The sequence below is a fragment of the Aegilops tauschii genome, chromosome 5 (genome assembly GCF_002575655.3).
Source record: "Aegilops tauschii subsp. strangulata cultivar AL8/78 chromosome 5, Aet v6.0, whole genome shotgun sequence".
Classification (NCBI taxonomy): Eukaryota; Viridiplantae; Streptophyta; class Magnoliopsida; order Poales; family Poaceae; genus Aegilops; species Aegilops tauschii.
In genome coordinates, this window is record NC_053039.3 from 531,373,898 (window position 1) to 531,445,986 (window position 72,089).

At 42.9% G+C, this 72,089-nt stretch overlaps 2 protein-coding genes across 4 annotated transcripts in view; both read right to left on the minus strand.

Annotated features, from left to right (window-relative positions):
- The window catches only part of LOC109761394 (multiple C2 domain and transmembrane region protein 6), a 5,263-nt gene extending 3,700 nt beyond the window's left edge, over positions 1–1,563 (minus strand). The window contains exons 1-6 of one of the 3 annotated variants that reach the window (XM_073498356.1): positions 1,285–1,408; positions 990–1,100; positions 673–857; positions 470–580; positions 328–393; positions 1–191 (exon numbers count right to left, since the gene is read on the minus strand). The exon at positions 1–191 is cut by the window's left edge and continues 26 nt beyond it. In XM_073498356.1, coding sequence (XP_073354457.1) covers positions 1–191; positions 328–393; positions 470–497 — 285 coding nt within the window. In that variant the 5' untranslated portion in view covers positions 498–580; positions 673–857; positions 990–1,100; positions 1,285–1,408. Of the gene's footprint in view, positions 192–327; positions 581–672; positions 858–989; positions 1,189–1,284 lie in introns of all 3 variants that reach the window. The other 2 variants (XM_020320206.4, XM_073498355.1) reach the window with 2 other exon arrangements.
- A 27,455-nt stretch (positions 1,564–29,018) lies between these two features.
- On the minus strand, positions 29,019–49,152 carry LOC109761387 (uncharacterized). The gene is made up of 10 exons (XM_073499436.1): positions 49,080–49,152; positions 48,817–48,970; positions 48,444–48,687; positions 48,355–48,368; positions 48,119–48,272; positions 34,902–35,000; positions 34,653–34,781; positions 33,960–34,112; positions 32,515–32,616; positions 29,019–29,102 (listed from the first exon to the last, which is right to left on the minus strand). Exons 1-10 carry the CDS (start codon positions 49,150–49,152, stop codon positions 29,019–29,021), a joined length of 1,206 nt encoding a protein of 401 aa, XP_073355537.1.
- Positions 49,153–72,089: the final 22,937 nt, after the last annotated feature.

The window sequence follows — 72,089 nt, forward strand, 5'->3', positions numbered from 1 at the left end:
ATCCCGACTTTGATTTTCGTCGAAGCATCTCGACAGACCAAAATCAGTTATTTTTGGTGCCATGTTATCATCAAGCAGTATATTGGCTGGTTTCAGATCCAAATGGACAATATGATTCTCATGAAGGTACTGTAGACCCTCACAAATCCCTTTAATGATTTTATAGCACGTTCCCCACTCACGACTTGCATCTATAAAGGGAAGAGGAGAAACCGGGTTTACAATTTGATGTCATGACTTTTGGAAACTAGATGTTATATGACACATTAAGCAATTTGTAGTAAATGAGAAAAATAAAGAGAAAAGTTAGAGGCCACATGGTCGTACCCATGATATACTTATCAAGACTGCCTTTAGGTATATATTCGAAGCAAAGCAATCTTTCATGAACATCTGCCATGACAAGTTTCTTGTCAAATTCTTCCATACTTCCTTGCCTGTCAGCGCAATATCCTAAAAATCTTACTACATTTTTGTGCTTGACCCGCATCAGGCATTGGACCTCTCGATGAAATTCTGTTTCATCCATTAAAGCGTTGGACAGCCTCTTCACGGCGACCGCCCTATTGCCAATCATTCCCTGCTTTTGGAGCATGTAGGCCCTGTTAGCATATCATCGGTTTGATTTCGAGTTACCAAATCAAGCATGCTTAGGATTGCAATGTACTACACCTTATAAACGACTGCAAATCCACCGCTTCCAATCTGTTGGTCATCAGAGAAATCACCTGTAATGTCCTGTAAAAGTGATAATGGCAGGGCCTTGGGCTCTGCGGTTTCATCGGCTAAAATCTCCTCTAGGTCACTTCGTGCAGTACTAGCTTTGCGTTCCATTTGCAGTCAGTAAGCAATTTAACCTGAAAACAAGAGCAAACTGATTATATACTGTATGTAGTATGAGCCTACTAGACCAAGATCCCCAATTACCCGGGTAGCTAATTAATATTGATATCGATATATACAGTACCGAACAAATTAAGATCACTCACCTGTATATTATGCAAAAAGAAAGCAGTAACGTTGACTTTGGCTCCCCTTGTTGCGTTTACTGCTGTGACTCAGACTCTCTCCGAGCCGTGCCGCTTAACAGCGCAGTCTAGCTGCAAGAGAGCTTCGACCAATTAGTGATAATCCGCAGACGCCAGCAGCAGCAGCAGCTTCTCAGATTGAAGCTAGCGAGAACACGATCTGCAATTTGGGACCCATTCAGTGAAAGAAACTGAGAATTACCACCTGGACAGGCCATGCTGCTGCCTAGTGAAGACGATTGAGCTTCAGATTTACCTGCCTAGTGAAGGGGAAGGGGATTTGGTATCGGCCTATCAAGTCAACGGCACCTTGAGAACACGCTTGAGCTGCCTCTGGATGAATGCGTCTCTGTGTGTGGTGCCAGCAGCATCCCAACCCCACATGATAGATAATACTGTGGACGCGGCTGCGCTGGCGAGAGTGCCGCGAGGATTCACACTGGAACACGCATGGACGAATTCAAAGCAAATGCGCACCGATGTTGCGGATTCCATATCCTAAACAATAGTACTATTTTTAAACAAAATCAAACACGGATCTTGAGTACCGATGCAGAGTTCTGACAAAAAATTAATAAAAAGAAAGAACCAAACAAGAGTGCCAATGCGGAGAATATCGGTCAGAATATGAATTGAATATGGAGCGAGCCAATACCGACACCCCGAGCTTCCAGATAGAGATTTATACATGGAACTAACAAAAAATTATCCATGTGTCACCACCAGGAAGTATCCTTTTCATTATTTAACTGCGGGAGGAGACCTCTTCAACAAACTCATTCCAAAGGGTCAAGGGATTTTTCATCGGGTTCTAGTCACTAGATGACCCATTGCGCACTTGGCACAAAAAAAATGTTGACAAGAAGTTAAGAAGGCTATTTGACACCCCTATAAACCCTTTAGGACATGCACACGTCGCCATGTCCTATAAACCCCCTTGACACCACGTGCATAGCTAGCTAGCTCGCGAGCGACCCTTCGGCGAATTGGAACACCCCAAGCCCTGCTCGCCTACCCCACCTCACCCTCGCACACTAGTGCATCATTTTGACACCAATTGCACGACCAGAGTATCCTGTAGCACAATCCCAACGAGTACCAAACATCAACATCGCAACCTTGATTCCGACAAGGTGAGCACGTGTTTGACCTTGTTGCCATGTCCAATGTGTTCGTTGTGCTCTAGCGTGTCTTTCTAACCACACACGTGTCACCAAGGAGCCTGGAACCGTTGAGTTTTACCTGAACTACAGCTTCTCCGTCACCGTCATGACCCCCAACCACACCGCCAGGCCACCCGAGGACCAAATCGGCATCGTCGAGGGCACCACACCGCGTCAACCCTTCCCCGAGCTCCAGCGACCTCCTCTCTTCGTCGAGCACACCGTCGACTCCCGAGCACCGCGTCTCCATAGTTGCCAACTCCGACGACTTCCTTCGATGAGGAATTCACCTCTCTGCCAAACCCTAGTGCAATAGAACACTAGTGGTCAATCTCCACTTAATCAAACGGCTCACAACAGCCCATCCCGCAAAGCAGTATCGTCCAATAGGATGACGCCACATGCATGGCCCTTTAATCTAAGTCGTCTGAACCCCTTTTTAAATTCAATGGCTGTAACTTATTCTAGTCATGAATCGGTGTCAACCAACCAGAGGTTGCTACGATATCCTCATCTAATTTAAACCATTTCTCCCAACTAGAAATAAATGTAACATTTGCAGAAAAGCCCCTGCAACGTTAAACCCTTATAACTTTCTCACCGCAACTCCAAATGAGGTGATTCTTTTTTCATACTGACCCTCATATAGAGCTTTATCCAACAATATCATTAAATTTCATTTTTTCACAATTTAAGTTCAAATTATTGAAATTTGAACATTTGTTAGGGCCTAAAATGCAAACCATAAGTCCAAATGAAGTAAACCTTTTTTTTGCAGATTCATCATTAGGATGTAAATTTTCAAATAGGACCCTTAGTTTCAAGGATCTACCATATAAATTTAAACTTAGCCAAAATTTAGAACATAGCAAAAACTTTCAAATAGCTTGCATTTTCTTGAAGTCATTTCAGGTTTCCGGTGATGTTCTTTCTGTGAGAGACGACATTCCCATCGACTACAAGATGCAGGTGGTGACTTTGTCAATTTCAAGATGTGCCGGCTCATTCTCGAAGGTGCTCATAGGGTACGATCCGCATGCATACGTTCATGGTGGTGAGTGTTGAAATCACTAACTAAGAGGTACCCCTTACGAAGGTCACTTTCTCTTCCTTGGTGGTGACATGTAGCCTACCACATCTGCACCAATTGTCGCAACCAGGGAGTTTTGGTGGGGTTTTCTCCTAATGCGAGGGAGGAATGTGTGGGCTTGTTTGTGCTTTTTGTAGATTTTTTCAAAACAAAATATCTTGCGAGCATCCAAATTACAACCATTTTTCACTGTTGCATTTCTGCGTTGAGATTTCCAAAACTAGATCCCATGTTAATAAAAACTTATTTTTCAACGAAAATTGTGCTCCCAAAATGAACTACCAAACTTCACAACCCCGTGCTTCCAAGTAAACTTGTGTTCTCCCGATGTGAAGCACATTATGCTTCCGTGGGAAGCAGCGCGAAGCATCTATGCTACACATAGACGCACACTCGTTCTTCCGTATACACATCAAAGCACACCCGTGCTCATGCTTAAAGCACACCACACGCACGTGGAAGCACAACACACCCGTGCTTTCGATAGACGAAAACCAAATAAAATCAAAAAACATTTTTTAAACCCTAGAAAAAACCAAGAAATAAAAAGCCAGGAATAAACAAAAAAAAGATGACGGGAAGCGTCAAGTGCGCAACATATTGATGAGGAAGCCGTGGAGCGCAGAAAAGTGCTTCCGCCTCCTAAAAAAAGTGCCTCCCGGAGGGCATCCGTTAACTAGTTGTGCATCTATATTTTTATGAAGGAACGCCCGAGCAGGGTGTCCCTATGTCTCGCCTTCGAGTCCACCTTTGGACTCGCTGAAGGGGCGACCGAGATGGGCTGGCCCACGCGCATGGCAGGCCACAGACTATTTTTTGTTTTTGGTTTTTGTTTCCATTTTTGCTTTAATTTTGTACTTTTGTTTATACTTATTAATAGTCTATACATGTATATATATTACAAAAACAATCTACTTTTTTTTTGAAAAATATTGAACAAGTATTTGAAAAATGTTAAATAAATATTTCAAATGTTGGACAAGTATATGAAAAAATGTTAATCAAGCATTCTGAATTTTTTGAATGTAAATATAAAAGTTGTTGTTCATGTATTAGGAAATTGATATTTTTTGATTGTGTATATAATTTTTTTAAGCATTTAAAAAAAATATTGAACAAGTATTTGAAAAATGGTAATCAAGCATTTGGGAAATGTCAAATGTGTATAGATAAAATGTTGACCATTTATTAGAAAAATGACGATTTTTTTAATCATGTATACAAAAATGTTAATCAAGCATTAAAAAAATGTTGAACAATTATTTGTTAAATATTAATAAAGCATTTGAAAAATATTAAATGTATATAGAAAAAAGTTAACCATGTATTATAAAATGATGAATGATCATGTATATAAAAAAGTTAATCAAGAATTTTAAAAAGTGTTGAACAAGTGTTTGAAAAATATTAATCAAGAGTTTGGAAAAGTTAACTCTGTATAGAAAAAATGTTGACCATATATTAAAAGAATGTTAAAATTTGTACTGAAAATATGTTATATATGTATTAGAAAAATGTTGTTGCCATATACAAAAAATGTAGAATGAACCACAAAAGAAACAAAGGAAAAAAAATAAAACCAAAAAAGAAACAATATAAACCAAAGAAAAAAGAAAATAAAAATAAAACCAAAGACACAAATGCAGAAAGAATAAAAGTAAATGACACCAGAGAAGAAAATGAAAAGAAACAGAAGAAAACAAAAACCATTGAAAACCGAAGAAACAAATAAAAAGAATGAAAAAACATAAAAAATGTAGAAGAAAAAAAGAAGAAAACCGAATAAAATGGAGAAATAAAAGAAAACAACCGAAAACCCAGTGTAAAAGCAGCTCTTTTCCTGAGAGTAGCTTGCGCCCAAACAATTGAGCATGAAGTCAATGTAGTGTCAGTGGCTATCAGTGCAAAGAAGCAACCACGAGGTCCCAGTTTTGATCCCCCATGCGCTTCCTTTTGGACTCAATTTACAAAAAAAAACGCTAGTGGGTTGGCCTGTATCTCTAGATGCTTTGCTCATGGTTCAGCGAGAGAACGATACGACTTGCTGAATGCGAGACATAGTTCTCGCAGCATGGGTTACCCTTGTATCTCGTCTTTAGCGAGAGGGTAGGAACCCTCGCTGAAGGGTAGACCGAGCTGGGCCGGCCCAGGATCGCGGGAGGCCACAACCTCCTTTTTTCTGTTTATCTTACCTTCTGAAAATTGCCCTTGCGTTGCAAAGAGAGAAAACATAATCATATCACTCCTTAGCCCAAAAGTATGACCTAAACATCAAAAAATAAATTGCAGAAAGAAATTATATTGCTCAATTAATCAGAAGTACAATCTACCATTACAATACTGAAGATATTACCGGGCAAGATCCCAGCCAACGTGCAGCGAGCTCATGGCCGTCTCGAACTTGCGAACGAGCCACCTTGTCAGTACTTCTCTATCTCCTTGGACCAAGGGTGGCTACGCATTGGCGCGATCCCTGGTTTCATAATTACAGTGTATAAAGTCCAGCTGCATATGTAGTTATGTGCGGAAGAATAAAGCAGGTAGCATGCCTCGTTACTCTCTTGAAATCGACAACACTCAGCTTGTAATAAAAGTTCAGCGTCTAGATTTATATCATTTGTAGTCCATGACTTATGACAACCATAGCAAAGTGGTGGTGAACTCCTGAATGAACTTATGTACCTCTTTACTGATTAGCATATTATACGTATAGTCTTGTTCCGTAAAGCAACCTCATCCAATTCCAAATAAGCACTTTGATGATGAAAAGTGAAGTCTAACCGGAAGTCTGATGGCAATATGCTTGCCAGGCAATTCTTCAACATTTACAGTCTTTCCAAGATGAAGAGAAACACTGGCAGATACCAATATGTTATATGTTTTCCCGACAGTTTGTATTTATCGTCAATTACAACACTATATAGGTCAGTCACCCCATGAGAAATAAACAAAGCTATGAAAGACTATGAAAGAACACTGCAGCAATTCAGATACTACTTGGCACTAATAAGAGATGTGTTAATCAATAGCTTTCAACTACTCATCAGTAGGCGTCTTCCTCGAAGATTGATAGTGAAAAGTGCATACCCTTGCCTTTCATAGAAGTAGTATCAGTAGGAAAAAAAATGATTCATGTATCCATTAATATGCATTGCTATATAGCTAGGATTTTTGAACAAAACCAATCATAATAATATTGTGCACAACAGATTTCAAATAATAGTCATTTGCTCCTTGTTTCCGGAGAGGTGCTTCTGTAAAGGTGGCCATCAAATGCTCATCATTGTAAGTAATATACATACGTCAGTGCTGCAGCACCACGGTTCTTACATAGCTCGCCAACATAGAAAGCGACATTTTTCCTATCAGTAGCCTCAGAAGATTCAAGTTCTTTCAACGTCAAAGTCATTATCTTCTGTCAATGATTCAAATATGATTAAGTATTAACAGGTCAAATCTAATGATAAAACATCTAAGACAGAAGAATGGGCTTTGCATTGTGTTTCAACTGAATGGTGCACATTAGCACCGGCGCCCTTATTATCAGCTGGCTGAGCTTCGATTGGTGCAAATTAGGATGGTGCATCTTTTAATTCCTAAATTAAATGAAAGCCCAACAATATTAAAACTACAGATGAACATGGAGAGCCGTTCATTTTGAGAATTGTGCTAGCTACCTGTGAAATTATTTCTTTGCTGCAGTTGGTTGTGAGCAGAGAATCAAGTTATCTGTAACAAGAGAATCAAGTTGTCTGTAAGAAAAGGAAACTAAGTTAAGCCATGGGTGTACTTTACTTTTAAGTCTTGAAGCCTTTACTTTAAGCACTAATGTTGTGCATACCACATAGATGCATCTTTTATACCACTTTATTTATTTTTAATATACTTCATTAACAATTAGTAGATACCCCAAAATGAGTTTAATGAAAAAATTCATGTAAGTCTCATATTTTTAAATGTTTACGTATATCTGATTTGTTCATACGTGAAAAAGGTATACTACAAAAAGTACGTCGCAAATGTAAATTTTTCAATAAAAATCATATTGGAGTATCTTAGAATATTTAATGAAGTATATTGAGAATGATAAAGAGGTATAATCAATGCGTATACAAGATATATTAAAGATGTGAGTACATACTCCCAGGAGTACAAAAAATTAGTTCTATAAAAAACCTCTATAGAAACATTTGAAAAATGTTGAATTTGTATAGAGAAAATGTTTATCACGTATACGGAAAATGTATATAAAAAATTTGATCATGTATTTATAAAATGTTAATCAAGCATTTGAATTTTTTAAACAATTATTTGAAAAATGTTGATGAAGCATTTGAGAAATGTTAAGTGTGTATAGCAAAAATGTTGACCATGTATTAAAAAATGATGATTTATTTATCATGTATATAAAAATGTTAATCAAGAATTTGAAATAAATGGTGAACAAGTATTTGAAAAAGTTAATCAAGTATTTGGAAAATGTTGAATGTGTATAGAAAAATGTTGACCATGTGGTAAAAAATGTTAATATGTCATTTAGAAAAGGTTAATCAAGCATTTAAAAAAATGTTAAATGTGCCTAGAGAAAATGTTGACCATGTATTAGAAAATGTTAATCTTGTATTTAAAAGTTTTAATCAAGCTTTTGTATTTTTTTAAAAGTGTGTATAGGAAAAATGTTGACCACGTATTAAAAAAATTGTTAAACTTATATTTGAAAAATGTTAATCAAGCATTTGAAAATGTCGAAAATGTGTATAGAAAAAATGTTGACCATGTATTCAATTTTTTTTTGTATCGGAAAAATGTTAAACGTGTATCAGAAATATGTTCTTGACCTATACGAAAAATGTAGAGTGAAAACAAAAAGAAACAACAAAAGAAAAACGAAAGGAAAAACAAAAAAGGAGAATAAATAAGAAAATCAATCAAAGAACAAAAAAAAGAAAACAAAAACAAAAATCCTGATGGGAAATGAGAATGAAATAAACAAAACCGAAGGAAAAATAATAAAAACTGAGAAATAAATAAAGAAAACCATAGAAAAAAGAAAGCGAAGACAAAACCCAATGAAAACAGAGAAAAACCGGTGAAAAAGCAAACGAAAAAACCTGGGGAAAACGTACAAGAAATAGTGGAAACCCCCACTTGTTTCCACTTAAGTTAACCAGCCCTACTGTTGTGACACGAACGAAAGGTAAATGCAGTGGCTAGCCGCTGCTGTGCTGAACCAGGAGACATGTTCGAAACCCTACGCGCTCCATTTTCTGTTAACTTTTTTCCTTTTACCGTGCGTGTGCGTGAATGGCCAGCCCGATTAATGTGACCCTTCAGCGAGTGATCCTTTTTTCCTTTTACTGTGCATGTGCGTGAATGGGCCGGCCCGATTAGTGTGACCCTTCAGCGACTGATCCTTTCATCTCGCTTAAGGCCAGATATCCCGTGGCCCCCCGTGCGTATCCATGCCGCACTTCTCTCTCAAAAAATGTGGGAATTCTTCTATCCCACATGTTTTTTTCTCTCGTCTTTTTTTACACCTCTTAAGTTATGTTTGCAAATTCTGATACTAATTCTCTTCTATTTCCATCACCTTTTTTGGAGGGTTGTATTTTCATCAAGTAAAAGAACCAGAGGCATTTAAATACTAATTCTGGTTGTGTAAGGAACGCCATGAAGATCAATACGCTATGAACGCTACAGACATTGGCTCACAGCAGCAACACCAGAGTATTCCATTTTGTGCTAAGTCATCATACATACTTCTACAATTTTAACTTCTGGTTGATTCTCTAGAGGTTGATGTAATAAAAGATGGGATTTTCAAGGCGACTTCAGGTTCTGGGCCCCGATCCATGGGAAGTATTTGGATCTTTTGTACATCTCCGACTCCATGTTTGTATGTAGATAATTTTGATACAACATCTTGTTCGGTGTGTTGCTGAAGCTCCCTCTGGAACATATTTTGTAATACTAAACTTCGAGCTTGCGAACGGTAAGACATGAAAAGTTACCTGAACAAGTATATTTTTTTGCGGGTACCTGAACAAGTAATTCATTTGCCAAAAATCCATACCTGATGTTCTTTGGGGGGGGGGGGGGGGGGGGGGTTTATAAGCTTAAATGTCACATAGTTTGTATTTGCTATTTATATTGTTTTAACATCTCACATTATGAATGTTTTTTGAGGAATTGGCAGCATTGCGTGCCTATATATTAGTAGGAGAAAACAGTACAGGGACATGCTCCGTGTAACATGGAGATGTCACAAAACAAAGAAAGTAAATAAAGGAGAAGAAAGGCCCAAATCCGGTTCACGTTCTGGTTCTGGTGCATTCTCACTGTCCGATAGCCAGTGCAAGGATAACGCCGGTTGAGAGATGTCTTGCTTGATAAGGTGGAGCACTTGGACTTCAGCAAGGTGACTTGAAATACTCTACAATTCCGCTCCTTCCAAATGTTTCAGTATATGTGAAAGATCATGGATGTCGCCTAGAGGGGGAGGGGGGATGAATAGACGTTTTAAAATAATTACGGTTTAGGCTTGAACAAATGCGGAATAAACCTAGCGGTTAATTTATCAAGCACAAAACCTACAACAATTAGGCTCACCTATGTGTACCAACAATTTATGCTAAGCAAGATAAACAACTAGGTGATAGCAAGATATATGACAAGAAACCACACGGCTATCACAAAGTAAAGTGCATAAGTAAAGGGCTCGGGTAAGAGATAACCGAGGCACGCGGAGACGACGATGTATCCCGAAGTTCACACCCTTGTGGATGCTAATCTCTGTTTGGAGTGGTGTGGAGGCACAATGCTCACCAAGAAGCAACTAGGGCCACCGTAATCTCCTCACGCCCTCGCACAATGCAAGATGCTGTGATTCTACTAAGGGACCCTTGAGGGCAGTCACCGAACCCGTACACTTTGGCAACCCTTGGGGGCGGTCACCGGAACCCGTCAAATTACTCGGGGCAATCTCCACAACCTAATTGGAGACCCCGACGCTTGCCTGGAGCTTTACACCACAATGATTGAGCTCCAAACACTACCAACCGTATAGGGCGCCCAAGCACCCAAGAGGAACAAGCTCTTGGGTACCAAGCACCCAAGAGTAATAAGCTTCTCAACTTCACTTCCACGTATCATCGTGGAGAACTCAAACCGATGCTACTAATGCAATGGCAAGGGCACACGGAGTGCCCAAGTCCCTCACTCCCAAATCCCACCAAAGCAATGAAAGCTATGGAGGAAGATGAGAGGAAGAAAAAGAAGGAGAACACCAAGAAATCCAAGATCTAGATCCAAGGGGTTCCCTTCACATAGAGGAGAAAGTGATTGGTGGAAACGTAAATCTAGATCTCCTCTCTCTTTTCCCTCAAGAACTAGCAAGAATCATTGAAGGGATTGAGAGTTAGAAGTTCGAAGAAGGTCAACAATGAGGGGCAAATGCGAGCTCAAAGAATATGGTTCAATGGGGAAGAAGACCCCCTTTTATAAGGCCTCCTGAATCCAACCGTTATGTGCTTAGCCCGCACACGAGCGGTACTACCGCTCAGGGGAGCGGTACTATCGCCCGGGCGGTGGTGCAGATAGAGCAGTGCAATGGTTGGAGACCACGAGCCGGTAGTGCCGCCGAAGCGGTACTACTGCTCGCCCCAGCGGTACTACCGCTGGGGTTGTAGCTCAGCGCACTAAGGAGGCAAAGCAGGACAAATGGGGTGAAGCAGAGCCGCACCAGCGGTACTACCGCTCGAAGGAGCGGTACTACTGCTTGTAGTGCATGGGCCGATCGAACTACCGCCCCACAACTGTGCTACAACCGCTGAGAACACGTACGACAGAAAGGGGAGCGGAAGTGGAGCGGTAGTGCAAGGGCGGTACTACCGCCCGTGCTACCGTCCCCAGTGCCGCGCAACCCGACACGAAAACATCGCAACCCCTAAAGCAACGGTACCACGCGCGGTACTGTCGCTTAGCTAAGCAAAGCGGTACTATCGCTTGGGTGCTACAAAGAAGCCCAAGCAAACAGATGGAAACAAGGAAAACCAGAACTGCCACAACTTCTACATATGAGCTCCGAATTGAGCAAACTCAAACTTGCTTGATAGATGATGACGAGTAGCATCCAACAGCGACAGGGGAGGTACGCCTAACGTATAGAGGAGTGAAACCTCCAACAGAGAAGAACCGGCATAACCTCGAACATCGAAAACATCATAGAAGATGCATGTGAACTCCGTTTTCGATGAACTCGAGCTTGTCATCAAGAAGACCATAGGCTCAAAAACTCACAAAGAGAAGCACCAAATAAGAACCAAGAAAGATGATGCAAGGATGCAATAGTTTGAGCTCTCTATGAACGATACAATCAAGCTACCAACTTGAGAGCCCCCTTGATAGTACGACAAACAATCCTATAACCCGGTCTCCCAACTACCACCATGAGACCGGTAAAAAAGAAAACCTATCAAGGGCAAACCTTTGCCTTGCACATAGTCTACTTGAGCTAGATGATGACGATCTTGACTCCCTCAAGTTGGACCACCTTTCTTGATTGCGTTTGCTCGATGAAGACTAGTTGATTGCTCCCCCATACTCCACTATGGGTGAGTCACTCTTTGGCACATCTTCACAAGTCCATTGACACCACAATGGACGGCAAGCTTCAAGCACTTGATCTCTTCGTGATGCTCCACTTGAACTTGCACAAGGCAATCTTGACGACGATCACCACTTGATGTCATCCTCTCCATGGGTTGTATGATATCTTCCTCTTAACGCAAGCCCATAGGCACATACGTAACCCCACATAGAACTCTCACATAGACCATGGGTTAGTACACATAGCGTAATGGACAATGCTTACCATACCATGGGATCACTTGATCCCTCTCGGAACATCTTCTACGCTTTGTGAGTTGATCAACTTGATTCACTCTTGACTTAGTCTTGATCAACCTTGAATCTTTCAAACTCTCTTCATTTGTATGATGTCTTGAAGGTAAACATGAATGATCACACAATCTTCTTCTTCAAGACATGCTTGCAATAAGCTCAACACTCACATGACCAATCTTTGGATAATTCCTTAATAGCACCTTGGTCAACTCATAAACTCCTTGAAACCAACACATGGACTTCAAGAAACGCCTATGGACAAATCCTTCAAATATAACTCAATGCAACCATTAGTCCATAGAGAATGTCATCAATTACCAAAACCACACATGGGGGCACCGCATGTCCTTACAATATGGCAGTGGTGACAAGATCCGAAGCCAAATGGCATGTCCGGTCATTCCACCAATCTTGGGAGGAGGTTGCAGATTGGGCATTCATTGCTAGCGCAGGTCAAATAATCCATTCAGCGACCAACATACAAACAGTTCGAGAGAAAGAGCAACTCAAGATGGTGTTAGTTAATTACACTATGACATCGCTTAGATTTAAGCTCACATTGGAAACTTGGGCCTTGGGGTACTATATTTCTCTTTCCTTAATCCTTCGCCATTTTCATATGAAAGCAAGATTGGGACGATATTTATGTATTCATGGGCACTTTTCTTAACATGAGATATGGAGTTCACTGAAACTGGGAAATGCTAAAATTCAACTAGTTTGTGATGCCGGAATAAGGAGCCCATTAAATTGATATCAACATCTATGGCCATTCAGTTATCTTCTGATATCCCAAACCAGTATAGGTTACTTTGTGACTCTATAGAGAGTAGAGACTCATACATCTTGCAGTCCTCTGAAGCAGCCTAGCAGGACCCTTTATATAAAGGAAAAGACGGCTAGGTACAACTGGTTTCTTATTCACACCTTTTTCGTGAGAGAATCATTTCATTTTGTGCAGAGAAAACATGTTAAGCCGATGAAGGCACTATTAAGCAGATGTCACCTACCATATTCATGCTAAATGAGTTGCCAATTGAAATTGTTGTGAAGGTCGTGCTACAAGAAATCAAATTTGAAAAATATCTAACACACCAAAAAAATCAGATTGTATTTCCCCTAAAACATCTTATATTTGCGAACAGAGGTAGTATTAAACCGATGAAGCGTATACCCATTTCGGCTTCCGAGCTCATCTGATCTCGGTGAACAGTAAAATCAAAACAAATTCAAAATATTCCAGATTTTTTTGCGTGAAATATATTTTAGTACGTGGTCCATGCCTAATTTTAACTCATTTGCACATGTGAGCTGCTCTCAACAAAAATAACAAAATCTGTCCCTAGGAGTGCAAAAAGTACACTTTTTCATAGACCCTAATTTGTTTTTTTGCTGAGAGCTGCTTAGATGTCCAAATAAGATGAAATTTGGCATGAACCTCACGATTTAGACCATCTTCCATGAAAAAAAATCAGAATGTTTTGAATTTTTCTAGTTTCTTTTTATTTTACTGTTCATGCGCAGGAGGAGATGAGCTCAAGAGCCATTTAGCCGCTCTCACTGAAGGCACTACTTTGTTTGATATTTCTCATTGAGAGGCTCTGCCTCCCCGGTATGCTAGTAGTAACCTTTGGATTGCATTTCTTTTTTTGTTATTTCGCATAAAGATCTTTAGATTAAACTTGAATTTGCACATGAAAAGGCCAACATGAGAGCAACTCCCCTAAAAAACCGAGGAGTATCTGGCCGAGTAAACTTTAGTGAAGTATATTTACTCCACTAAGTTTTGATTGGTTCTAGCCGATCCCATAAATTTAACGGAGTAAAAGTCAAATTTGGATAAACATAAATTCGATTTAAATAAACTTCTAAACTGAAATTGGACACATAATTTACATTAGCAAAAAAGCTTTCGCCCCGCTTTATATATAAAGCAAACCACCGAGCTAGCAAGTCACATAGAGTACGAAACACACGCCACACGAACACACACACAACAGGCCGCAAGCGGCAACGTGCACGAGGGTTCTGCTGAGGGCACAACTCAACAAGGCCTAAAGAAAACAAAAGAGAACAAGGTGGTGAGAAGGCGTCCACAACCACTCCACGGCATACCACGGCCACGACCAAGGTCACGAAGGCCCAAAATCTAATTCGGGTCGGGAGGTGGAGGGGGAAGCGGAGGCGCCAAACGACGAGCCAACGTCCGAAGATCTGTAAGGAGGATGTCGACGGTGTCTCGGTCCGACGCCCGGCTAAGCAACCACCAAAGCTACAAGTAACCACACATTTTATAGATCGCATCAGAAGGTTGTCGAAGAGGAGTACGCTGAATCACGAGCTTATTATGGATCGTCCAAAGTGTCCATGCAAGAACCCCAATGCCCAACCACCTAATGTGGCGGAGCCTCAATGCAGTAGTCTGAAGTTCTGCGAATAGGTCAGGGAAATTGGTGTTACACTAGGCACCCCCACCTCTCGAAAGTAGGTCTAGAGGAATTGTGCAGTTACGTAGGTAAAGAAGATATGGTTGGAATCCTCTAATGTTCCCTATAACGGGCACAAACCATCACCAGGGCCATTGCGCTTAATCACCTCTACTACTCCAGAGGGCAGATGTGCACAGATCCATTGCCAAAGGAACATCATCTTAAGCGGGAGCCGAATATCCCAAGTTTGAGTCATGGCTCTGGACCGGGGGAAGCAACGATGGCCTAGTATAGAGACTAAGTCGACAAGTGGCCGAAAGGTTCCAGGCGCCAGGAGCTACGGTCCTGGGCCTGGTCGATATCCAGGGGGTGAAGGGCAACACACTCTAGAAGTGCAATAAGTCTTCCTAATCTAGGGGTCCAAATGCCCGCCGGAAAGCGAGGCGCCCTAAGTTAATACGGGCCACCTGCCCAGAGATAAGTGGCTCAACTACAATGGCGAACAACCCTGGAAAATGGGCTGCAAAGGGGGTGCCACCCACCTATCGAACCAGAATAAGGTGGACAACCCCGAGTCCACCGCAATCAAGGAACCATGTGAAGGACCGGGAGTAACTGGGTTATCGATTGCCAAAACTGGGAGCTCCCCATTCTCTGGCAGAGAGCAAGCGTTTTCCATGCAAGTACTTGCCTATAATAAGGTCCAGCCATAGACTGCCTCTCCTTCTCAATACGCTAGAGCCATTGCTTGAGCAGAGCGACGTTCATGCGCTTGGAGGAAATAATACCAAGTCCACCCTAGTCCTTGGGCTTGCAGATGTCCATCCAACGCACCATGTGGTACTTTTGCTTGCCCCCATCGCCCGCCCAGAAAAATCTGGACTGGTATTTAGTAATCTCCTGGTGCAGGGTTTCGTGAAGGCTATAGAAGCTCATGATGAACACCTAATAAAAGGGCCGATGTACTTGAAATAATTTGGCTGAGCAATTAAACCTGGACCAAATTTAGGCACTCCACCAGGTATTACATACCTACCTAATATTTAGGCACTCCATCACGTGAGCACCTCCCCCTCATTCATCTTGTACACGAGCATACCCAGGTGATTCACCTCTCCCTCGTTCATCTTCTACATGAGCATACCTAGCTAATCATCTCTCCATCGTCCATCTACTACACGAGCATACCCAGGTGATCATCCTCCGTCATTCATCTTGGCCATGGCCGCCATTGTCACCGCCGTGGTCGCCAATCGCGCTCGAATGCTGTTTTTTCTATTTCTCTCCCAACTTCAGGTATCTCCATGCCAGGTTACATATGTGTCCTACTGCAAGAAGGAAGAAAATTCCAGGGTTGGTCATCGCAAAAAGGCTTCCCGTGCAGACCACGACGATGAAGATTTCATGGAGCCACTGATTAGGTCATCGTCACTTACTGTTATCCTATTATATATAACCTCCATTTCTAGATGCAAACCTATTTCAATTTCGTCCATCGTAAAAGAATTTAACAAAGAAAAGAAACGCTTAGTCACTAAAATGAAGTTTGATGGAATCTTAAAACTACTGGATATCACAAATAATTATGATTTTAGCCACGCCCTTCTATCTAGGTTATCCATTCAAGATATAGCAATCAGAATGGGAGATGGCTTCACAGGTGATGATGTTAACAAAGTATTGGACCCCATTCTTGGGAAAGGAGCTGTGAATTCCTTCTGCGGAATAAATCAGTGACATAAAAAATATCATATGCATCTGATTGAAAGTTCCAGAGTTTAAAAAAATCAACCGCAGTCTACTTGTTGTCATCCTAACCAAGAATTATGAAATACCAATATAGGATGATGACATTGCTGCCTTCAAGACTGCATTCATTCTGCTTTTGATGACAAAATTCCTTGCGCCCCAGACTTTATTGGACAATATATGTCCAAGATATTTTGTGGCTCTGAAGAATTTGAATGACATTCCGAATTGGAACTGGGCGAGGTATGTCATCAACGAAATTATATCAGCAGCCCGGGCATCGATCAACAAACACATTGATGCGACAAAAGCCACATACATACAAGGATGTGTCATTTTTCTGCAGGTATCTACATTGCATAATAAATCAGAATTTGCACAAATAAGTTGCATATAATTTCAGGTATTAATTACATTGTATGTTAGGTATTCTACTTGTACAACTTGAAATCGGGTCCACTAAGTCTCAAGCATGATTGCTTCCCATGAATTAAAAGTAAGGATTGCGTATGATAAACATGCATTAAAAGTAAGAATGAATATGGACCTCAAAGATTCATCAACCCGAACTGGGTTGGCTTGTACGGATTCTTCTCTTTGAGGTCCAAATTCATCCTTACTTTTAATGCATGTTGATCATAGGCCATGATTCATGAGAAGCAATAATGCTTGAGACTTAGCGGACTCAATTCCAAGTTGTCCAAATAGAACAATTGAAAGGAGAATGTAATTCATAGCTGAAATTATATGCAAGCTATTTGTGCAAACTTAGATTTATTATGCAATGTAGATACCTGCAGAAAGATGACACATCTGTGTATGTATATGGCTTTTGTCTCGTCAATAAGCTTGTTTGCCCAATGCCCGGGCTGATATAATGTCGTTCATGACATACCTCACCCAATTCCAATTCGGGATGTCACTCAAATTCTTGAGAGTCAATAAATATCTTAGACATATATTGTCCAGTAACGTGAATGCAGTCTTGAAGGCAACAATGTCGTCATCTGACGTTGGTGCTTCATGATTCTTGGTTAGAATAACAACGAGTAGACCGCGGTTAATTCTTTTAAACTGCGGGACTTTCAATCGGATGCATATGATATTTTTTATGTCACTGATTTGTTGCGCGGAAGGAATTCACAACTCCTTTCGCGAGAATGTGGTACCCAATACTTTGTTAACATCATCATCTGTGAAGTATATAAGAGCTCCATCCCCCATTCTGATTGCTATTGGTACTAAACAGTATAACGTACGTAGCTACCTACGAGCCTCCACGGTAATTTAGATCTCGCAGCCGTCGGATCACTATTCCAATGCGCGGGATTTCCTCGGAGGCTAGCCTCCCAGATTATGTACCGCACGCTCGAGGCACCACTTAGCGGGCCGCTGCTCCGCAAAATGAGTTACGGTTTCTGCCCATGCTTGGGCCGTAAGATCAAAGGGCCAGGTCCAGTCGAACGTGCAAATATTTCCCATCCTGATTCCTACGTTCAGGCTAGGTTGTCCAGGTTTTCTATCGCCACCGCCATCCCCGGCCGAGCTGCCCCGCTGTTCCTCGGCGTTGCGCCGCCACCGTCGTACTATATCCCATCATCTAGCTTCTACTGCATGTTATCTCGGTGTCCGTGCCCTCCACTCACCCTCGACTCTTTCTCCGCAGGCTCTACCTTTTCACTGGCAAATCCTATTTGACGCCCGCATGCGTCAAAAGGAGGAGCCTTCGCTGAAGCAAGTCACCACTTGGGCTGGACCACGTACGGATTTCGTTCGCTGCTGTTTCCTTGTTTCTTGCGGTTTTTTTCGTTTTCTTCTTTGATTTTTTTGCTTCCAATTTTTTCACTGTTTTGGTTGGTTTTCAGTTGTTTTGTTCCGGTTTTTTATTTTTCTGTTTTGATTCCTTTTTGTCCTTTCATTTTCTTTCTTTTATGTTTCCTTTTTTATTTTATGTTTCTGTTCTTTTTCTCATTATTGTGTATTTATATAAAAAGTTCACCGTGTGTTACAAAAATCTTCAATGTATTAAGAAAATACTCATCGTATATTAAGAAATGGTTTAGCTTGCAGTGTAAAAATGTTCATTGTATATTATTAAATTATTCAACATATATTGTAAAATGTTCATTATGTATTACAAAAATGTCCATTGTAAATATATTATTAAATTGTTCAACGTATATTAGAAAATGTTCATTGTGTATTACAAAAATGTTCATTGTATAATATTAATTGTTCAACGTATATTAGAAAATGTTAATTGTGTATTTAAGTTTTGTTCATCATATATTAAAAAATTGTTTAACATATACCCATAAAATGTCCATTTTAGTATTTTTAATTTGTTCAGTATTTTTTTACATAAACGTTCACTGTATTTTAAAAATTCTTCAACGTATATTATAAAAATGTTGAACGTTCTTTTTAAAGGATTTGCACCTGTATGTTCTACTTTAAGGTTGGCGCTGCATGTAAAGCATTCGAGGTAGCTAGCTCGGCTGGTTAGCCTCACTGGATTCCAGCATGAGGTCGTCGGTTCGACCCATGCATTCGCTTCTAGTCGCATTGATTGGATGCATAGGCGACGTATAGGAGCTCTCCTTTTCACTTCCCGATCCATGCATCGTGGTTTTGTTGCTAGGTTCATCCATAGCTTCTACCGTAATGATAGTTTGCACCTTATTTCATCCTTGTTGATGAGGCGATGACAAGAGACGAAGGCGAGAAGGGGAATGTCAAGAAGTATTCGCCTTCGTTGCTGTAGCAGTGCGTGCCACCGGTGTCGGTATTCAAGGTGGTTCAATGAAATGGGCAATCGATAAGTGTCCCTTGAGTGCCTGTCTTCTTCTGTCAATGCATTGTAAGTTCAGCCTTCTGCTATTTGGTATGCTCAAGTCACTAGTAGAAAAAGACCTTATGTGAGACACATTAGTCCCGGTTTGATTTTGGCCCGGTACTAATGGTACCATTAGTCCTGATTCGAACGGCTACGCATTAGTCCCGGTTCATTTGTGACTTTTAGTCCCAGTTTGTGTCACAAACCGGGACTAAAGGGGTGATGGCAGGCTGGCGTCAGGCCGGGGCGACGTATAGGAGCTCTCCTTTTCACTTCCCGGTCCATGCATCGTGGTTGATGTCCGTTACTACTCATTCACCTTCGGCTCCTTTTCCCCTCTGAGGAAAATCTCTCCTCCTCTACTTCGTGCGAGCCTACTAATCCTTTGCCCCGTTTCTAGTTTGATTTAGCACTTCATTTGTCTGGCAGAGATGTTTGTTGCTAGGTTCATCCATGGCTTCTACCGTAATGATAGTTTGCACCTTATTTCATCCTTGTTGATGAGGCGATGACGAGAGACGAAGGCGAGAAGGGGAATGTCAAGAAGTATTCGCCTTCGTTGCTGTAGCAGTGCGTGCCACCGGTGTCGGTATTCAAGGTGGTTCAATGAAATGGGAAATCGATAAGTGTCCCTTGAGTGCCTGTCTTCTTCTGTCAATGCATTGTAAGTTCAGCCTTCTGCTATTTGGTATGCTCAAGTCACTAGTAGAAAAACGACCTTATGTGAGACACATTAGTCCCGGTTTGATTTTGGCCCGGTACTAATGGTACCATTAGTCCCGGTTCGAACGGCTACGCATTAGTCCCGGTTCATTTGTGACTTTTAGTCCCGGTTTGTGTCACAAACCGGGACTAAAGGGGTGGTGGCAGGCTGGCGTCAGGCCGGGGCCCCACGAGCTGGAGACACAAACAGGGACTAAATGGCAATTTTCTTACTCTACCCCTCCCCCCCTATCGCCTTTTCAGTTTGGAAAAACAAACAAAAGAAAATGATAAAAACTATAAAAAGTAAAATCCTTCGATATGTAGTTATGTTACTACATCTAGTAGTTAGGGAAATTTAAAAACATAAATTTCGACATGTTTTGCAAAAAAGTGTTATGAAAAAAATAAAACGACTATCTCTTTTGCATACGATGTTGAAAAAAAACATATAATATATCAAAATGTTCATCACGAAAATCCGGTTTCGATTTCGACCGTCAAATTCTGAAAGGGAAAAAGTTATGCTCAAATTTCAATTTTTTTGAATTTTGGTTAAATCTGGTCAAACTACTTATTCAAGAATATTAGTGTTACTAAATAATTATTCAAGAATATTAGTGTTACTAAATAATTATTCAAGAATATTAGTGTTTATGAATAATTATTTCAGTTTTTTTTGAATCTTGGCCAAATTTAGTCAAACTATGGTCAAAACTACTTATTCAAGAAATATTAGTGTTACTAAATAATTATTATTTTTTAGAATAATAGTTTCAAACTCAAACGGTGAAACGTGTGACTTAATGCTCAAGCTAAACTCCTGAGGGTTAATAGGATTGACAGCTTACTATTGTTAGAAAAACAACAAGTGCAGACTTGGAAAACAACAAGTGCAGACTTGGAAACTAAGAGGAATAGAACTTGAAAGTTAAGCGTGCTCAGACTGGAGTAGTGAGAGGATGGGTGACTGGCCGCGAAGTTAGATGATTTGGAACGAGTGATCCACACTTGAGCCGTTATGAGGGGTGATTAGAGACTAAAGGTCCCCCAGACCACGGCGCGGGCTCGTGCCACGTGATGGCCCTTTGGTCCCAGTTCATGTTGAACCGGGAGGGGGGGGGGGGGGGGCCTTAGGGCCTGTTTGGTTGGTGGCCGGGGTTACATGCCTGGCAAAAACAGCCTGAAAAATAGCTATTTTCTGGTGAGGCATGCCTGAGAATGCATTGTTTGGATGGAGACCTTGTGCCTGGGTATGACAAAAACAAGTGAAGGACAAAACCGTTTACTAGTTCTGAATAGAAAAAGTCACATCAAGTATTATTTGCATGATTAGCGTTCCCAGGCTGCCATTTGCTCCGGCCAGGTGCTAGAAAAAGGAAGCCTGCCCCAGGCTAGTGAACCTACCTGGTTTAGAAGCCAGGCTAATCAAATCGTGGTGTGTCCAGGCCAGGCAGCATCAGGCTTTTCCAGGGCAGCAAACAAACACCCTTCAGGCACATTTCAGGCAGGCTCCAGGCCAAGCGCTCAACAGCGAGGATGCAAACCAAACTGATCTTTAGTCTTCACCTTTTAGTGCCGGTTCCAGGCCTTACAAACCGGGACTAAAGGCCCGTTTCTACTAGTGAGTCCAGATAGCTTAGTATGTCGTCCTTTTGCTTTGGATTACAAAAAAGTGATTTATTTAGTATGTCGTCGTCTTTAATGAGTCCACGCTCAACTGTATTCATTCCATGAATACATGGTTAAAAAAGAAACCCTGAATAACCATCTTTTTCTCCCCACTTTGCTCTCCGATGATGCTGAACACACAGTGAATGTCTATGCCCTGGTGTGACTAATGTTTTTCTCTTACAAAATTAAATAAATTGCAGCATGGCACTGTTTGCAGATTTATTGGGACGTGCTCTTGGTTTAGGATTGAGCTATCATGCAACTCCATGTGTATGTTAATATGAGAGCAGCCAACACGAGTACTGGATCAATTACGATTGCATGCCATCATCACATTTGACTTATTGCATTTCACAAAAATAAACATTTGACTTACCCAGAAACATATGACCAATTCGGTTTAATTTTTTTTATGGTTTCAATAAAAACATATGACTGATTGATCATGTATTTTTACCCAAATCAATTACATCATTTTAATAATCATTGCTGCACCATGCATAATGTTTAATCATACACTCCATCCTTATTATATCTATATGCTTATACAGGATTAGATCACTCCCATCAAATATGAACGGGCGCGGCAACACGCGCCAATATGATATAGTATCTTGAATGGATACCCTAGATAAAAGGGCATGGCTAAAATCACAAGTATTTGTGATGTCCGTTAGTTTCAAGATTCCATCAAACTCATTTTAGTGACTAAGCGTTTCTTTTCTTTGTTAAATTCATTCACGATGGACGAAATGCAAATAGATGTGCATCTAGAAATGAGGGCTATATATTTAACAGGAAGTGATGAGGACCTGATCGGTGGTTCCATGAAATCATCATCATAGTGGTATGCACGGGCAGCCTTCTTGCCACGACCGATCCTGGCAATTTCCTTTCTTCTTGCAGTAGCACACTTTTCTAACCTGGGCATGGAGATACCTGTAGTTGGAAAAGAAATAGGTAAATTGCTAAGATTTAATGGAGAAAAAACAGCATGTGAGCGTGATCGGCGACACGACCGTGACAATGGCAACCATGGCCAAGATCAACAACGGAGGGATGATCACCTGGGTATGCTCGTGTAGAAGATGAACGATGGAAGGATGGTCGCTCATGTAGAAGATGAAGGAGGGAGAGGTGAATCACATGGGTATTCTCGTGTAGAAGATGAAGGAGGGAGAGGTGATGACGTGATGTAGTGCCTAAATATCACATAGGTATGCAATGCGTGATTGAGTTCCTAAATTTGGTCCAGGTTTAATTGCTCAGCCAAATTACGGCAAGTACATGAGCCCTTTTTTGGTAAACAATCAAATCAGAGCGCATCTTTCATATTTGGAAAGAATCGAATTAGAAGAGCAACAGCATAATGCGAAAAATTATGGAAGGGAAATGATCATGCAATAATATATGGAAGGTGAGAATCCTTCGTCAATTGAGGCGCATGCAATATTTAAGACTGAATAATGAATGCTGTTAATGGTTTGTAGCAATCGAAAACCCGATCTGCATTAGTAGGATGATGGATTTGATCGAATGGTTGACGCTCTAGGTGCCCAGCACCTATATATAAGAACTGTCTTTTGAACATGCTTTGTGGCGCCTGATATTTATTCAGTGACTGATTTATGAACATGTTTTTGGCATAGATAACTTTTGAAGATTGCTTAACTCAGCATTTTGAATATGGAAGGAGAAAGTTGACACTGTTAACATGAACGTAAATCAAGCAAGATCCATTATACTTTCCTCAGGTGTTCTTTTCTACAGCAGTGGTCAATCACTATCCTGGAATATAGATTGAAACTAAGAGACTAATGGTGATTGCATTTTGCTCCTGATCTCAATTGATCTTTTTTATTTGGACTGTGATATTTGGCACATGTGTGCCGTATAAGCAAAACTGCCACATCTCCACTTCTTTCACTTTAAAGTACCGCATGATCCCCTTTCCTTCGACCCTGCCTTCTCCCAAACGACCCCACAGTCTCGCCCAAGAAACCTGCTTCTCCCGCACATCTCGCGCACCCACCCCTGAGAAAACTGCCACTTCTTCACGTCTACCACACGATAAAAAAATATTGCGCACGTGGGATTAGAACCCACACCTCCTTGGCACCAAAGCGCGCCACCACAACCAACTCACCCTTACGTATGTTGCTCAAACTAAAGAAACTAACCGTTTTGACCCTTTTTTTTTACAATTTTGTTACTACAAAAAAAGTACAGAAAATTACCACGATTTCCAGGACAAAGTTACCATGGTATTCGCATGCAAGTTATCAGGCCTGTGTTGCGTAAGTTACCGTCCTATTTACATAGAACTTACCAGGTACTATGTTTCAACAACTACACCCCTTTCAAAGTTACCACTGTGTTTTGTACACAAGTTATAAGGTCTTCGATGTGTAAAATACCGTGGTACTTACACATAAGTTATCAGGGTATGTGTACATCAACCTCGCCACTGGTCAAAGTTACCATGGGGGATTGTACATGAGTTACCGGGTCTACAGTTCGTATATTATCATGGTACTTACACCTAAAAACTTGGGTGTGTTTCGGTAACTTTTTCCATATGTCAAAAATTACCACGATGTTTTTGCGTAACTTATCACGCCTACAGCGGGTCAAAGTGGGCCGTTTTTCTGGGCCAACCCACGAGCATGTGTGCCCCTCATGACACTAAACATTATGTGGCTTTTTCGTGGCACACCATGTGTTGTGTTCATCTAAGAGGCCCCGCAAGGCGAGTGTATGTTTTTAACTATTTATTTTCCTTTGGTAAAAAGTTACCATCATGATTATATTGTAAGTTATCGGTTATGCGGTGCTTATATTATCATGTTATTCACACAAAAATTATCGGGGATGTTTTGAACAACTTTTTCGCGGGACAAAAAGTTATCATGGTGATTCTAGGTAACCTATGAAGCCCGCAGTGCTTAAAATATCATGCTATTTACACAAAATTTATTAGGGGGATGTTTCAGCAAAATCCCCCCCCCCCCCCCCCCCCCCCAAGTAGCTGGCAAATCCAAATTGGAACTAGCTCAATTCGTAGAGTGACAAGCTAGAAATAACTGAACGGAGTGGAATAAAAAATCGTGGTTGGGAAGGTTACTATAGCAAAAGCCCCCCCCCCCCCCCCCCCCATGGGTCAAAAACTTATCATGGTGTTTAGTTATCGCAGTGCATATGTTTTCATGATATTTACACATAAAAATACCAGGGGAGGGAGGTATAGTACCGTGCTATTTACACAAAAGATACCGGAGTATCTTTTCAAAAAAAAATCTTCCCTATGGTCAAAGTTACCATGGTGTTTCTACCTCAGTTATCAGATGTGCGTTGCGTATATTACCATCTATTTACACATAAATTATCGGGTATCTTTTCACATTTTTCTTTCCCAATGGTTAAAGTTATGATGATGTTTGTATCTAAATTATCAGGTCTATGGCGTGAATGTTATCGTGCTATTTACAGAAATTACCGGGGGCCGGGGTTCAACAAATTTCTTCCCAATGATCAAAGTTACCATGATGTTTTCACCAAAGTTATCATGTCTTCAGTGCTTATGACCATGCTACTTACACATAAAGTATCGCGTGGTATACAAAACTTATCATATTGGTGGTGCGTCATTTATCGTGGTGGTGATGGAGAATTTACCACGAAAAAAGTTTATGTGCCAGGTTTGATAGGTGAAATAAAAGTTTTTCAGTGCTAAAATATTAAAGACAAAACATGTCAAAAACAGTACTTCCCTTAACTTGTTCAACAATGAGTGTCATAGGTGAGGTGGTTAGCTCCCTTCATTGATTACCTGCAGACTAGAGATCAAATCCCAAACCAAGCATTATTTTTTCCCAAAAATCGGGAAGGCGCGTGGGGCCGTAACTGATGATTGAAAGGAAGGAAATCGGGAGGGCGGGAAAGGAAGGAGATCAAGAGGAAAGGTTGGAAATCAGGAGGGCGGGAAAGGAAGAGATCGGGAGGACATGCGGGACTAAAGGTGCTGGATGCGTGTGGCAGTTTCGCAATCTGCCACACGGTTGCCACTTACATATTTCATTTTTATTTTGGACATTTTAAGAAGTGCTACAAGTTTCACTTTTTCCAACAAAAAATACACGCGGCTGTTTCCTATATTTTAGATGGACATTTATCCTTTTTGTGTAGCCTACAAATGAAAATTTCTTGGTCTGAAAGTTTACAGATTCATTGTGTCCTTTTTGTGACAAGATATAATTGTATCATTCTTTTGTTTTCTCCAAGGAGTCAGTTTTGAGCTTGAGCATCATCATCATTAAAGGAAGTCGTCGTGAAGTTGTCCAAATTCTCCCCAAGCATTGAAGGTGTTGAGTCATCAGGTCTATGTTTCCTCTTTTTTGTTATTCTCCTGTTTGAGCTGATGATGTTGTGGTGGTACAACTAACATCCTTGCCAAATACTTGAGCTGCATTTCAACTGCAGTCCTAGCTCCTTTTCGTGTACCTGCAGTGACCAGTCTTCGTGTTTCCTGCAAATATCAGCATGCATGATAGTTCAGCAAAGTGGCTTAGTTATTTAGGGCGTCATGCAAAGCTACAAACATGCATGTCAAATGGGCCACATGCATGTAAAAATGTGTTTATGGTGGTTTCCTGCAAATACAATACATAAGACGTGAAACGTGTCTATGATGCGTGCTACTATGGGTAAATGACACATGCATGTCAAATGTGTTTTTTGCAAGAACTGCACGCTCTATCAGGAATTTCCTGAAAAACTAATATTCTAGTCAAGTATATAAAAAGGGAAGGAGCATTCCGTTTTTGAATCGCATAGTTACCATACAAATTATTGCACTGAATGATCGAACTTGACATGCTTATAGTTAAGTTCAGATTACATACCCCTGACAATTCAGTTCAGAACAGTGAGTGGCACTGAAGAGTGGGATAGCAATCAGGTTTTCTTAATTACAGTAGAATCATGTTACAATTTGCCTACAGTCCTAACAGGAATATGACAATTACTTTTCACACAAAAAACATCAATAGGACAAGTAGAATTGTCTTACTATTTTTCTTACTTAAAAAGATTACAAGTTCAGTTTAGGACATCAAGTTGTTTTGTTCTTTCAGAACATAATATTTTCACAATACTTTGGGGTGGGGGACTGTGGGTTGGACTGCCGATTCAACGCAAATGTCAAGATTCGATGCAAGATACCAATGCAATGTCGGGATGGTCACTTCGAATGGCTGATTCGTCAAGGGGACGTATCTGCATCTACGAGAACTCCTATTTGTGGATTTGGTGTTAAGCCAGGAGATATGGAGTTGGCTGAAATTGGGCAATGCTAAAAGTCAAACAGACACCGATGCATGAACAAAAAGCCCACCATATTGATTTTGACATGTATAGGCTGCAAATGAGTCGAGTTTGAGCGAGTTGGACTAGGCCCGGCTCAACTTATACTAAAATTTAAGCGAGTTCAAACTAAGCAAAGCTCAAGGTCGAGCTATGGAAAGTGGCTCATGCTCAGCTTGTATCGATCTCGAGCTAGTTTTGAGATAAAGAATACTACCTCTATCTCAAAATATAAGATGTTTTTGTAGGCCCCTGGACGATGGTGTGCGGCGCGGGGTGGCTCTTCGGTGAGCGCTCTTGGCTGCGGGTGAGGGGTGGCTTCGCGCTCCTTGTCGATGGTTGGGTGGGCTGTCGTTGGTGGCCTCACGTCTACTTGCTCATCTGCAGTGTGCTTGGTGGTCGATTGGGTAGTGTTGCGGTTCATTGGCACCCTTGCATCTTGCCTTGGGTGTGTGTTGTGTGGGTTGGTGACGTGTTGTATCCAGATTTATATCTCTGATCGTTGCTTTATATATAAAGCAGGGTGAAAGCCTTTTTGGTAACTGGAATAAAAGATACTACGTACGATTGGAGCGCATCAGCTCATATTTACACTTGCCAAGGACGTTTACGAAAGCACAGGTCGGCATTCTTGCCAGCAGTTCAAGACTAGGCAAAAAGATCGCAGATACGACCGAGCATCGATATCTCCAGGTCTGAGTGACTGGATATTAAGATGGATTTAGTCATTGTCAAATTTCAGCACAATGAGCATTCTTCACTGCAAGAAATATATTTTTACAAGCATTGATTGAAATATACACACTTCTTTTTGCTGAAGAGACAATTATGTCGATGTCAACAATGGATGATCATTTCAAATAGCTTGTTCACCGAGGAGACACATTTGAAGTTGGCTGAAACTGGGCACTGCTAAAGGTCAATTAGACATCAGTCTTGGAATAAGGAGTCCATTAAATTGATTTCGACATCTATGACAATTCAGTTCTCTTCTAATACCCCAGATCAGTATATGTTACTTTGTACTGTGTAGAGAGCAGAGACTCAAACATCTGTAGTCCTCTAAAAAGCAGGAAGCCGGGAATGATCCTTTATATAAGAAGACAAGCAGGAACAACTTGTTTCTTATTCATGCCTTTTTCGTAAGAGGATCATTTCATTTTGTGCAGAGCAACCATGTTATTCTCATGAAGGCACTACCAAGCAGATGTCATGTACCATATTCATGCTAAATGAGTTGCCAACTAAAACTGTTGTGGAAGTGGTGTTTCGTGAAATAAAAAATGTAAAAGGATCAATAATAAGTTAGATTGTATTTCCCAGGGTGCTAGCTATATCAAACAGATTTGTTTGGGTTTTATTTCTCATTGAGGGGCTCTGCCTCCCCATGGATGCTAGCATCCTTTGGATTGCATCACTTTTGGTTATTTCCCATTGGGATCTTGTGAATAAACTTGAATTGACGCATGAGAAGACCCATATAATGATCCAAACAGTTGAACAATAACTAGTAAATGTCATGCAACTATCGCTTGAAGTCGCCACTATTGTACCGATAAATTTTGGTGCATGGTTTGTGATGGGTAACAACTCCATCGGTGCAGACCTCAAATTGCTCCACTGGCAAGCAGCCGTTGTCCGACGGCCTAATCGACGAATCAAAACTTCCTCGCACACAGCGAGCACCAAGATGATTCACCCAAAGATATTGCCAGCTTAATGTTTTGTTGGTACATAACCTGGAGTTATAGATACTACAGTAGGAACACATCAGGTCATATTTACACATGAGCGCCAACAGTTCAAGAATATGCAAAAAGATAGCAGGCTCGACCGAGCAACGACATCTCCAGGTACGGCTGACTGGATATATAGATGGGTTTATTCTCTGTCAGTTTTCAGCACACTGAGCTTTCTTCACCTCCTCACGGGCTTCCTGCAATAGTTTTTTTTTTTTGCAATTGATTAAGCATTGGTTGAAATATATAAAGCTTCTTTTTGCTGAAGATAAACCATGAGGCAGGGCACCATGGAGAACAAATCAAAATAATCTCCATTTTAGGGAAGATAAACATGGATCAGTTACCTTAAAGCACTTGCAATTTCAACACTCGTAGGATCCAGCTTCAGGCCATCTGCAAAAGCCTCGCGCGCTTTCTCGTAGTCCTACATGTGGAAAGCCAGCAGATGATCAGTTCCATGATCACGAACGATTGAAAACTATTACTTCATTCTTTTAACCTTCAGTAACATAAAAGCTGCCCCCTGTCGATAGCAGCCTTTTTGCCAACGAGGCCGCAACCTTCTGCACATTGTAGCATCAGAGAGAGCATATTCTCCGTCTCCCAAGTGCAGCGAGCAGAGACTCCTATTTGCCAATAGGATTGCATGACCATCTGGACTAGGTCGAGATCCATCGCCTACAGTATTACCAATCACATGTAACTTTTGAGATATATCTAGAAAAATTCTTACCAGACTAAAAATACACGTCTGCTTCGGTAGACCCCTTTAAACACAAGGACGGCTCAGATTAGCCCATACCTCTTCATAGGAAGGGGCATGATAGTCATATTTATAAATTCTTCGCCGTACATATACGCTAAACATTTTTTTTAGTCCATGAATGAACGCGCACATCCTCCCGCGCAGAGGATTCGAACCGCACTCCAGCAGTAATTAGCACAGGCACAATAACCAACTGGGCAACCGAACAGCTTGTGGTAGATATATTGTTTTGACTAAAAATAGAACACAGGAAAAGCGCACTATATCCTGTTTGGTTTTCTTTTCCTCTTTATTTTTCCTTTTCTTTATTTGTTTCCCTTTTCTTTCTTAAATGCGTAAAGATATTTAAATTCGTGAATTTTTCTTCAAAGTGGGTGAACTTTTTTCTCCAAAAATGGTGAAGTTTTTTTCCCCAAATTCCTGAACTATTTCTCAAATCAGTGATTTTTAAAAAAAATATTGAACTTTTTATAAAAATGATGAATTTGATTTTAAAAATCAATGAACTTTTTTTCAAAATCGATAAACTTTTTTTCTAATTTGTGAACTTTTCCGAAAATTGATGAAGTCTTGTTTTACTTTTTCTGATCAATGAGCTTTCTTAAAATCCAGTGAACTTTTTAAATTTTTTGTGAACTTTCTTGAATTCCTAATTATTTATTTGAAAAATTATCTAAAGGTCAATAATCAAGTTGTAATTAAACTCCATCCTCTTTCTTAATGAGTGTTCTTTGAAATTCATCTTGGATGCTTGGCATGGTGATACTAGTGTATGGAACAAATTCGAGTCCATTTTATTGATGTGAAAAAGTGCATCCAACCAGCCTACCCGAACCATCACCTTTGAACATGATATGCTTCTTGCCATGCACGAAATGACACCAAAACTTTTCAGTATGTGGCCATGCTCATGGTTGGCCTTCATGCAAAATTTGAAGGAATTCGGACACCTAACACACATTGTGTCACGTTCGGTTAGTGTTTTAGGATTTTTTTTCACGGGAAAACCTTAGTAAATGCATAAAAAGTCAGAACTCAATGAAATTTATCATGGATGCTTTGCATGGTGATGTTAGTGTTTCGAAAAAAATTGGTTTCATTTTATTGGTGTGAAATAAAAGTTCAACCAGACTTGCCCTACCGGCCTACTCAAACCACCACCTTTGAACATGGTGTGCTTCTTGCCATGCATGAAATAACACCAATTTTTGCCAGCATGTGAGCATGCTCATGGCAGGCCTCCATAAAAAATTTAAAGAAATTTGGACACCGAACGCTCGTTGCGTCACGTTCGGCTAGTGTTTTAGGGTTTTTTTCACTAGGAAAACCCTAGAAAATGTATAAAAGGTCAGAATTCAATGAAACTTATCATGGATGCTTGACATGGTGATACTAGTGTGTGGAAAGAAAATTGGGTCAATTTTATTGATGTGGGCATTTTTTGAAAGAAAAAGAATGAAGAACGAAAAACGAAAAACAACAAGAATGAAAAGAAACAAAAAAGAACAGTAAACCGGTCGTTGAATGATTTAGTTTCATTTTCCTTTTTCTATTTAATAGATGCTCAGAAATTTTAAAAGTGTCCGATTCTTTTATGTGAGCATATTCCTATTTAAACGAACAATAAACAAACATTTTTGTTTAAATGAACAATTTTTCTATTTAATAGATGTTCAGAAATTTAATCATATTGATGTGAGCATTTTCTATTTAAACAAACAATTTTTTGACATATCTGTAAAATTCTCTTGAAATGCGAATATCTGTACTTTATGAACAAAATTTTGAAAAGCGATTTTTAAAATTTTAAAAAATAAGTGTGAGAATTTTTAGAGAATAAAAAAGAAACAAAAATAAAAAAGACAAATAGAAAAAACGAAAAAGAAATAGTAATAACAGTACCGATTCAACAATGGGCCGGCCCAGCCGCGAACTGAAGTAGAAGAAAATAAAAAAAGAAGTAAAAACAGCCAAACATTAGGTTGTTCTAGTTGGTTAATGTGGTCTTCCTTAGTCCAAGAGGTCTTCAGTTCGATACAAGGTGCTTGCACTATTTTTTGAAATTTAATAAAAAGTGGGTACGATGTCTCGTATGTGTCACATAAGCGTATGAATATACGGTTTGAAGAAATGACTATACCACCCTTATACGGTTTGTGGAGGGGGGTCTACTGAAGCAGGTCTCCTAAAAATATATGGAACAGCATAAAGCTGAGATATTTTTTATCATGTTTAACATGGAGATCTCCATATATAAGACCAGCCAAGGGTCGTGCACAAGCTGATTTATTTCAGAGCAGAAACTTGTGTATGACACTACAGTGTTATGTCAGCCTTTTGAACACAATCTGCTCAATTAGATTCAACTCGGCCACAGAACAAAACAGAACAGAAAATAAGCACAGGAAAAACTTCCACCACAAACAGTGCAGTTTTTTTTTACAAATACTCCTTCGTTTCATTTTACTCCGCATATAAGATTTGTTTCAAGTTAAACCACGCAAAGTTTGACCAAAGTGTGAATATTAATACTTTTTCTATAAAGTTGGTCAAACTTTACGAAGTTTGACTTCAGACAAATTTATATGAGACTAAAAACAAACTGAGGGAGTACTTCTGTTAGATACTGAGCCATAAATTTTTCTACCAGAGTACTATATTTTCATTGGTCGTACAGTTAGCTTTGCTAAAATAAATGCTACCAAAATATCACTTCCGTAATATGTTATGCATCTTATGAGAAAACAGTGGTCATGAAGTAAAAGTTCTCACTTACTCATATATGAAGAGTAAATCAAACTAGTTATTAGTTAGAATAGACGATAATTTAAAGGGCCAAACTCTACAGACAGTTTGCTTATCTTGGTATAAAATAACCAAAGTATCCAATAACAAAAGTTTTACCAAAAATGATATAGCACTGAGTGCACTACTGCACTGAGATACAGAGATACAGTACACTCTATGAAAGGTGAAAACAGAGATACAGTTTTGATGCAGGTTATTCTTTTACAAATATAAGAGCACCCTTCATTTATTTATGGAATAATAAAGATGCGTAGTGACTTACATCTGAATACAACCGTCCTGCAGTCAAATAGTCATTTCTCTTAAAAGCCTCTGTAGCTTGTAATTTTAGCTCAGATTTTTTCTTTTCATACTGATGTTCATCCTGATCACCAAATATTTGATTAGTCCATAATGCAGAACAACATGCAAGATATGTAAAATGCACAGATTTGTTACTTCCAACCTATCCTGCATAATTAATCTCTTCCACAATGAACAGAAATAATGTATATTGCACTGTTGTAGTGTATATCATGATCAATAATACTAAAAGGGTATCCCAGTGCACGTAGCTCCCGCTTGCAGGGTCCGGGAAAGGATCCGACCACTTTGGGTCTTTGTTACACAGCCTTGCCCTGCATTTCTGTATGATCAACAATACTACCCGAAAATAAATACTGAAGGATTGTAAAGATTCTTCTTGGTTCTGAACAAAGCTAATCATGCCAAAAACTAGAAATTTGCAAGTATAGTGATGCAAGTCAGCACCAGCAATTTTTTTGCCTACCATATTTATTTCTGGAAGTCCAATGCAATCATGAAGTAAAAACTATTTCTACTGTCAATGATAGGCAGAGCTACAAAGAGCACCGCTACACGCCCGATAAGATTGGTACGATATTCGTACGTCACAAAATCGTAGCCATCCAGGTTATCATCTATTTGGGCTTACAACCATCCATCTGACCACTGTATGCAAATTGGACACAAAACATCGGAAGTGAAGTAAGTCCAAATTACAAAAGGATGGAACTTCAGCAGACTAAGGGCCTGTTCGGAGACTCTCCGCACCCCAAGTCCACTCCAGAAGTTGGTGGAGCTGTAGGTAAAAATGACGGAGCGGGGGAAAAGGAGCTCCACAGATTCTGAGATTTCAGAGAGCTGGAGGACTGCCGAATAGCTCCTAACAATGATGATAATTAATGCATGCTCGCTCACTAGGAACAAACTAGCTATCGAGGGTATCTTCCCATCTCACCCTGCTAACATAATCTACAAATGCAACCTTCTTCTGCAGCAGTGGAGTCCGTTGGCGAAGCGCAAGGATGCTGAAAAACTGAAACATGCCCAAGATCGTCTCCGTCAGATCTACGTTTTGGCTAGGGAGCCATCTGCCACCTCTGCGCCGTGAAGTGGCCCTTTTGTCTTGTGAGCGAGCCTGCGTGCTCTATGCTCTGCCTCCGGGCCTGTATTTTGCATTGCTGCGTGCTTCTGTTGGCCTGGTCTAAACTTGTGTGCCTACGCGTCGTAGTGGTCTGAGCCTCCGTGCTCGTGTTCGAAAAATATGTCTGAGCCTCCGTGCTCGTGTTCAAGGTCCTAACTGTGTCTGTTACTCTGCCTATGTTGTGGGCTTTATTAAATTAAAGCCGGACGCTCCTAGCGTCTCCGTTCTAAAAAATAATTAATGCATGGAACTGCAAGTGGGCACTAGATTGAAACACATACCAACGGCTCCAAACCAAAAGATTTCACATGAGAAATGATACCATCAATACTCCATTCTGGCAACGTTGGAATAGGAGAAGTCAAAGGGAATAACATTTCGACAATTTCCCTTCTGTCTTTAAGGGCAGCAACTTCAATTGGAGTTGCACCAAACTGCAAGAGCAAAAAGAGATGGTTGATTAGGCAAATTAATCATCATTCAATCTAAACACCAGGTGTAGTTGCAAGGACTTAATTTATTACTAATTCATATTTAAGATTCATCCAATATAAATACCAAAAGGCTAGATGGACTTTGCAGATAATCACAACGCAATGACAAATGATGGAACATACAGATCCCTATTTCTTAACTAAATCTGTAAGAGCAAGGTTAAGCTAACTGCTGACTGATCATAGGGAAAACAAATCTGCACCGTTGAATGATAACAGACGCTTAACAGGTGAGTAGACTATTTATTTAATGTTCTCTGTGGACCAATACCAAGTATGCTTTACTAAAGCAATATGTTTTCTCCTCATGCAAGGATTAATAGTTCCTGGCAGCATGGGATACTTGATCAAAAGAAGCATGGGTAAGTAGATTATCCTAAAATGTAAAAAATTCACAGCATGATCCCATAAGGTAACCAACAATATAAGAATTAAAAATGGATATTGACAAACAGCAAAAGATAAAATAACATGACTCACTCTGCTTGTAACATTGGGGTTAGCACCAGCATCTAATAAGCACTTCATGATGCCAGGTAAGCCATACTCCGCCGCCACCATCACACAAGCAACACCAGCGGAGTCAATGAAATTCACATCAGCACCAGCCTGTATAAATAAATAATTGTTTGATCATTTGGCTTGCACTTGGAGACCAGCCACAGAAACGTCACAAAGAAAATGAAGCACTACACTCAAGGAAAATACATATGAAGAAAGAGAACTGGCCTTAATGAGTAGCTTCACGCATTCCAATGAAACTGAAGGTGTGGGACGTATGGCCACGCTCAATGGTGTATAACCACCAACTTTGCAGAACTTATTAGGCTGTGGAAAATGGAAGAATCAGTCTCTCAAAAGAGCAATTGGAAAATAAAATCAGTCCACACAGTGTCACATTTGTTGATTTTCTTAAGGAGACAGAAACAAATATGCTTATAGTATAATAATTAGACATAACATTTACCTCTGACATCTACACTACTAGAAAAAGGGCTATAGACAATATGCACACTAATGACGCACCAGACATGCAGTGCGCCACTACTATATAGCAGTGGCGCACCGTGTGCTGGTGCGCCATTAGTGTGATAGACACTAATGACGCACCACAACCATGGTGCGCCACTACTAACAATTTTTTTTTCAAAAATACTAATGGCGCACCGTGTGCTAGTGCGCCATTAGTGTCTATCACACTAATGGCGCACCGCAACCATGATGCGCAACTACTATTTTTTTCCTTTTTCCCAAAAATACTAATGGCGCACCTTGGTACAGTGCGCCATTATTAGTTTTAACTAGTAATGGCGCACCAGTCACCCCGTGCGCCACTACTATTTTTTTTGCAAAACTACTAATGGCGCACCGCCAGCTGGTGCGTCATTAGTAACCAGGGTTACTAATGGCGCATTTGTTGGTGGTGCGCCATTAGTAACCTGGGACCAGCTAGATATTTTGGACAGCCACCTACACACTCACTTTTCCCACTTTATTCTCTCCACCTCCTCCTCCAAACTTGTTTCGGCTGCCTCCTCCTCCTCACCTCATTTGCACCATAGATTCATCCAAATTAAGTGGTTAAATTACCTTTTTTTGATAGGTAAGTAAGGGAAAAGCTTTCTTTATGTTGTAGATCTACTTTTTTCTCCCTCCAACAACGTGCACATGCACTTTTTATGGCCTAGCTAGATCTATGTATGTTTGTGGTGTTGCATATGTTTGTGGTGTTGCATATATGTTTGTGTTTGCAGGTACCGGTATTTGAAATGCGATAGTTGCCAATATTTTGCCGGAATGTTGATTCATTTCCGTTTCGGCGAGAATTTTGGCACTATGCATTCTTTTTGGTCCTATTTTTAGGCAAAGTCATGCCAAATTTTTTCTTGGTTCTAAAATATCGTTTTGCTCTACCCCGCAGGCGACCATGGTCCGCACGATGACCGAAGGCATCGTGAATAGGATTTTGAGCTCTGCGAAGGCCGAGATGCTTCAAAAGAACGAGATGGAGATAAGATGTCCGTGTCGAAGATGCAAGCTGAGGAGCCTTATGGACCCGGATTCCGTACAGGTGCGGGACCACCTGCTCTTGCGTGGTTTCATGGATGGCTATCGGTGGCAAGGTGATGAAGATGATTATGAAGTCGTCCATGGGGGCCGGCCGGCAAGAAATGAGGAAGGGCAGCAAGACAACCGCGGCGAGGGTGGGCGAGAAGACGAAGAATCTCCAGGACATGATCACGAAGTAGATGCAGTACACAGTCATCATGTAGAAGATGCTGGACATGATGATGAGGAAGATGCCGGAGCAGACGAAGGGCATGATCATGAAGATGAAGATGCCGGAGCAGACGACGATGGACCATCGATGGGCTGGGTGCAGGACCCTCATATTCAAGAGCTGCTTCTCAAGCAGACGGATAACGCAAGAGCTGCCGCCCGAGAGAAAGCCAAGCTGGATCAACTGGAGATAGACGCGGTTACTCCATTGTATGAAGGATGCAGGTTCGAGGATACCCGCCTGAAAGTAACGCTCATGGCTCTGGAGATGAAGGTAAAACACAAAATGACCGACGCATGCTTCGACGAGAACATGTCATTCTGGCAGGAACGTCTTCCCAAGGGGAACAAGTGCCCGACCAGTTTTGAGGAGGCGAAGAAAATCGTGTGTCCTCTGGATTTACCGCACGTGAAATACCATGTGTGCATGAACAATTGCATCATTTATCGGGACGAGCACGCGGAGTCTACCATATGTCCGGTGTGCGGCGTCACTCGATACAAGAAGAGGAAGAAAGCTCCTCAAAAAGTGGTGTGGTACTTTCCGATAACTCCTCGTCTGCAGCGGTATTTCGCGGACCCTAAGGTAGCAAAGCTCTTGCGTTGGCACGCGGATAGGGAGGAGAAGCGAGAAGATGACGCAAATGATCCGGAGATAAAGAAAAAAGACAAGATGCTGAGTCACCCTAAGGATGGGAGCCAGTGGCAAGCGTTGAACTTCGAACACCCAGAATTTGGGAACGATCCAAGGAACATCGTGCTGGGCGCGAGCACCGATGGAGTCAATTCGTTTGGCAGCCAGAGAAGCACACATAGCACTTGGCCTGTGTTTGTGTGGATGTACAACCTTCCCCCTGGTTGTGCATGAAGAGGAAGTACATTCACATGAGTATGCTAATTGAAGGGCCGAAACAACCACAGAACGACATCAATCTGTATCTGGGGCTGCTGAAAGAGGAGCTAGACACGCTGTGGAAAACGCCAGCCAATACGTGGGACGCCGCAGAGAAAGAATATTTCCCTATGAGAGCTGCACTGCTCACGACGGTGCACGACTATCTCGGTTACGGATATGTCACGGGGCAGGTGGTCCACGGATTTTCTGGATGCGTCAGGTGCATGGATGACACAACGTATCGCCAACTAGATAGAGATCCCGGGTCTTCGAAAACCGTGTTCATGGGACATCGAAGGTGGCTTCGCAACGATGACTCATGGAGGAAACACAAGGATCTGTTCGATGGTGAAACCGAAACCCGAAGATGCCCGCGTACGAGGAGCGGCGAGGAAATAGAAGAGCTGTTGGAAAATTGGAAAGATTGCCCACTGCCGGGAAAGAAGCAAAAGGCGCCAGAGCCGGGAAAGAAGCGAAAGGCGCAAGAGCCGCTGCTGAAGGTATGGAAAACGAGGTCTGTTTTCTGGGACTTGCCGTACTGGAAGATCCACCGTGTGCCTCACAGCCTTGATGTCATGCATATCACGAAGAACGTGTGCGAGAGTCTGCTTGGTACCCTGCTCAACATGCCGGAGAGGACCAAAGATGGGCCGAAAGCAAGGGCAGACTTGAAATCAATGGGCATCAGGGAGGAGCTTCACGCTAATGATGATGATGATGAGGCGAAGCAGGACACGGAAAGTCGTCGCAAAGGCAAAAAGGCCAAGAAGACCGGAAATGACTTCCCTCCCGCGTGCTTCACTCTAAGTCAGGAGGAGATCGATTAGTTTTTCACCTGCCTCGTAGGAGTAAAACTTCCTTACGGTTACGCGGGGAAGACAAGCAGATACCTAGACTCAGCGAAGAATAAGTTCAGCGGGATGAAGTCTCACGACTGTCACGTGCTGATGACGCAGATACTTCCAGTTGCAATCCGTGGGATCATGGACGCGCACGTCCATGAAATGCTATTTGGCCTATGCAACTTTTTCGACGTCATCTCTCGGAAGTCGGTTGGCGTGAGGCAACTCAGAAGGCTACATGAAGAGATCGTTGTGATACTATGCGAGCTTGAGATGCACTTCCCGCCCGCATTCTTCGACGTTATGGTGCATCTGCTGGTCCATATCGTGGAGGATATCATCCAACTCGGGCCGACGTTCCTGCACAGCATGATGCCGTTCGAAAGGATGAATGGTGTCATCAAAGGATACGTTCGCAACATGTCACGTCCAGAGGGAAGCATAGCCAGGGGCTTTCTGACCGAAGAGTGCATCTCCTACTGCACGAATTATCTAGGCATCGAGAACCCCGTTGGTCTACCCGTCAACAGGCACCTCGGCAGGCTCGCTGGATGGGGTCACCGTGAAGGTCGCCGCGAAATGCATGTCGACTTCGAGGGTCGACTCGCCGACTTTGAAAGAGCAAACCTAGTCGCGCTACAACACATAGACGTGGTCGATCCTTGGGTGGTAGAGCACAAAACCTTTATTGTGAAGACGTACAATGACCGAGGCCAACAGAGGATGGACGGAGATAAAATCAAAGAGCACAACTCATGTTTCACGCGTTGGTTCAAGCAGAAGCTTTTGTCGTACCCTTTACATGAGGATTCTTTCGCGGAAGAACAACTCATATTCGCCTTGTCACAGGGCGCCGAGCACAACTTGATGACGTATGAGGCGTACGATATCAACGGCTACACATTCTACACCGAGGGAAAGGAAATGAAGAGCGATGGTTATCAGAACTCCGGGGTAACAATGGAATCCTACACCGGTAACGACAAGGACAGATACTACGGAAGGATCGAGGAGATCTGGGAGCTGAGCTACCCTGGAGAGAAGGTCCCGATGTTCCGTGTCAGATGGGCCAAGAGCGTCCTAAAAGAAGACCGGTATTTCACCACCATGGTTATACCCGAAGCCAAATCCAAGACCACGGGCACAAACGTCACCGCGAAAAATGAGCCATGGGTACTGGCTTCCCAAGTGGACCAATGCTTCTTAATTACCGACCCGTCAAAGCCCAGTCGTGTTGTCGTGAGGAGAGGCAAAAGGAAGATCATCGGAATGGATGGAGTCGCCAATGAGCAAGACTTCGACAAGTACGGCGACCCGAAGATGGAACATGACGACGACGATGAAGTACCAGCATACACCACAAGAAGAAGCAGGACCACCCTACCTAAAGGACGTCCGTTCAAGAGAAGAACTCCATTTACGAAAAATAAGGGCAAGAAGATTGTGAACAGATAGCTAGCTAAAATCGATTGTATTTAAATTGTAGCCTTCATTTCTCAATTGTATTTCATGGGCACTTTTTGAACTCATGAATATTTTTAAATTTCATGGGCACTTTTTGAATTCATGAATATTTTTTCAAATTTCACCGCCGTCGACCCCCTGCACCCTCCCCCGCTTCACCCCCGCCGACGACCCACCGCACCCTCCCCCGCTCCACCGCCGCCGACGACCCCCCTCACCCTCCCCCGCTCCACCGCCGCCGATGACCCCCCGCACCCTCCCCCGCTCCACCACCGCCGGCGACCCCCGCACCCTCCCCGGCCCGCTCCACCGCCACCGACGACCCGCCGCACCCTCCCTCGCTCCACCGCCGCCGCATAACAAATTTGATGATATTTTAAAAAAAATTATTACTGTTTTTATAAAAAATTATTGGATGCAACAAAAAATAATAATAATAAAAAGTTACTTATGGCGCACCGCTGGGTGGTGCGCCATTGCTATCTAAAAAAAAGATTACTAATGGCGCACCGCTGGGTGGTGTGCCATTGTTATCTACAAAAAGATTACTAATGGCACACCACCAGGGGGTGCGCCATTGCTATAAAAAAACATTCTAATGGCGCACCGCTAGGGGGTGCGCCATTACTAACCTTCCCCCTAGCTAATTCGCCCGATCCCTTCGTCCCTCCCTCGCCAGATCCACTTCCCCCCCTCGCCACACCCTCACGCCCCCTTCTGCCGCCCGGTCGTCGTCCCCCGACGCCATAGCCGCGCCACCGTGCTCCCCTCGCTCTGCCGCTGATCCCAGAAGCACCGCCGCATCTCCCTCGTCCTCCCCGATGGCTCACGCGACCGGAAGAGCCCCGAAGCGTCGTCCCCGACCCCTTCTTCCTCTTTTGGCCGCGGAGATCGCCGGCGACCCCACGCCGTTCCCAGCCCTCCCCAGTAAGCCCCCTGCCTCCCCTCCCCCACGCCCCTCACTTCTCCGTGGCTCGTTCCTACCGCGCGCCCTTGGTCTGACTTCTTGGGCTTACCTCGAGCAGGGCCGCGCGCTAGGGTTCCAGCACCGCCGCCGCCGCGCCCCTCTGCCCTCTGCCGCAGCGGGGACAACAGGAAGCCGCCGCCACGCCCCTCTGCACCGGCTGCCCACGGCGCCTCCGTCCCGAAGCCGCAGCCCAAGTGCCCACCACTCTCTGTCCACGGTGAGCCATCCTCTCTGTCCCAACTCTCTATTCTTCTTTTTTAGCTATACTTTGTTGAAACAGTAGTTGCTGTGCAGCAAATCTTTGGGATTAGTGTTCAGTACTTTGTTGGGTGAGCGGCCATCTGAGACATCCTGCTTACATAGTCTCCTTTTTAAAACTCGTCAAATTGGTTTTAGATAGAAATGATCAACACTCAATTGGCCAACTGCATGTGGAATGATTTCGAAGGGCGCCATAACTTATTGTAGATGCTGACTACAGTAACAATACTAAACTCAGTGTAGTCTGTTGTAAAGACACTTGTGCTTCTTTCATCTGGAAAGGGGTCATCTGGGCCTCCAAAACTGTCAGATTAGGTTGTGCTGTAACTCCTCACACGGCCATGTTTTTGGAAGATTGGTGGTTTGTCACCGGCCCTTTGGTCACCCAGCAATGGGACTTGTATCATATTGCCAATGAGGTTAATAAAATAGTAGTGCATCAGTACTTTGTTGGAACAGAAAGTCAGAAAATCAGAAAATCCACGGTACTTTGTTTAGATCTTCACTGTTGACAAACGCAGTCAACTAAAAATTCAGTTCAATGCATAATTAGTGTTGACAAATACACTGATCTTTATCTGCAGTAATTCAGTTTAAACTGAAAATTCAGTGCTGTAGTACAGAAAGTTTAAACTGAAAATTCATAGTCTCCTGGTGCATATTGATCTCAGTGTATGAATTCATAGTGTTTCAAATTACTGCTGCTATGGTCCAGAAGTAGAAAAATTTGTACTCCAAGATCAATATGGTTCAATTTCTACTGTACTGTAATCAAAGTGGATATAAATTGCAGAGTGTTTATGTTGGCATTCGACAACATCTGAATTTACCAAATGATTGCGAACTCAGTTTATGTTTGCAACCAAATGCTTAGTTCATTGTTTACTCCAAATGATTGTGAACTTATTCAAAGTTTCCAATATTGTTCAGACACTACTTGTACTGGAACTGGAACTACTACTACTGATGCATCACCCCATGTAGTTTAAGTTTTCTTTATCTTAAACTCAGACAGCTCTCTAATTATTGGAGTTTATATCATATATATTGCTGGCATGTATTTCATATGTTCTGTAGCATTAAGGCTACATAGCATTGGTTTTGTCTCCGACCATCGTGTCGTGATGATATTGTGGGGTGTTGTGGGGTTGCAGAGGCCCTTGAGTTTGCCGGAATGTCAATAAACTTCCGTTCCGGCAAATTCGGGTACTCCATATGGCCTATTTTCAGCAAAGGTCATGCTGAAATTTTCCGTGAATTTTAGCATGACTTTGCTAAAAATAGGACATATGGGGTACTTGCGACTAATGCATGGGCCGGGGTATCTTAGTACTTAATTAAGTAGGATCAACTGCCCCTTTATTCTTGCTGCATTAAACCATAGGTGGCAATAGAGCCAAGTGATTAGGCCCAACTTAGAATTCCCCTTCCCTTTTCTTGATAGGGTATATTATTAGAAGATACCCATATATATCAGTCAACCTAGGGTGCCTCGGCATCGATAAACCCTAAATGATGAAACTTAACTTAGCATTTAGGGTGCCTTAGCGTCGACAAACCCTAAATTATAAAACCTTGGCTTTTAGGGTGCCTCGGTGTCGATAAAAACCTAAATGATGAAAGCTTAGGCTTTTAGGGTGCCTCGGCGTCGACAAACCCTAAATGATAAAAGCTTAGCTTTTAGGATGCCTTGGTGTCGACAAACCCTAAATGATGAGACCATGATCTTGTTCCTTGACAATAACCAACTTTTTGACCAAACTTTTTTCCTATTTAGAGCGAAACATGGCCCACAACGATGAGGCCGGCGGTTCGGGCGGCAAGGCATTCTGGGAGCTGTCCCAGGAGATGGAGGAAGAACCTCACCGCTATGAGGACGCCGCGGAAGACACCGATCCTGACTACACAACCCCTAGTGGCATCGGGGATGACACCACTGATGGTGCCGTCGAGGATGCCACCACTGATGATGGCAGCGCACGCACAGATGGCAGCCAACCGAAGAGGCAACGGAAGGACCGGCGCCCGAACGTGCTCGGCACCGTCAGGAATTTACTGAAGTGAACTGCGACGGGGATCCAACGGCGCCCAAAGAATTAGTCAAGGGGTACTCGGTTCAGCTCGGGTGCATTCTCCGGAGCACCATCTCGATCAACACCGAGAACCTAAGGCATAAGGACCAAGGGAATTTGCGCAACCTCCTCTTCACGAAGCTGCACGAACGATACAAGTTCCCCGCTGACTTTGCAAACACACGCCTCTCAGGGAATAAAGTGAACAGTGCCGCCCTCATGAAGATGAGCACGGCCGTGTCTACTTGGAGAAGCGAGGTGAAGAGAATGATTAACAAAGGTGATAGTTATGAGAAGATCAAGGCGAAAAATCCTTCGATCAACGAAGATGACTACAAGGAGTTCAAGATCAAGTGCGAGAGCGGCGCATCCGAGGAATCAAGTCAGTGGGGGAAAGAGATGCGGGACTTGAACTTAGGGGTCCACAAACTCGGTCACGACGGTTACAGAGTGGCGGAACCTATATGGGACAAGGAGGACGCGGAGCGTGCCGAGCAAGGCCTACCGCCCCGCTTCGAGAAATACCGTGAGAAGCAGACCAGGAACTATGTCAGGGCCCGGTACAAGGAGGACCCGGTAACAAAGGAGCTTACCACGGATCCAAAGACCAAGGCGCTTGAGAAAGTTCTGGTAAGGAATACACCCCCGCGTAATTAGCTCCATGTGGTTGCATTCTAATTAATGAAGCCAAATTTCTAAATGGTTCACATTCCTTCCGCAGGAGACTGAAAGCAGTAGCGCGGGGTCGTCTCAGAGCTCCCCAGCTTGGGACAACACTCTAAATAGGGTGTTGAACATAATGAAAAACAAGGATAAGCTCAGTAAGCCGTCGTCAGCTGGTCGTGTGGCCGGCAAAGGCTTGTCCACAAAATGGTCGTCATACTATAACGCTGGTGGGCGAAAGGAGAAAAAGACCAGCTCGGAAAGCCAGTCGCGCGAGGTTCAAGAACTCAAGGCACAAGTGGCGCGGATTCCGGAGATTGTCCAAGAGCAAGTGCAACAACAACTGGGAACGACACTCACCGCCATTGTGCCTAGCTTGATTGAGGGGCTGCAGGCGTGGATTGCGGGCGGCCAACAGGGGCCGCCCCCGGTTCCCAGCTTCACGGCCAGCAACTCGCACAACGCGCAGGCGGCACCATTGGTGTCTCCGGCGGAGGCGGTATTGGTGTCTCCGGCGCCGGCATGGGCATTGGAGCTTAATGCACCCGGGTGTACGCCGGCCGGCACCTCGGCAGCAAGCGGCCCCTCCGTTAGTTGCACGCCCGCCGTTGGCGGTGCCTCGACATTAGCCGAGCTCGACGCCATCACGGTAACTAAGCCTCTCGGCCGATGACTTCATCTCCTTTCCTTTGACTGGGCATCCCTGACGCCCTACATGTTTTCGCAGGGCGCCGCCGACGTTCCATGCACTCTCCTGCACTTCGTGGGCGGCGAGTTGATCGATGTCGCCAAGGGCAGAATCGTTCAATCGGGCAACCCCGTGTTCCACGGTAATCCGATGCCACCCACCGTGTATAGGGTTGAACTGGTTCGGGTGCTGCCAGGCTGCGACGAGTTGTTACCTCCGATTCGACCCGCTGGGGCCGACGAAGATGATGTGATGACCCTCAGCGCCTGCGTAAGCTGGCCCCTGCTTTGGCTGAAGAGCCAGATTCGTTTGGGGGCGGGGGACACCACCCCACAGACAACACCGCCAGTCGTGTCGGCGCCAAGCCATGGCAAGACCGCCGCAACGCTACTGGACATGCCGGACATCCCTATGGCACAGGATCCGGACATGCATATGGCACAGGATCCAGACGACGATGACAACGACGACGGTACATTTGCCAACGTCGATAAGTACTTTGCCGAACATGGGTACGGTGACGAATTCTTCGGGCCTCCTTCTCAAGAACCCAACCCTGAAAAAGACGACCGCAATCTAGCTAGTACCGCGGAGAAACCCAATTGCAACAGGCGTCGTCTGGCGTTCGGTTCTCAGGAGACGCCTCTAGCTGCCGCCTTCACCGAGCCTCAGATAGCCGAGGTGCGGAATATTATCAGCCCCAACACACTCAAGAAGGCGGTCTCTGAGCAGAACTCGATCCCATTACAGGAGATGAGGAAGAAGGGACGGAAACGAAAGAATAACAAGGGCGGTGCGAGCCAGCCGGCACCGAGTACGATCCGTGCTCAGGACGGACCACCTTCACCTAAGGATATCTCGAGGAGGGTGCATGTGGCGGGTAGGCCGATGCTACCGACTAATCTGCTCAATGCTGCAACTGGTGCTATGCGGAGTCTGCATGACAGTGTTCTTTCTTTGGAGAAGCGGCGTCTCTCCGAGAATGATGTGGCATACCCGGTTTTCGTGGCCAAGGTGCCAGAGGGCAAGGGCTTTGTGGATAGCGCCATCAGGGGTACGATCGTCCTGCGGTTTGATGACATCTTCGCTATGTTTAACCTTCATCCGCTGCACTACACCTTCGTTCGGCTATTTTCGCTGAGTATGGAGATGCGGATCATTAGAGACAAGACCCCGGACATCGTGATAGTCGACCCCTTCTACATGCGTGCCAAGATCTTGGGCAGCGCTGGGGACCGGCAAGTCGCGAGTTCATACCTCGAAGGCGTCATTCTGGCAAACCCAGATAAGGATAACTTCCTCGTGCCTTACTTTCCCGAGTAAGTCATCCCCTCACCACCCCGTAACATATGATTTCTTAGATTTTGATCATTTTTTTCTAACATTCCGTGTTTTGTGCAGTGACACACATTGCACACTCATCCTCTTAAGCCCGAAATATTCCATGGCCGCGTATTTCGACCCGGACCGTCGGTCGAAGATAGACTACACAAATATCAAGAAAGTTCTTGATGATGTTCTCCCCGGCTATGCCAGATCTGGAGGCACCTTCAGCAGGCCAGTTCGTAAGTACGGCAAGCACATCTTCAGCCACAATACGACGTTCTCCTGCGTCAAGCAGCCGCCTGGCGGTCAGAAGGATGCCTACTACGCCCTCCATCACATGCGGGCGATCGTACGGGACCATAATCACCTTCTGCTACCAAATAATCTCAAAGATTGGGCCGCACGCTTGTCGGCAATCCAGGATGCGGACATCAGACAAGAATTCTTTCGCATCCAATCGGAGTTTGCGGAAATCATCCGTCAAGATGTCCTTCATACCTCGGGGCAGTTCTATCTCAGACATCAACCGTCCAACAGTGAGATAGAAACAACGCTACAAATGCAGGCTGACAACGCCCGTGATTTCATGACCATCACGAAAGACGGCGGCTTCATCCACGCTCCGGTCCCTGAGTCGAGTCGAAAGTAGTGATGCTATGTAGTTCTGAAATGTCGATTGGCTCATGTTGTAATACTAAACTTTAATGAACTTGTATGTCTCTTTGGTTTGGACAGTCGTTCAACTTATATGTAATCGATGCTATTTATTAGTAGGACCATGAATCGTGCTATTAATGTGTACCTTTTCTCTTCCGATCCTTTTGTTGCATACTCATATATTGCTTATGTATTGTCTGTGAATTGCTACTAATGTTTTGTTTGGCTAGTGCATAGAGATGCCATCGTATGTCGTGTACAAGGGTAAGGTTCCCGGAGTCTACGACGATTGGGAGGAGTGTCGGAGACAGGTTCACCGTTTCAGCGGTAACAGTTACAAAGGGTACACCACTAGGGCGGAGGCGGAAGCTAGATACGCGCGCTATCTAGCGGGAGAGAGGAGGGAGCGGAGGAGGAACCGGATGAAGACCAGTTTCATCGCGATGATGCTAATCGTGATGACCGCAGCTCTCTTCTATGTGATGGTAGTTTAGATGATCGATATCGACTTGTAATGTGAAGACAAACTCGCTACTCGTGGTTTCGAGACTTGTAATGGTCTAACTTTGTTCGGTCTTTTGAATTCGGAGACTAATATGATGAATTGTATTCGGAAACTAATCTTCTATTGTATTCGATAACTCTGCTGTTTATATGTTGTGCTGTCTATATTCTGTGCAGTAATATGTTTTGTAACCTGTGCAAATATCAGAAAAGAAAAAAAATCCCTAATATTCATACTAGTGGCGCACCACCCAGAACTTTAGTGGCGCACTGCAAAATGCATACTAGTGGCGCATCAGCAAGCAGTGCGCCATTAGTAAGCCAGAGACATGGTTAAATATGGCCCCCTGGGAGGCATTCTAATGGCGCACCATAGGGTGTACTAATGGCGCACTACATGGTGCGCCATTAGTATCTGGTATACTAATGGCGCACCTGTGATGCGCCATTAGTAATAAAATCTAATGGTGTGGTGCTAGTGGCGCACCTGTAGTGCGCCATTAGTAGGCAAAACAGGTGCGCCACTAGCAACCCTTTTCCTAGTAGTGCTAGAAAAGGATCCCAAGCCCGGATAAAGGAGGAGGGTTGTGATAGGCTTGGCGAGCCAACGTAAAAACTAGCCAGTCCCATAGGTATGAAACCCATTTGAGCGAGAGTAGTACTAGGATGGGTGACCTCCTGGGAAGTCCTCGTGAAAGGGTCTTCATATCTAAGGGTTGTGATAGACTGATAGGCTTGGCGAGCCAACGTAAAAACTAGCCAGTCTTTTGGGTATGAAACCCATTTGGGTGAGAGTAGTACTAGGATGGGTGACCTCCCGGGAAGTCCTCGTGAAAGGGTTTGATATCTAGCCTACCCCAACTTGTTTGGGATAAAAGGCTTCGTAAATGGTAAAAAAAATCTAGAAAAGGAAGGGGGTCTATTTCGAGATCATTAAAGTGGAATGTTCCACTTGAAGAGAGATAAAGGAAATACTTGTTGCTTCATACTCCTACTCCCTCCGTTCCTAAATATAAGTCTTTTTACAGATTCCACTACAAACTACATACGGATGTATATAGACATATTTTAGAGTGTAGGTTCACTCATTTTGCTCCGTATGTAGTCTCTAGTGGAATCTCTAGAAAGACTTATATTTAGGAACGGAGGAAGTATATACCAATGTCACTCTTGCGGTTAGATAAAACACACCTACCATAGGCCACATGATTTTAATTCTTATGCATGACAGTCCTAAAGAGGATATATATATTCCTTATAACATACTTAATCAAACAAGGTTTTCTTTTGCACAACCCAGGAGATCACCGAGATACGGATGCCTTACGTCAGCATGGTGCTCTAACAAAATCTTCACTACGTCATCTTGCTTGTGAAGAGCAGCCGCGTGCAATGGGGTCCCAAATAAACATTCCAAATCCACATCGATCCCTTTTGAGAGCAGCAATTCTACTATTCCACAGTGTCCTGGAAAAGAAGAACTAGAAACACAAGCAAGGCAAGCATGTTTAACTGTGAAGGTTCTTCTCGGGCCTTCAAAATCTTCCCCAAATCCTCTATTACTTATATCTAGGAGTCTACTGCAATTTAAATCAAGTAATGTGGGTTTGTTAACAAAATCTAAGTGACAGCGTATGCAATTAATAATATGCTCCAACCGTATTGTTACCATATGTGTGTGTGTGTGTGTGTGTGTGTGTGAGAGAGAGAGAGAGAGAGAGAGAGAGAGAGAGAGAGAGAGAGAGACCATGCCCGGCAGCACCATGGAGAGGTGACCCAAAGTCACCAGCTAACGTTGGATCAGCCCCATGATCAAGAAGATATTTTGACGCTGCAACTCTCCCAGAAGATGCAGAAAGGAACAGTGGGGTGCCACCTGAAAATAAAAGAACACTTCAGGAATTCAACAAAATCGACCAGTCCTGAAAGGCCAAAGGTGCAAAACTTGATTGATCCTAACGCAGTACCAAATGTGCCAACATCACGCATACTGAAAAAAGAGGGACATGGTGAATTGCTGGTGTCACATCGAGGCGGAGATCCTTGACGAGGTACCTGCAAATCTCCACCCGCCCCTCCCTGGCCGCAAGGTGCAGCGCGCGGTTCCCGTCGTCATCCGCCACCGCCTCCAGCACGGCCGCCTCGCCCTGCGCCCCCGAGGCCAGCCCCTGCGCCGTCTCTTGGAAGTCGGCACACACCACGCACGCAAAGGGGAAATCGGCAGCCAGGTCAAGCACGAACCGCATTGCCGTCGTTAAAGCTTAAAAGGGCATGCTAGTCGGGCTCACTTTTGAGGAGGCGGAGGCTGCCGTCGCGGGCGGCGCGGAGGAGCGTCTTCTGCTCCTGCTGCTGCTTCCCCATGGCCGGCGGCGATCGCTCGAGCGTGTGAAGCTGGAGAAGACGAGGAGACCAATGGGGGCCAGCCGGCCAGGGCAAACGACTATGGAAGACTGTGGAAGCGGAGCAGGCCGGCCCGATCATCTTGATGGCCCATGATGATGGGCCAGAAGCCCGGAAAGGATGATTTTCTGTGATGGTACGAAATGGGCCACTTCAAATAGGTTCATTGCTCCGGCCCAGAATACCATTAATCCGGCATGGGCTACATGAGCTCCAAGTAGTTTACCGGACAAATTGATAAGTCTAGCATTCCCAGCCCACCAAGCAAAGCCGGTGGTTTCTTGGTCACTACCAGCTAAAACGAAAGTTCCATTAAAGAACGTTTCCACGTGGTAGAACCTCCTCGGGGAATATAAGATTTTCATGAGGCTAATCCTGAGCTGCCATCCACGCACGAATACCCTCGTTTAAAAGAATATTTTTGGTGTAGAAAGTCTCAAATTCAGGATCTTCCGCTGCACGGATTTCCTGGGAAACAAAGTCATAGGCACGTAAGTTCAGAGCCAAGCCAACTACGCCAATAGCACTCATCCATAAACCGGTGACGGGTACAAATAGCATAAAGAAATGTAACCAATGTTTATTGGAAGAAGCAACACCAAAGATTTGGGACCAAAAGCGGTTAGTAGTGACCATTGAATAAGTTTCTTCAGCTTGAGTTGGGTTAAAAGCACGGAAGGTATTTGCACCATCACCGTCCTCAAATAGAGTGTTTTCTACGGTCGCTCCATGAATAGCGCATAGCAGAGCCGCACCTAATATTCCGGCAACTCCCATCATATGAAATGGGTTCAACATCCAATTATGAAATCCTTGTAAGAAAAGGATTAATCGAAATATCGTTGCTACGCCCAAACTCGGCGCAAAGAACCAACCATATTGCCCCAGTGGATAAATAAGGAATACATAAACAAAAACAACAATTGGACCAAAGAATGAGATTGCATTATAAGGCCGCAATTGAACAGACCGAGCAAGTTCAAATTGGCGTGACATAAAACCTATTAGTGCAGAAGCCCCGTGGAGAGCTACAAAAGTCAGTAGACCGCCTAATTGACACAAACGAGTAAAATCTCCTTGTGCTTTGGGCCCCCATAGTAGCAACAAAGAGTGTGCTAAACTATTGGCAGGGGTAGAAACTGTTGCGGTTAAGAAATTACAACCTTCCAAATAGGAACTAGCCAATCCATGGGTATACCAAGAAATCACAAAAATTGTCCCTGTAAACCAACCCCTAAAGCGAAATAAGCACAAGGAAAGAGCAATAGGCCAGACCATCCTGCAAAAATGAAACGGTCCCTTTTGTAACCAGTCATCCATAGTATCAAATATATCATTTTCTTCTTTACGAATTCTACCAAGGGCTATAGTCATAGTGATCCTCCTATTCAATTACTTCAAACATTTCTGAGCACCTCATATCACTTTCCAAGGCATATGATAGTTTTATTATCTGTGGACGATTTCTTTCTCATTCAATGCCCTTTTTCAATGGTCTCGAAGAGAGAAATTTCCCATTTTTATCTATGGAGTCACAACCGAGGTCGTGGTAAATCCATGAATTTGATTCGATTTGTTTTTCTTGTACTATAGAAATAGAAATACATTGTTTTTCTTATACTATAGAAAGAAATAAACCTTTGAATTCAGCATTATTCCAAGACTCCTATTTCAAAGTCTATCTTTTAAGGGAAAAATGAAAATAAAAGTAACCCTTCTTTTCCAATTCCCTCTCTATTGCATGGGTGGAAGAACTAAAATAGAGGATTCTGAAAAAATGGACCTTCGAAATCAAATTTTATGTGTAACCCTTCTTTCCAATTCCCTCTCTATTGCATGGGTGGAAGAACATCTAGTAACAAGAATATGAAATCGTAAATAGCGAAAAAACTCTTGTCTTGCATGGTCTAAGTCTAAGGAAATACAAAAAATTCGCTTATACAATTTCATCTACATCGAATTTATATATCAGAATAGAGGATAGAGGCATCATTAAAGGAGTCAGGTCTACTTACTTTATGCTTCTTTCCTATTTTATGGTGGATTTGATAAGAACCCTTTTTGCTTTCTTGATAAATAATCGACAAAAAAAGCATTTTTATATAACCTGCTTGTTTTATTATAATTATAACAAGTCCTATATGGAAATGCCCGCTAAAGAGAAAATATATTTGATTGTCTCTCGGCCAATATCGATTTTTAGAAAGAAAAAACAAGAATTTTCTTCTTTTTTATTAACATTAAGAAAAAAGAATATAACTAAAATGGAATTGGCAATATAATTTTTATAGACTTTTGAAAGAAAAAAGGGTTTTTTTTTTCAACCATTATTTCTTATTTCTTGCCTATATCATATCACGGAAACTCTTCGCTTTGGAACGTGGAGAGATGGCTGATTGCTCTCTGACTATAGCACCAGAAAAGCTCATGTCTGCTAGGACTACGTCGGTATTTCCCCAAAGAGGAAGGGATGATGCAGCACAGCGACGGTAGGTATTTCCCTCAGTGATGAAACCAAGGTTATCGAACCAGTAGGAGAACCAAACAACATAACGTAAAAAGCACCTGCACACAAGTAACAACACCTCGCAACCCGACGTGTTAAAGGGGTTGTCAATCCCTTCCGGGGTACGACGCCTCAAGATAGGCAAAACGGACGTGAGAAAATTGTAGTAGATTGATAGATCGAACGCCAAACAAAATCAATAAGAATAAAACACAGGAAGATATTTTTGTATTTTTGGTTTAATATATCTGAATAAAAATGCAAAGGAAAAGTAGATCGCAAGCAAATATATGAGAAAGAAGACCCGGGGGGCCGTAGGTTTCACTAGTGGCTTCTCTCGAGAAAAATAGCAAACGGTGGGTAAACAAATTACTGTTGGGTAATTGATAGAACTTCAAATAATTATGACGATATCCAGGCAATGATCATTACATAGGCATCACATCCAAGATTAGTAGACCGACTCCTGCCTGCATCTACTACTATTACTCAACATATCAACCGCTATCCAGCATGCATCTAGTGTATTAAGTTCATGGAAAAACAGAGTAATGCAATAAGAACGATGACATGATGTAGACAAGATCCGCTTATCTATTTCGTAGATATAGATCCCATCTTTTTATCCTTAGTAGTAACGATACATACGTGTTGTTTCCCTTTCTGTCACTGGGATCAAGCACCGTAAGATCAAACCCACTACTGGGCACCTCTTCCCATTGCAAGATAAATAGATCAAGTTGGCCAAACAAAACCCAAATCTCGGAGAAGAAATACGAGGCTATAAGAGATCATGCATATAAGAGATGAAAGAAACTCAAATAACTTTCATGGATATAAAAAGATATGACTGATCATAAACTCGAAGTTCATCAGATCCCAACAAACACACCGCAAAAAGAGTTACATCATATGGATCTCCAAGAGACCATTGTATTGAGAATTCAGCGAGAGAGACAAAGCCATCTAGCTACTAACTACGGATCTGAAGGTCTACAAAGAACTACTCACGCATCATCGGAGAGGCACCAATGGAGGTGGTGAACCCCATCCGAGATGGTGTCTAGATTGGATCAGGTGGTTCTAGACTCTGCGGCGGCTCGATGAATATTTCGTCGACTCCCCTAGGGTTTCTGGAATATTGGGGTATTTATAGAGCAAAGAGGCGGTCCGGGGGGCACCCGAGGTGGGCACAACCCACCAGGGCGCGCTTGGGCCTCCTAGCGCGCCCTGGTGGGTTGTCCCCTCCTCGGGACTCCCCCCAGGTGCAACCAGGGCCCAATATCTTCCTTCTGGTCCAAAAAAATCTCCGTAAAGTTTCGTGGCATTTGGACTCCGTCTGATATTGATTTCCTGCGATGTAAAGAACATGCAGAAAACAGCAACTGGCACTTGGCACTATGTCAATAGGTTAGTACCAAAAAATGATATAAAATGACTATAAAATGATTATAAAACATCCAAGATTGATAATAAAACAACATGGAACAATCGAAAATTATAGATACGTTGGAGACGTATCAGCATCCCCAAGCTTAACTCCTACCCGTCCTCGAGTAGGTAAGTGATAAAAACAGAATTTTTGATGTGGAGTGCTGCCTAACATGCCATATCATATTCTTTTCTTTATAGCATGGGCAATTGGACTTTTATGTGATTCAAAGCAATAGTCTAGTTTTGACATAATAATTTAGATACTCAAGCATATCAACAAGCAACCATGTCCTTTAGAATATCAACGCCAAAATAAGTTATCCCTAGCCCATCATGCTCAACCATTGATCCATTCATGAAACACACTCGAATATTAGCTACACCCAATACTTAAGTATGATCATATTGCCTCCTAGTTGGTGCTTTTATAAGAGAAGATGGAGATTCAAATTCAAAACAAAAATTGCATAAAGTAAAAGAAGGGCCCTTTGCAGAGGGAAGTATGGATTTGTAGAGGTGCCAGAGCTCAAAGCGAAAAAATAGAGATAAAAACATTTTGGGAGGTGTATCCATCCCACCAACAAAGACGACTTAGAGTTCCGAACACTTTCCACTGGTGCGCGTCGGTCCTAAACAAATGGTTTTTAACCCCTTTCTGCGATGGCATCTGGAACCGTCGCCAAGTGAGTGTGGGCGATAGGGGGGTCCTTCCCACACGTCCCAGAAACCGTTGGGGATATGCCCTCCTGGCACACACGTTCGGCGAAATGAGGTCGTGTGCGACCCGCAAGCGCTCAAATGCGGAAATACGTACAGTATCGCTAAAAAAATACAATTATACGGCAAAATTGTTTTCGGTCGCAAGTACATCCAACACAGTCAGTCCCCGCTAAACGTTTCCGTTCATATGTACATCCCACACAGTCGCTCCAAGGAAAACGTTTTCATTCACAGGTACATCACACACAATTTTTCCCGTTAAATCGTTTGTGATAGCATTGCCATTGCACACGATATTAATAATTTTGTCGTTTGCGTTATTGAATGCATCACAAGGTGCGTAGAAAGAAACTGTGTGGCAAAGGCTGTCCATCACACACACTTTTTATGTGATAAACGTTTGCGCAAGGTGGCCTAACGCAAACAGTTTTCAAGAGAAAGTCGTGTGTGCAGTGGAGATTGATCGCACACGTAGTGGATCCTAGAAAAACGTTTCTGATCTCCACGTATATCACAGACGTTTTGCTTTCGCAAACCGTGTGTAGTGTAATCCCTATTTATTCCATAATTAATCCAATTAATCCCTAATTTAAAAATCACACATTATGAATTTGAAAGTAGGCAATCACTTATTTCATATTCAACCATGTTTATTACAAATATAGGTTCAACCACGAATCCATAATTCAATGCACAGGTACATATACTGAAGAACTACAGAAGCACCAAGTAAAGAATGATGGACCACAGTTGTACTAAAGACTGTAAAGAGAGAGGCGAAAGACATTCTGGTTGCTGGAGAAGGTGAAGTGGAATGCCCATATTGTGCCCTCCTCCATGCGTAAGGCGCGCACGACCCTTGTGATGGCTGCCCGTCCATCCTTCACTGTCTTCATTAGGACTTCTCGATGCTCATTGTAGTCTGGATGAAATACTTTAACCTTCATTGCGTGTCCACCAATCATGTACTTTGCGAGGTAATCTTGAGTGAACTGCTTCGGAAACCACTGGGAACAAAAAAGATTCAGACATTGTTGTCTAACAACTCATTATGGGCAGTAAAAAGAGAAGGCTGCAGAGTTTGTAGTTACCATCCTACAGCTCACTGTTGTGTTGGATAGAGTATAAACAAATAATTTGCTTGCCACCATTCGTATCTTTTTGCTAATAATCATTATTAGTTTCCTCACTTGATGCTTGTTCATCAATATCTCATTGCCCCATATGCAAAAAGGGTCGATGCATGGATCCTTGCCAAGGGCATATGTACCTACAAGCAACAAGTCAATATTAGAAGCTAACTAGTGTCCAGATCTGGATCTATATGCACTACATTATGGAACGACGGGGGGAGTACAAGCCGAGGGATGAAGCTAACCTCGGCGGAAAATGGTGGCCACTCCCGTTGTTGTCCTGCATAAGTAGTGGAAAGGCATGATAAGTACAGCAATCTTAACATCAAAAAAATATAGCAAAGGTAAACAACATCATGTCCAAATGATAGCTTGAATGTCTTGGTTTCGACATGTTGTTAAAGCAGATATAAAATGGAAGGCAATGTTACCGACGGCAGGCTTAACAGCCATCAAATATTGCAATTCAAACATGTATTGTTGAAAATGAATAGAACGTAGGTAATGCTTAAACATCACACTGGATAAATGTGTAAAACTGAAATAAAGGGCATGTGTTAACTAGACAAGGAATAACTGGAACCAAATATAGCCGTTCAAACTGGTATTGATGTAGTCGAGCGGCACAGTTCCGACTTGCACATAATGAACCACACATTGTGAATGACTGAAATAAACAAGGCATAAATGACCAGTATAACAACCGAATGTAGCCATTGAAAACTGGACAGAGTCTCACTGCAACCAACCTAACAAGCAAATACAGATAAACAGGGCATATGCTTGAAAACTGGACAAATGCTCACTGCAACCAACCTAACTAGCAGATAAAGATAAACAAGGCATCTGCTTGATAACTGGAGAAATGGTAAAAAAGCAACCTAACAACCAAATACAGATAAACAAGGCATCTGCTTGATAACTGGACAAATGCTACAAAAAGCAACATAACAACAAAATACAGATAAACAAGGCATCTGCTTGATAACTGGACAAATACTCACGGCAACCAAACTAAGAACCAAATACAGATAAATAAGGCATCTGCTCGATAACTGAAAAAATGCTCACTCCAACCAACCTATCAACCAAATATAGATAAACAAGGCATCTACTCACTATAAACAACCAAATATAGCCATTCGTGAAACTGAAGTGGACAATTCATACTTAAACATCACATAGACATATTGAACAATACATTTTTGCATAACTGAAATAATTAAACATGACACAGTTAAAGCACCGCACGGCAAATGCTACAACAACAAAGGGTATGGGTTGGCAAGCTAGAAAAGGTAATATTTGCTGATAGAATGTTGCCTCACATTTCATGGACGGGATCCTTCCAGTTGGAAGAGCACAGACCCATGGTGCGCTCTCTGATGTCACAGATGGGCTGTTTCACCTTGGAAGAACCTTCGTGGGTGCCCTCCTCGTGGTCGTGGTCGATGAGATCTGACTTGGCAATTGAGGATGCCATGCCGCCGCCGTAGAACATGTCCTTCAGAAGTGACAAAATGGGCTCGATGGCGTATAAAGCTCACAAATCCTTGACCGCTTGGCGGAGGAGATCAGCGGTAGGGCTGTCAAAGAGATCGATGGGTGTTGAACCAGAGCAGTTGGGGATGGACCACTTAACCTTTGACATGGCCCGCGTGAAGCCGTCGGTGTGGACGAGCTTGATGTCGTAGCCAGCTTTCCCGGGATACAGTAATACGCTAGCCCGCTGACATGAAGCCTTCGGCATGGCAACGTAGTCAACATCTTCGCCGGCTTCCACGGCGACGTGTTGCTCCGGGATCGATAGGTCGGGGTGAACGGCGGCCACCTCGCCAACGTCCGCTGGAGAGGCCATGATAAACCTCTTCTTGGCCGAACGCTCGTCGGGCTCCCTGGGATACGTGGCCGAGCTTAGGCTGCGACATTCTGGAGCAGGGGATGTGGATCTAGCGGGGAGGGACACTGCAGGCCTCATCTAAAACCTCAGGGGAGTGGGGCGACGGTATGGGAATCACTGGATAACCTGAAATTTAATATCTAAGCTAGGAGGAACGGGAAGACCGACAGGGTTGGCGGCGACGGCGGCCGCCGCGAGCTAGGGTTCGAAGGGGGGAGGGGGGTGGGGGACTATGGAGGGGGGGTGGTGGTGTTTGAGGATACGCCGCGCCTACTAATTTTTTTAGTAATGGTGGGTGGAGATGGTGGTGGACGAGGGGCAGAGGGAGGGCGACGGTTCAAATGCCTCGGCTGCTAAAATTTTACTATAAGGTCGGTGCTGGAGGAGTGTGGGCGACGGTTGAAGTACGACGGCTACTAAAATTTGGGTAAAGGAATTGATGCGGGGCGGGAGTGCCCAAGATCGCGCACGGTCCAATAACAATATGTGTGTATGATAATAAGGAAAAGTGGCGCGGATCCGCCGATTTTTGCAACGCTCAAGGTGGGTAGTTTGTTTTTCATATTTCTAGCTAGCTGGTCTATCGCACATGGTTCGTCCTAATTTCCAAATAAACTTACCTGCCTTTAGCTTCCACAGGTGGTGGTTTTACAGCGCGCTTGCATCGCACACGGTTAAGCCAGTACCCCCACCCTTTGCTCGCGCTTGCACAGTTGTGGTGATTTCAGCGCACTTGCATCGCACACGGTTAAGCCAGTACCTCCACCCTTTGCTCACGCTTGCGCAGTCGTGGTGATTTCAGCGCACTTGCATCGCACACGGTTGAGCGAGTACCTCCACCCTTTGCTCGCGCTTGCGCGGTCGTGGTGATTTCAGCGCACTTGCATCACACACGGTTGAGCCAGTACCTCCACCTTAATTTGCTCGCGCTTGGGCGGTCGTGGTGATTCACATCGCACTTGTATCGCACACGGTTTAGATATTATACCCCGTGTCCGTTGAGGATCATCAGAGTCTTTGCAGCAAAAAATAACGTTAGGGACGGTCAAAAGACAGCCACACCAGCATGTGGCCCAAATATATATGAGTGAAAAGGGTGGTATGTGATGTTCAAAATTCCAATGCACAACTTTGACCCCACGGGCCCACGGTTGGGCGCGTCATTGAAGATCGATGAGAGGGGCCAGAAGTCAAGAACCACCTGGAAGTGCCAAATATATGTACGAATATTGGGTATGTTTAAAACTTTAAATACACAATGCATAACTTTGGTGGCACCTGCCTCGCAAACCCGAAAGCACCCTAACAACCACCTAGCTAGGATATATATAATGACATAATGTCGTACCTAGCTAGGATGCTTGGCCCACCACCTCCCACTTCGTGTCAGCAGGGCAGATGCACGTAATGATCGAAACTTTGGTCATACATGCATGTGTTGGGGAACGTAGCAGAAATTCAAAATTTTCTACGCATCACCAAGATCAATCTATGGAGTAATCTAGCAACGAGGGGAAGGGGAGTGCATCTACATACCCTTGTAGATCGCGAGCGGAAGCGTTCAAGAGAACGGGGTTGATGGAGTCGTACTCGTCGTGATCCAAATCACCGATGATCCTAGCGCCGAAAGGACGGAACCTCCGCGTTCAACACATGTACGGAGCAGCGACGTCTCCTCCTTCTTGATCCAGCAAGGGGGAGGAGAGGTTCATGGAGATCCAGCAGCACGACGGCGTGGTGGTGGAAGTAGCGGGATTCCAACAGGGCTTCGCCAAGCGCTGCGGGAGGAGGGAGATGTGTCACGGGGGGGAGACGGAGGCGCCAGGGCTTAGGTCTTGCTGCCCTCCCCCCCACTATATATAGGGCCAAGGGAGAGGGGGGGCGCAGCCTTGGCCCTTCCTCCAAGGAAGGGTGCGGCCAGGGAGGAGTCCTTCCTCCCCAAGGCACCTCGGAGGTGCCTTCCCCCTTTAGGACTCTCCCTTTTTTCTTATCTCTTGGCGCATGGGCCTCTTGGGGCTGGTGCCCTTGGCCCATATAGGCCAAGGCGCACCCCCTACAGCCCATGTGGCCCCCCCGGGGCTGGTGGACCCCCGAACCCCTTTCGGCACTCCCGGTACAATACCGATAAAGTGCGAAACTTTTCCGGCGACCAAAATAAGACTTCCCATATATAAATCTTTACCTCCGGACCATTCCGGAACTCCTCGTGACATCCGGGATCTCATCCGGGACTCCGAACAACTTTCGGGTTACCGCATACTAATATCTCTACAACCCTAGCGTCACCGAACCTTAAGTGTGTAGACCCTACGGGTTCGGGAGACATGCAGACATGACCGAGACGATTCTCCGGTCAATAACCAACAGCGGGATCTGGATACCCATGTTGGCTCCCACATGCTCCTCGATGATCTCATCGGATGAACCACGATGTCGAGGATTCAATCAATCCCGTATACAATTCCCTTTGTCTATCGGTATGGTACTTGCCCGAGATTCGATCGTCGGTATCCCGATACCTTGTTCAATCTCGTTACCGGCAAGTCTCTTTACTCGTTCCGTAACTCACATCATCCCGTGATCAACTCCTTGGTCACATTGTGCACATTATGATGATGTCCTACCGAGTGAGCCCAGAGATACCTCTCCGTTTACGCGGAGTGACAAATCCCAGTCTCGATTCGTGCCAACCCAATAGACACTTTCGGAGATACCTGTAGTGCACCTTTATAGCCACCCAGTTACGTTGTGACGTTTGGTACACCCAAAGCATTCCTACGGTATCCGGGAGTTGCACAATCTCATGGTCTAAGGAAATGATACTTGACATTAGAAAAGCTCTGAGCAAACGAACTACACGATCTTGTGCTAGGCTTAGGATTGGGTCTTGTCCATCACATCATTCTCCTAATGATGTGATCCCGTTATCAACGACATCCAATGTCCATGGTCAGGAAACCGTAACCATCTATTGATCAACGAGCTAGTCAACTAGAGGCTTACTAGGGACATGGTGTTGTCTATGTATCCACACATGTATCTGAGTTTCCTATCAATACAATTCTAGCATGGATAATAAACGATTATCATGAACAAGGAAATATAATAATAACCAATTTATTATTGCCTCTAGGGCATATTTCCAACAGTCTCCCACTTGCACTAGAGTCAATAATCTAGTCCACATCACCATGTGATTAACACTCATAGGTCACATCACCATGTGACCAACATCTAAAGAGTTTACTAGAGTCAACAATCTAGTTCACATCACTATGTGATTAACACTCAATGAGTTCTGGTTTGATCATGTTATGCTTGTGAGAGAGGTTATTAGTCAACGGGTCTGAACCTTTCAGATCCGTGTGTGCTTTACGAATATCTATGTCATCTTGTGGATGCTACCACGTGCTACTTGGAGCCATTTCAAATAATTGCTCTACTATACGAATCCGGTTTACTACTCAGAGTCATCCGGATTAGTGTCAAAGTTCGCATCGACGTAACCCTTTACGACGAACTCCTTTTCACCTCCATAATCGAGAAAATTCCTTAGTCCACTAGATACTAAGGATAAGTTCGACCGCTGTCATGTGGTCCATTCCCGGATCGCTATTGTACCCCTTGACCAACTCATGGCAAGGCACACTTCATGTGCGGTACACAGCACAGCATACTGTAGAGCCTACGTCTGAAGCATAGGGGACGACCTTCGTCCTTTCTCTCTCTTCTGCTGTGGTCAGGTCTTGAGTCTTACTCAATACTCCCACCTTGTAACACATCCAAGAACTCCTTCTTTGCTGATCTATTTTGAACCCTTTCAAAATCATGTCAAGGTGTGCGTTCTTTGAAAGTATCATCAGGCGTCTTGATCTATCTCTATAGATCTTGATGCCCAATATGTAAGCAGCTTTATCCAGGTCTTCCTTTGAAAAACTCCTTTCAAACAACCCTTTATGCTTTCCAGAAATTTTACATCATTTCGGATCAACAATATGTCATTCACATATACTTATCAGAAATGTTGCAGCGCTCCCACTCACTTTATTGTAAATACAAGTTTCTCACAAACTTTGTATAAACCCAAAATCTTTGATCATCTCATCAAAGCGTACATTCCAACTCCGAGATGCTTACTCCAATCCTTAGAAGGATCGCTGGAGCTAGCATACCTTTTAGCATCCTTAGGATCGACAAAACCTTTCTGATTGTATCACATACAACCTTTCCTTACGAAAACTGGTAAGGGAACTTGTTTTGACATCCATCTGCCAGATTTCATAAATGCAGCTAATGCTAACATGATTCCGGCGGACTTAAGCATCGCTACGGATGAGAAAATCTCATCGTAGTCAACTCCTTGAACTTGTGGAAATACTCTTTGCCACAAGTCGAGCTTCATAGACGGTAACATTACCGTCCACGTCCGTCTTCTTCTCAAAGATCCATTTATCTCAATGGCTTGCCGATCATCGGGAAAGTTCACCAAAGTCCATGCTTTGTTCTGATACATGGATCCTATCTCGGATTTCATGGCTTCTAACCATTTGTCGGAATATGGGCCCACCATCGCTTCTCCATAGCTCGTAGGTTCAGTATTGTCTAACAACATGATATCTAAGACAGGATCACGTACCACTCTGAAGTAGCACGCATCCTCGTCGACCTACGAGGTTTGGTAGTGACTTGATCCGAAGTTTCATGATCACTATCATAAGCTTCCACTTCAATTGGTGTAGGTGCCACAGGAACAACTTCCTGTGCCCTGTTACACACTAGTTTGAAGTGACGGTTCAATAACCTTATCAAGTCTCCACCATCCTCCCACTCAATTCTTTCAAGAGAAACTTTTCCTCGAGAAAGGACTCGTTTCTAGAAGTAATTACTTTTGCTTCTAGATCTGAAATAGGAGGTACACCCAACTGTTTTGGGTATTCTATGAAGATGCATATATCCGCTTTGGGTTCGAGCTTATCAGCCTGAAACTTTTTCACATAAGCATCGCAGCCCCAAACTTTTAAGAAACGACAACTTAGGTTTCTCTAAACGGTGTCGTCTCAACGGAATTGCGTGGTGCCCTATTTAAAGTGAATGCGGTTGTCTCTAATGCCTAACCCATAAACGATAGTGGTAATTTGATAAGAGACATCATGGTATGCACCATATCCAATAGGGTGCAGTTATGATGTTCGGAGACACCATCACACTGTGGTGTTCCAGGCGGTATTAATTGTGAAACACTTTCCACAATGTCTTAATTGTGTGCCAAACTCATAACTCAGATACTCATCTCTATGATCATATCACAGACATTTTATCCTCTTGTCACGACGATCTTCAACTTCACTCTGAAATTACTTGAACCTTTCAATAATTCAGACTTGTGTTTCATCAAGTAAATATTCTCAGCATCTACTCAAATCATCTGTGAAGTAAGAACATAACGATATCCACTGCATGCCTCAGCATTCATTGGACTGCATACATCAAAATGTATTACTTCCAATAAATTGCTCTCTTGTTCCATCTTACTGAAAACGAGGTCTTTCAGTCATCTTGCCCATGTGGTATGATTTGCATGTCTCAAGTGATTCAAAATCAAGTGAGTCCAAACGATCCATCTGCATGGAGTTTCTTCATGCATATATACCAATAGACATGGTTCGCATGTCTCAATCTTTTCAAAAACGACTGAGTCCAAAGATCCATCTACATGGAGCTTCTTCATGCGTTCTATACCAATATGACTCAAATGGCAGTGCCACAAGTATGTGGTACTATCATTACTATTTTATATCTTTTGGCACGAACATGTGTATCACTACGATCGAGATTCATTTTAGGTGCAAGACCATTGAAGGTATTATTCAAATAAACAGAGTAACCATTATTCTCCTTAAATGAATAACCATATTGCGATAAACATAATCCAATCATGTTTATGCTCAACACCAAATAACAATTATTTAGGTTTAACACCAATCTCGATGGTAGAGGGAGCATGCGATGCTTGATCACATCAACCTTGGAAACACTTCCAACACATATCGTCATCTCACCTTTAGCTAGTCTCCGTTTATTCCACAACTTTTATTTCGAGTTACTAACACTTAGCATCCGAACCGGTATCTAATACCCTGGTGCTGTTAGGAGTACTAGTAAAGTACACATTCATATAATGTATATCCAATATACTTCTGTCGACCTTGCCTGCCTTCTCATCTACCAAGTATCTAGGGCAGTTCTGCTTCAGTGACCGTTCCCCTCATTACAGAAGCACTTAGTCTCGGGTTTGGGTTCAACCTTGGGATTCTTCACTAGAGCATCAACTGATTTGTTGTTTCATGAAGTATCCCTTCTTCCCTTGCCCTTCTTGAAACTAGTGGTTTTACTAACCATCAACAATTGATGCTCCTTCTTGATTTCTACTCTCGCGGTGTCAAACATCGCGAATAGCTCAAGGATCATCATAACTATCCCTGATATGTTATAGTTCATCACGAAGCTCTACTAGCTTGGTGGCAGTGACTATGGAGAACTATCACTATCTCATCTGAGAGATTAACTCCCACTCGATTCAAGCGATTGTGGTACTCAGACAATCTGAGTACATGCTCAACGATTGAGCTTTTCTCCCTTAGTCTTCAGGCTTAAGAAACTTGTCAGAGGTCTCATACCTCTTGACGCGGGCACTAGTCTGAAATCCCAATTTCAGTCTTCGGAACATCTCATATGTTCTGCGACGTTTCAAAAACCGTCTTTGGTGCCACAATTCTAAACCGTTAGCATTACGCACTGAACTATCACGTAGTTATCAAAACGTGTATGTCAGATGTTCCGCAACATCTACAGATGATGCTGAGGTTCAGCACACCGAGCGGTGCATTTAGGACATAAGCCTTCTGTGCAGCAATGAGGACAATCCTCAGTTTACGGACCCAGTCTGCATAATTGCTACTATTAACTTTCAACTAAATTTTCTCTAGGAACATATCTTAAACAGTAGAACTAAAGCGCAAGCTATGACATAATTTGCAAAGACCTTTTGACTGTGTTCATGATAATGAAGTTCATCTGATTATTGAACTCCCACTCAGATAGACATCCCTCTAGTCATCTAAGTGATACATGATCCGAGTCAAACTAGGCCGTGTCCGATCATCACGTGAGACGGACTAGTCATCATCGGTGAACATCTCCATGTTGATCGTATCTTCTATACGACTCATGCTCGACCTTTCGGTCTCTTGTGTTCCGAGGCCATGTCTATACATGCTAGGCTCGTCAAGTCAACCTAAGTGTTTTGCATGTGTTCCGAGGCCATGTCTGTACATGCTAGGCTCGTCAACACCCGTTGTATGCGAACGTTAGAATCTATCACACCCGATCATCACGTGGTGCTTCGAAACAACGAACCTTCGCAACGGTGCACAGTTAGGGGGAACACGTCTCTTGAAATTTTAGTGAGGGATCATCTTATTTATGCTACCGTCGTTCTAAGCAAATAAGATGCATAACATGATAAACATCACATGCAATCAAATAGTGACATGATATGGCCAATATCATTTTGCTCCTTTGATCTCCATCTTCGGGGCACCATGATCATCTTTGTCACCGGCATGACACCATGATCTCCATCATCATGATCTCCATCATTGTGTCTTCATGAAGTTGTCACGCCAACGATTACTTCTACTTCTATGGCTAACGCGCTTAGCAATAAAGTAAAGTAATTTACATGGCGTTATTCAATGACACGCAGGTCATACAAAAAATAAAGACAACTCCTATGGCTCTTGCCGGTTGTCATACTCATCGACATGCAAGTCGTGATTCCTATTACAAGAATATGATCAATCTCATACATCACATATATCATTCATCACATCTTCTGGCCATATCACATCACATAGCACATGCTGCAAAAACAAGTTAGACGTCCTCTAATTGTTGTTGCAAGTTTTTACGTGGCTTGTATAGGTTTCTAGCAAGAACGTTTCTTACCTACGTAAAACCACAACGTGATATGCCAATTTATATTTACCCTTCATAAGGACCCTTTTCATCGAATCCGTTCCGACTAAAGTGGGAGAGACAGACACCCGCGAGCCACCTTATGCAACTAGTGCATGTCAGTCGGTGGAACCTGTCTCACGTAAGTGTACGTGTAAGGTCGGTCCGGGCCGCTTCATCCCACAATGCCGCCGAAACAAGATAAGACTAGTAGCGGCAAGAAGAATTGACAACATCGACGCCCACAACTACTTTGTGTTCTACTCGTGCATAGAAACTACGCATAGACCTAGCTCATGATGCCACTGTTGGGGAACGTAGCAGAAATTCAAAATTTTCTACGCATCACCAAGATCAATCTATGGAGTAATCTAGCAATGAGGGGAAGGGGAGTGCATCTACATACCCTTGTAGATCGCGAGCGGAAGCGTTCAAGAGAACGGGGTTGATGGAGTCGTACTCGTCGTGATCCAAATCACCGATGATCCTAGCGCCGAACGGACGGCACCTCCGCGTTCAACACACGTACGGAGCAGCGACGTCTCCTCCTTCTTGATCCAGCAAGGGGGAGGAGAGGTTCATGGAGATCCAGCAGCACGACGGCGTGGTGGTGGAAGTAGCGGGATTCCAACAGGGCTTCGCCAAGCGCTGCGGGAGGAGGGAGATGTGTCACGGGAGGGAGAGGGAGGCGCCAGGGCTTAGGTCTTGCTGCCCTCCCTCTCCCCCACTATATATAGGGCCAAGGGAGAGGGGGGGCGCAGCCTTGGCCCTTCCTCCAAGGAAGGGTGCGGCCAGGGAGGAGTCCTTCCTCCCCAAGGCACCTCGGAGGTGCCTTCCCCCTTTAGGACTCTCCCTTTTTTCTTATCTCTTGGCGCATGGGCCTCTTGGGGCTGGTGCCCTTGGCCCATATAGGCCAAGGCGCACCCCCTACAGCCCATGTGGCCCCCCGGGGCTGGTGGACCCCCGGACCCCTTTCGGCACTCCCGGTACAATACCGATAAAGTGCGAAACTTTTCCGGCGACCAAAATAAGACTTCCCATATATAAATCTTTACCTCCGGACCATTCCAGAAGTCCTCGTGACGTCCGGGATCTCATCCGGGACTCCGAACAACTTTCGGGTTACCACATACTAATATCTCTACAACCCTAGCGTCACCGAACCTTAGGTGTGTAGACCCTACGGGTTCGGGAGACATGCAGACATGACCGAGACGATTCTCCGGTCAATAACCAACAACGGGATCTGGATACCCATGTTGGCTCCCACATGCTCCTCGATGATCTCATCGGATGAACCACGATGTCGAGGATTCAATCAATCCCGTATACAATTCCCTTTGTCTATCGGTATGGTACTTGCCCGAGATTCGATCGTCGGTATCCCGATACCTTGTTCAATCTCGTTACCGGCAAGTCTCTTTACTCGTTCCGTAACTCACATCATCCCGTGATCAACTCCTTGGTCACATTGTGCACATTATGATGATGTCCTACCGAGTGGGCCCAGAGATACCTCTCCGTTTACGCGGAGTGACATATCCCAGTCTCGATTCATGCCAACCCAATAGACACTTTCGGAGATACCTGTAGTGCACCTTTATAGCCACCCAGTTACGTTGTGACGTTTGGTACACCCAAAGCATTCCTACGGTATCCGGGAGTTGCACAATCTCATGGTCTAAGGAAATGATACTTGACATTAGAAAAGCTCTGAGCAAACGAACTACACGATCTTGTGCTAGGCTTAGGATTGGGTCTTGTCCATCACATCATTCTCCTAATGATGTGATCCCGTTATCAACGACATCCAATGTCCATGGTCAGGAAACCGTAACCATCTATTGATCAACGAGCTAGTCAACTAGAGGCTTACTAGGGACATGGTGTTGTCTATGTATCCACACATGTATCTGAGTTTCCTATCAATACAATTCTAGCATGGATAATAAACGATTATCATGAACAAGGAAATATAATAATAACCAATTTATTATTGCCTCTAGGGCATATTTCCAACAGCATGTCGCCATGACCTACCATCAGACGGACCAATGAATCTTTCGGTTTGTCAAATGACAGTTGTTGTTGTCGATAAACCGCTTGGGCCAGTAGATTGAACCATCATAAACATCGCATGAGAGGGACCACAAAACCAGCACCTCTTGCATGCAGCCGAAAATGATGTACGTTGGGAAGGGGTGATGTGTGTTTTCAATATAGAATAATGTACAATTTAGATGTGGTGCCTACCACTCGATACAGTCAACAACCATGAAGGCAAGGCAGTTAAGGACGAGATACGTACGCAGGGTTTGATGTAGGTCGAACCCAGCAATCCGAGCATCTGGGAGGGAATCCTGACAACACATGATATCGAGCTTTGGTTGACCGACATTTGATGGTGACCGGCCCTAACATGAACTAGGAGGAATCCATTCATGTCCAACACTACATACCCCTCATTATCGGTCAAAGGGATGATATATATACACTCGGGGAGCCCACAGATATCCGTGTCGTTACAAAAAACCACACAATGGAGACGTGGTCGATCAGAAGACCCCGGATACACTGCATGCGGCCCGAAAATATGTATGGGTACGATGGTGTATGATGTGTTTAAATCCCCAAATGCACAACTTTGATGGGTGATACGTCTCCAACGTATCTATAATTTTTGATTGTTCATGCTATATTATATTCTATTTTGGACATATTTGGGCTTTATTATACACTTTTATATTATTTTTGGGACTAACCTATTAACCGGAGGCCCAGCCTAGAATTGTTGTTTTTTGCCTATTTCAGAGTTTTGCAGAAAAAGAATATCAAACGGAGTCCAAACGGAATGAAACCTTCGGGAACGTGATTTTCGGAACGAACGTGATCCAGAGGACTTGGACCCTACGTCAAGACATCAACCAGGAGGGCACGAGGTAGGGGGGCGTGCCTACCCCCCCCAGGCGCGCCCTCCACCCTCGTGGGCCCCATCTTGCTCCACTGACGTACTTCTTCCTCCTATATATACCTACGTACCCCCAAACTACCAGATACGGAGCCAAAAACCTAATTCCACCGCCGCAACCTTCTGTACCTGTGAGATCCCATCTTGGGGCCCGTTCCGGAGCTCCGCCGGAGGGGGCATCGATCACGGAGGGCTTCTACATCAACACCATAGCCTCTCCGATGAAGTGTGAGTAGTTTACCTCAGACCTTCGGGTCCATAGTTATTAGCTAGATGGCTTCTTCTCTCTTTTTGGATCTCAATACAATGTTCTCCCCCTCTCTTGTGGGGATCTATTCGATGTAATCTCCTTTTGCGGTGTGTTTGTTGAGACCGATGAATTGTGAGTTTATGATCAAGTTTATCTATGAACAATATTTGAATCTTCTCTGAATTCTTTTATGTATGATTGGTTATCTTTGCAAGTCTCTTCGAATTATCAGTTTGGTTTGGCCTACTAGATTGATCTCACTCTCGTAAGTGGCCGTGTAGGGATTGACAACCCCTTATCGCTTTGGTTGCGAGGATTTATTTGTTTGTGTAGGTGCGAGGGACTTGTGCATGGCCTCCTACTGGATTGATACCTTGGTTCTCAAAAACTGAGGGAAATACTTACGCTGCTTTACTGCATCACCCTTTCCTCTTCAAGGGAAAACCAACGCAGTGCTCAACAGGTAGCAAGAAGGATTTCTGGCGCCGTTACCGGGGAGTCTACGCAAAAGTCAACATACCAAGTACCCATCACAAACCCTTATCTCCCGCATTACATTATTTGCCATTTGCCTCTCGTTTTCCTCTCCCCCACTTCACCCTTGCCGTTTTTATTCGCCCTCTCTTTTCTGTTCGCCTCTTTTTCGCTCCCTTCTTGTTTGCTCGTGTGTTGGATTGCTTGCTTGTCACAATGGCTCAAGATAATACCAAATTGTGTGACTTTACCAATACCAACAACAATGATTTCCTTAGCACTCCGATTGCTCCTCTTACCGATACTGAATCTTGTGAAATCAATACTGCTTTATTGAATCTTGTCATGAAAGATCGATTCGCCGACCTTCCTAGTGAAGATGCCGCTACCCATCTAAATAGCTTCGTTGATTTGTGTGATATGCAAAAGAAGAAAGATGTGGATAATGATATTGTTAAATTGAAGCTATTTCCTTTTTCGCTTAGAGATCGTGCTAAAGCTTGGTTTTCGTCTTTGCCTAAAAATAGTATTGATTCTTGGAATAAGTGCAAAGATGCTTTTATCTCTAAATATTTTCCTCCCGCTAAGATTATCTCTCTTAGAAACGATATTATGAATTTTAAGCAACTTGATCATGAACATGTTGCACAAGCTTGGGAGAGGATGAAATTAATGATACGTAATTGCCCTACACATGGTTTGAATTTATGGATGATTATACATAAATTTTATGCCGGATTGAATTTTGCTTCTAGAAATCTTTTAGACTCGGCCGTGGGAGACACTTTTATGGAAATCACTTTAGGAGAAGCTACTAAATTCCTAGATAATATTATGGTTAATTATTCTCAATGGCACACTGAAAGATCTACTAATAAAAAAGTGCATGCGATAGAAGAAATTAATGTTTTGAGTGGAAAGATGGATGAACTTATGAAATTATTTGCTACTAAGAGTGTTTCTTCTGATCCTAATGATATGCCTTTGTCTACTTTGATTGAGAATCATAATGAATCTATGGATGTGAATTTTGTTGGTAGGAATAATTTTGGTAACAACGCATATAGAGGAAACTTTAATCCTAGGCCGTATCCTAGTAATTCCTCTAATAATTATGGTAATTCCTACAACAATTATTATGGAAATTTTAATAAGATGCATTCTGATTTGAGACTAGTGTTAAAGAATTTATGAATTCGCAAAAAAAAAATTCAATGCTTTGCTTGAAGAAAAATTGCTTAAAGTTGATGAATTGGCTAGGAACGTTGATAGAATTTCTCTTGATGTTGATTCTTTGAAACTTAGATCTATTCCACCTAAGCATGATATCAATGAGTCTATCAAAGCCATGAGAATTTCCATTGATGAATGTAAAGAAAGAACCGCTAGGATGCGTGCTAAGAAAGATTGCTTTATGAAAATAAAGATGAAGATCTAAAAGTTATTGATGTGTCCCCTATTAAATCTTTGTTTAGAAATATGAATCTTGATAATGATGGGACTGAATATTATCCACCTTTACCTAGAAGGCGTTCCAAAAAATCGGAGTTTTTAGATCTTGATGCAAAAATTGGTAAAAGTGGATTGAAGAGATCAAAACTCTAGATATTAATGAACCCACTATTTTGGATTTAAGAATTTAATTATGATAATTTCTATTTGATATATTGTATTTCCTTGTTGCAATCCGTGCTAAATTCTCCTCATGCTTATAGTCAAAATAAAGCTTTTACTAAACATATCGTTGATGCTTTGATGCAATCTTATGAAGAAAAACTTGAGTTGGAAGTTTCTATCCCTAGAAAACTTTATGATGAGTGGGAACCTACTATTAAAATTAAAATTAAAGATCATGAATGCTATGCTTTGTGTGATTTGGGTGCTAGTGTTTCCACGATTCCAAAGACTTTATGCGATTTACTAGGTTTCCGTGAATTTGATGATTGCTCTCTAAACTTGCACCTTGCGGATTCCACTATTAAGAAACCTATGGGAAGAATTAATGATGTTCTTATTGTTGCAAATAGGAACTATGTGCCCGTAGATTTTATTGTTCTTGACATAGATTGCAATACTTCGTGTCCTATTATTCTTGGTAGACCTTTCCTTAGAACGATCGGTGCAATTATTGATATGAAGGAAGGGAATATTATATTCCAATTTTCGTTAAGGAAAGGCATGGAACACTTCCCTAGAAAGAAAATAAAATTATCTTATGAATCTATCATGAGAGCCACTTATGGATTGCCTACCAAAGATGGCAATACCTAGATCTATTCTTGCTTTTATGCCTAGCTAGGGGAGTTAAACGATAGCGCTTGTTGGGAGGCAACCCAATTTTATTTTTAGTTTTTTGCTTTTTGCTTCTGTTTAGGAATAAATATTTGTTCTAGCCTCTGGTTAGATGTCTTTTTATGTTTTAATTAGTGTTTGTGCCAAGTTTAACCTATAGGATCTTCTTGGATGATAGTTATTTGATCTTGCTGAAAATTGCAGAAACTTTCTGTTCACGAAAATAATTGTTAAAAATCACCAGAACGTGATAAAATATTTATTCCAATTTCTTCTGATCAATAAAAAAAAATTCTAGCTCGTCCTATTTTGGCTGAATTTTTGGAGTTCCAGAAGTTTGCGTTAGTTACAGATTACTACAGACTGTTTTGTTTTTGACAGATTCTGTTTTTCGTGTGTTGTTTGCTTATTTTGATGAACCTATGGCTAGTAAAATAGTTTATAAACCATATAGAAGTTGTAATACAGTAGGTTTAACACAAATATAAATAAAGAATGAGTTCATTACAGTACCTTGAAGTGGTGTTTTGTTTTCTTTCGCTAACGGAGCTCACGAGATTTTCTGTTAAGTTTTGTGTTGTGAAGTTTTCAAGTTTTGGGTAAAAGATTTGATGGATTATGGAACAAGGAGTGGCAAGAGCCTAAGCTTGGGGATGCCCATGGCACCCCAAGATAATCTAAGGACACCTAAAAGCCAAAGCTTGGGGATGCCCCAGAAGGCATCCCCTCTTTCGTCTTCTTCCATCGGTAACTTTACTTGGAGCTATATTTTTATTCACCACATGATATGTGTTTTTCTTGGAGCGTCTTGTATGATTTGAGTCTTTGTTTTTTAGTTTACCACAATCATCCTTGCTGTACACACCTTTTGAGATAGACACAGATGATTCGGAAATTATTAAAATACTCTATGTGCTTCACTTATATCTTTTGAGTTATATATTTTTTGCTCTAGCACTTCACTTATATCTTTTAGAGCACGGTGGTAACTTTCATTTTATAGAAAATACTATTCTCTCATGATTCACTTAGATTATTTTGAGAGTCTTAAATAGCATGGTAATTTGCTTAAATAATCCTAATATGCTAGGTATTCAAGATTAGTAAAAACTTCTTATGAGTGTGTTGAATACTAAGAGAAGTTTGATGCTTGATGATTGTTTTGAGACATGGAGGTAGTGATATTAAAGTTGTGCTAGTTGAGT

What these genes read in the sequence shown, in the direction of transcription:
- LOC109761387 (XM_073499436.1), bottom strand. Translation starts at nt 49,152, where the DNA reads ATGGGGAAGCAGCAGCAGGAGCAGAAGACGCTCCTCCGCGCCGCCCGC. An exon ending in CAGCCTCCGCCTCCTCAAAA is followed by an intron (nt 48,971 to 49,079) that starts GTGAGCCCGACT and finishes CCGACTTCCAAG; the next exon opens with AGACGGCGCAGGGGCTGGCC. An exon ending in GCGTGAAGCTACTCATTAAG is followed by an intron (nt 34,782 to 34,901) that starts GCCAGTTCTCTT and finishes TTATTTATACAG; the next exon opens with GCTGGTGCTGATGTGAATTT.